Source organism: Aegilops tauschii, chromosome 3 (assembly GCF_002575655.3).
Source record: "Aegilops tauschii subsp. strangulata cultivar AL8/78 chromosome 3, Aet v6.0, whole genome shotgun sequence".
In the NCBI taxonomy this organism is placed as follows: Eukaryota; Viridiplantae; Streptophyta; class Magnoliopsida; order Poales; family Poaceae; genus Aegilops; species Aegilops tauschii.
In genome coordinates this window covers 69,525,269-69,597,357 of record NC_053037.3, presented here as the reverse complement: position 1 = coordinate 69,597,357, position 72,089 = coordinate 69,525,269, and the positions used below count along the sequence as shown (strand labels likewise).

General features: G+C 46.5%; 2 protein-coding genes, 1 long non-coding RNA gene and 5 other non-coding genes across 8 annotated transcripts; all 8 read right to left on the bottom strand.

Moving 5' to 3' along the window:
- Nucleotides 1–27,859: 27,859 nt before the first annotated feature.
- Nucleotides 27,860–29,410, bottom strand: LOC123493488 (putative serpin-Z5). The gene is made up of 2 exons (XM_045234667.2): nucleotides 29,102–29,410; nucleotides 27,860–28,993 (listed from the first exon to the last, which is right to left on the bottom strand). Exon 2 carries the CDS (start codon nucleotides 28,773–28,775, stop codon nucleotides 27,948–27,950), a length of 828 nt encoding a protein of 275 aa, XP_045090602.2. The 5' UTR covers nucleotides 28,776–28,993; nucleotides 29,102–29,410; the 3' UTR covers nucleotides 27,860–27,947.
- A 76-nt stretch (nucleotides 29,411–29,486) lies between these two features.
- Nucleotides 29,487–30,035, bottom strand: LOC141020532 (putative serpin-Z8). The gene has a single exon (XM_073510030.1). It carries the CDS (start codon nucleotides 29,933–29,935, stop codon nucleotides 29,549–29,551), a length of 387 nt encoding a protein of 128 aa, XP_073366131.1. The 5' UTR covers nucleotides 29,936–30,035; the 3' UTR covers nucleotides 29,487–29,548.
- Nucleotides 30,036–33,623: 3,588 nt separating this feature from the next.
- On the bottom strand, nucleotides 33,624–35,790 carry LOC120976479 (uncharacterized). Its single transcript, XR_005772007.3, has 2 exons — nucleotides 34,284–35,790; nucleotides 33,624–34,251 (listed from the first exon to the last, which is right to left on the bottom strand). It is a non-coding gene; the product is annotated as an uncharacterized lncRNA (long non-coding RNA).
- Nucleotides 34,439–34,559, bottom strand: LOC120962153 (small nucleolar RNA SNORD14). The gene has a single exon (XR_005753005.1). It is a non-coding gene; the product is annotated as a small nucleolar RNA SNORD14 (small nucleolar RNA).
- LOC120962247 (small nucleolar RNA snoR2/U65) lies at nucleotides 34,602–34,738 on the bottom strand. Its single transcript, XR_005753089.1, has one exon. It is a non-coding gene; the product is annotated as a small nucleolar RNA snoR2/U65 (small nucleolar RNA).
- On the bottom strand, nucleotides 34,787–34,967 carry LOC120962226 (small nucleolar RNA Z112). The gene has a single exon (XR_005753068.1). It is a non-coding gene; the product is annotated as a small nucleolar RNA Z112 (small nucleolar RNA).
- LOC120962231 (small nucleolar RNA Z152/R70/R12) lies at nucleotides 35,012–35,105 on the bottom strand. Its single transcript, XR_005753072.1, has one exon. It is a non-coding gene; the product is annotated as a small nucleolar RNA Z152/R70/R12 (small nucleolar RNA).
- Nucleotides 35,160–35,258, bottom strand: LOC120962230 (small nucleolar RNA R11/Z151). Its single transcript, XR_005753071.1, has one exon. It is a non-coding gene; the product is annotated as a small nucleolar RNA R11/Z151 (small nucleolar RNA).
- Nucleotides 35,791–72,089: the final 36,299 nt, after the last annotated feature.

Below are 72,089 nucleotides of genomic sequence, written 5' to 3'. Positions count from 1 at the left end.
GACAAGTCGACCATGAGTTGTATTTCGGGTCCACTAGCTCTGCGGCGTAGACATCCTAGAGTGCACGTTTCCGCTCCTTCTTTGGTATATGTGTGAAATAGATCATGTTCACGGTTTTTACCTCGGGAGGGAACTACTTCTGGCCTCCATTATTCGGCCCGCAGGACTCGTCATCGTCCTTGCTGTGGGGGCCCTTTCCTTGCTCTTTGGCTGTGATCTTGCCGGCCTATTTGATCACCCAACAGTTACGGTTGGTGTGGTTGGCGGGCTTGTTTGCAGTGCCGTGGATCTGGAAGGGCATGTCCAAGATCTTGTCCAATGTGGTCGGGCCATCCCGGTTCCCTTTAGAGGGCTTCTTCTGCAGTCCTGATTTGGAGTTGCTAAATCTGGCATTCGCTGCCGTGTCATCGGCTTCATGGTCGTTGTGCCGACGCTTGTTCTTGTTGTGCCGTGGTTTCCCGTTTCCATCCCGGACTTCTGAAGTACCGGGTTCATCCGGGTTGTTGCTTCTACGAGCTAACCAACTATCTTCGCCCACGCAAAAGCGGGTCATGAGAGAGGTAAGTGCCGATATTGTCTTGGCGGGTGAGCCATTCATCCCAGATACTGTGCCCGAAGGCGGCTCTTGCCTTAGCAGTCGAACAGTCGACGATCTAGTTCTTATTAGTCAAGAACCGATTCTAGAATTGCTGGGCTGACTCTCCGGTCTTTTGAACAATGTGGCACAAGTCGCCGGCATCCGGGGGCCGAACATAAGTGCCTTGGAAGTTAGCTCGGAAGGCCTCCTCGAGCTCTTCCTAGCTCCCAATGGAGTTTTCGGGGAGGTGATACGTCTCCAACATATCTATAATTTTTTATTGTTCCATGTTGTTATATTATCATGCTTGGATGTTTTGTAATCATTTTATAGCAACTTTATATCATTTTTTGGGACTAACCTATTGACATAGTGCCTAGTGCCAGTTGCTGTTTTTTGCTTGTCTTTTACTTCGCAGAAAATCAATACCAAACAGAGTCCAAACGCAGTGAAACTTTTTGGTGATTTTTTTTGTACCAGGAGACACCTGTTGGGCCAAAGAAGTACTAGATGGGGGGCTCCAACGGGAGCACAACCCACCTGGGCGCGCTTGGGGGGGGGCAGGCGTGCCCTGGTGGGTTGTGCCCACCTCGGTCGCCTCCTGCACCGCCTCTTTGCTCTATAAATACCCCAATATTCCAGAAACCTTAGGGGAGTCGACGAAAAACAATTCCAGCCGCCGCAAGTTCCAGAAACCACATATCCAATCTAGACACCATCACGGAGGGGTTCATCATCCTCATTGGTACCTCTTCGATGATGCGCGAGTAGTTCATTGTAGACCTACGAGTCCGTAGTTAGTAGCTAGATGGCTTCCTCTCTCTCTTTTGATTCTCAATACAATGGTCTCTTGGAGATCTATTTGATGTAACTCTTTTTGCGGTGTGTTTGTTGGGATCCGATGAACTTTGAGTTTATGATCAGATCTATGTTTTTATCCATGAAATTTATTTGAGTCTTTTGATCTCTTATATCCATGATTAATTATAGCCTTGTATTTCTTCTTCAAATCTTTGGTTTAGTTAGGCCGACTAGATTGATTTTTCTTGCCATGGGAAGAGGTGCTTTGTGATGGGTTCGATCTTACGGTGCTCAATCCCAGTGACAGAAGGGGAAATGACATGTATGTATCGTTGCTATTAAGGATAACAAGATGGGGTCTATTCCTACATGAATAGATCTTGTCTACGTCATGCCATCGTTCTTATTGCATTACTCCATTTCTCCATGAACTTAATACACTAGATGCATGCTGGATAGCGGTCGATGTGTGGAGTAATAGTAGTAGACGCAGGCAGGAGTCGGTCTACTAATCTTGGACGTGATGCCTATATAATGATCATTGCCTGGATATCATCATAATTATTTGAAGTTCTATCAATTTTCCAACAGTAATTTGTTTACCCACCATATGCTATTTTTTTCTCGAGAGAAGCCACTAATGAAATCTACGACCCCCGGGTCTCTTCTTTATCATATTTGGCTTCGAGATCTATTTTTATTCTCTTTTATTTTAGATCTATATTTACAAAAAAAACCAAAATACTTTGCTGCACTTTATTTTATTTGCGATCTATTTATCCAATTTACTGCAATTTTTATCCCGTCAATGTGACAATTTCTAGCACCGTTACCTGAAAGGGATTGACAACCCCTTTAACATGTCGGTTGCCAGTATTTGTTCTTTGTGTGCAGGTACCGTTTACGTAGTGTTGCTTGGTTCTCCTACTGGTTCGATAACCTTGGTCTCATCACTGAGGGAAATACCTATCGTTGATGTGCTGCATCATCCCTTCCTCTTTGGGGAAATATCGTCGTAGTTCAAGCCGCATCAAAAGGAATTTCTGGCGCCGTCGCCAGGGAGGATCAAGTCAAGATAGTCTCCCGACAACTCGCCAATTTCTAGCGCCGTTGCCAGGGAGGATCACGTCAGGATAGTCTCCCGTTAACTCGCCAATTTAGGGCGCTGTTGTCGGGGAGACATCATCAACATTTACCAGGTTCCTAATCACAAATCTCATCTCCTTGCAATTTACATTATTTGCCATTTGCCTCTTGTTTTCATCTCCCCCACTTCACAAAAACTTGTCGTTTTATTTGCCCTATTTTTCTTTCGTTGTTTTCTCGTCAGATTTCATGTTTGCTTCTGTTGCCATGTGCCTTCTATTTTCTTGCATCTTCGCTTGCTAAAAATATATTGATATGGATCCTCATCCACTTGCTAATCTTTTCAAGAGATCCAATTATGATGAACCCATTGCTAGTGAATTGAGTTCACTAGATTATCTTTATGAAGTTTTGCTTGAGATTTATGAAATCTGAAAATTATGATGAAGTGTTAAAAGAAGAAAATTATAAAGTGATTCATGATAGCTCCTTAGATGAGAAGCATGATTGCAATGATGTTACTATAAATTCTATTAATGGCAATCATGCTAATAATATGCAAAACCCCAAGCTTGGGGATGCTAATATTTCTATGTCCACTACTTATTGCAATGATCATGATTGGGATTATAATGATTCTTATGATCTTGAAAATTAATTTAAACCTCATGATGAATATGTTTGCAATAATATTGAAATTTGGTTTGGAAGAGTGCCAACTTTAGGTATTAATGATCCCACTACTTTGCAGAATTATCAATCTTGTGAATTTTTTGATAAAAGTGGGTTTGGAGAGGTCATGACTTTATTTGATGATAATCCCACTATTTTGGAAGAGTGTCAACTTTGCATGCATGTGGATCATATACAGGATATGTTATGTGATAGCTATATTGTTGAATTTGAATATGATCCCACATGTAATTATTATGAGAGAGGGAAATATGGTTGTAGAAATTTTCATGTTACTAAATTACCTCTTGTTATGTTGAGACTGTCAATGTTTTATTCTTCTACCTTGCATATGCTAGTTTTTGCTTGCCTTCATATTTTGTTTTATTATAAAATGCCTATGCGTAGGAAGTATGTTATACATAAATATGTTTGTAACATGTTTTGTGATGCTCTCTGTGTGCTTCAATTCTTGTCTTTTAATGTGAGCATCATTAAAATTATCAATGCCTAGCTAGGGGCGTAAAACGATAGCGCTTGTTGGGAGGCAACCCAATGAATAAATTTATTTTTGTATTTTTATTTCTGTTCTTGAGTGTTTGCACAATTATGCCTCTGTTATGATTGTGTTTTTTGTATTTTAGTTAGTGTTTGTGCCAAGCAAAGCCTTTGGAATCATGTTGGGTGATAGTTGCTTTGATCTTGTTGAAAATCAGAAACTTTTGCGCTCAGAAAAATAATTTTCATAAATCACAGAAACGTGCTTTTGCTCTAAATTTTTTACACAAGATTTATATACAAATTTCCCACGTTGCCCTAATTTGTCAGAACTTTTGGAGTTACAGAAGTATACAAAGTATTCAGATTACTACAGACTGTTATGTTTTTGACAGATTCTGTTTTCTTTGCGTTGTGTGCTTATTTCGATGAATCTATGGTTTGTATTGGAGGGTATAAGCTATAGTAAAGTTGGAATATAGTATATATAATGCAAAAATAAAATATGAATGGGTTCGCAACAGTACTTAGAGTAGTGATTTGCTTTGTTATACTAACGGATCTCTCAAAGGTTTTGTTGAGTTTTGTGTGATTGAAGTTTTCAAGTTTTGGGCAAGATCACGATGGATGAAGGAATAAGGAGTAAGAAGAGCCTAAGCTTGGGGATTCCCATGACAAGATATTATCTAAAAGAGAAGCAAGCAACTAATCTTGGGGATGCCCGAGTGGCATCCCCTCTTTCTTCTAACGACCATCGGTATTTTACTTGGAACTATATTTGTATTCGTCACATATCATGAGTTTTGCTTGGAGCATTTTGTATTATATGAGTCTTTGCTTGTTTTGCCTTTTATTTTGTGTAATCTATTCTTGTTGGACACACCTATTTGAGGGAGCCAAAATTATGTTATGACTTGTTAGAATTGCTCGCTATGCTTCACTTAAATCTTTATGAGCTATGGAATTGCTCTAGTGCTTCACTTATACCTTTTTTAGCACGGAGCGCTTTAGTATTTTTGAAGAAATGCTCTCATGCTTCACTTAGATTTATTTGAGAGTTAGTAAAAAATTTAAGAAATTATCTCTTGCTTCACTTAAATTATTTTGAGAGAAAAAAATTATGCTCATGTTCTTCATTTAGATTTGTCTGACCTATCAATAGCAACATATGAAATTAGTCCCAAAGTGGTAGATATTCAAAAGGGATATAATAAAAACTTTCATGAAGATCATTGGACAAAATAAACTTGACTATTTGTAATAGTTTTATGATATGATGATATAATATGTGAGTCATGTTGATGAGTAATTTTGCTTTAGTAAGAATATTGGGTTAAGGTTTGTGTTTCCCTATGCAAGTACGAAAGTCAATGGTTATGCAATGAAATTACATCCTACTTGTGGTGCATTATTCGGTGTTAGTTATGCTTAATGCTCGCTTATGAGATTTTTCGTTTCTTGGTTGGATGCTTCCCAATCTTTTGCTAGCCTTCACTTGCACTAAGTATGATCACTACTTGTGCATCCAAATCCTTAAACCCAGTTTTGCCACATGAGTCCACTATACCTACCTATATGCGGTATTTCCCTGCCGTTCTAAGCAAATTTGTATGTGCCATCTCCAATTTCAAAATAAATTTCTCTTTTGTGTGCTCGTACCGCTCATGAAACGGTAGGGGGTGGCCGATATTTTTCCATGCTAGATGTGTTATTCTCACAATGAGTGTTTATTCAGTTATCATTGCATGAGAGTACGACAAACGTATTAGGGATGCCCAGTCCCGAAATGAAAAATGAATTTACTTTATGTCGTCAAATAATAAATTCCTTGGAAAGTGTTGGTATGGACGGCACCTGTGGATTCGGTTAGACGTGGAATGTGAAAGTATGGTGGAAAAAGGAATAAACTTTATTTTCTGTTTGGGAACCGCCTATGATATATCTAGCGCGGAAAGTATTGGGAACTAATCGATCGTTTTCATTGACAAGAAAAGTATGCCACCCAAAATGTTTTATCTCTATCTTTTTGCTTTGAGCTCTGGCACCTCTACAAATTGCTACTTCCCTCTGCGAAGGGCCTTTCTATTTACTTGATGCAATTTTTATTTTGAGTCTCCATCTTCTCTTATAAAGCACCAACTAAGGGGCACTATGATCGTACTTGAGCATTGGGTGTAGCTAATATGCGAGTGTGTTTCATGAACGGATCAATGATTGAGCATAATGGGCTAGGGATAACTTGCTTTAGTATTGATATTTTGAGAGACGTAGTTGCTTGTTGATATGCTTGAGTATTAAAGTCTTCATGTCAAAACTAGACTATTACTTTGAATCATATAAAATTCCAAATGTCCATGCTACAAAGAAAAGAATATATGATGAACATGTTAGGCAGCATTCCACATCAAAAATTCTGTTTATATCATTTACGTACTCGAGGACGAGCAGGAATTAAGCTTGGGGATGTTGATACGTCTCCAACGTATCTATAATTTTTTATTGTTCCATGCTGTTATATTATCATTCTTGGATGTTTTATAATCATTTTATAGCAACTTTATATCATTTTTTGGGACAAACCTATTGACATAGTGCCAGAGCCAGTTGTTGTTTTTTGCTTGTTTTTTACTTCGCAGAAAATCAATACCAAACGGAGTCCAAACACAGTGAAACTTTTTGGTGATTTTTTCTGGACCAGAAGACACCTGTTGGGCCAAAGAAGTACCAGAGGGGGCTCCGAGGGAGAACAACCCACCTGGGCGCGCCTGGGGGGCCAGGCGCGCCCTACTGGGTTGTGCCCACCTCGGCCGCCTCCCACGCCGCCTCTTTGCTCTATAAATACCCCAATATTCCAGAAACCTTAGGGGAGTCGACGAAAAACAATTCCTGCCGCCGCAAGTTCCAGAAACCACAGATCCAATCTAGACACCATCATGGAGGGGTTCATCATCCTCATTGGTGCCTCTCCGATGATGCGTGAGTAGTTCATTGTAGACCTACGGGTCTGTAGTTAGTAGCAAGATGGCTTCCTCTCTCTCTCTCTTTTGATTCTCAATACAATGGTCTCTTGGAGATCTATTGTAGCGACCCGACCCGAATGGATCGAAGTCTCTGTGCTTAAGTGTCATCCCTGGATCGGTATGCTTACACACACATTACTCGAGGATTTATAACAGAGGTAAATCACATGTATAAAGTAACGTAAATACTATGACCTCAATCCATATAGCGGAAGTAACAACCAGGTTGTGGAGTCCCAACAACACCAACGGCAAAGTTGAGTGTAGACATCGTAACCCTAACGTATCACTTACTCGTCGTAAGAATCCTGCAACATGAGATGTTGCAGCCATGTAGGTCAGTACATTGAATGTACTCGCAATTTCACACCATAGAATAATATTGAACAATATCTATCACTACATGCATATTTGGCTGGTGGAGGCTCTATTTAATTTTGCATAAAGCTAATTTATTCCTACAACAAAGGAATAGATTTTATTTACTACCAAGCTTATGCCATTATTGAGAAGGTAACCCCAACTCAATCCCAAAATTACCAAGTAATAATAATAATAACCCAACAAATTCATTAAGTAAAGTGATGAGATCAACCAATAATTCAAATACCAGATACTCAAAAATGTCCATAACCGAGGACACGGCTAATCATGATTAGTTTGTACACTCTGCAGAGGTTTGCGCACTTTTCCCCACAAGACTCGATCTCCTCCGTTGAATTCCTCGCACTGCCTGATGTTTGACAACCGGATGATCGAGACACAGTCTTTCCGAGGAGGTCCCCTTAACCGATAGATAGGCCGGTACACCAACAATTCCCCTACATCTGCTAGCCCATCATGGAAAGGTTTCCCACAACTTACTCAACTATGCCAGAGCCCATAATGGCTTGTGGCTGCACACGGAAGTTTCTAGCATGAAAAATCTTATGATCCCTTTGAGCCTGGGTGGCATTCCATAGGATGATCACACGGATACCCCGGGATCTCCTAGGACAACACTGGATTCCCCAGGTGCCCGGGCAAGCCACTGGTATCCCCAGGGTGCCCCAACCATTCCACCCAGATATGTATTAATGTTGCCACCTTAAAGTTACCCTTAATTATTATCTCTCGCAACTTGCATGAACCTCACATACCAATCCCCGTCTACAAGCATGGCTAAGCAATATATGACATAACAAATATTCCCGGGGTGTTTCAAGGATCATAGGTTCCTACCTCATGAACTACATAGCAAACCACATGTACCCAAATCCTACACATGCAAATCTTTAAGGGGTGTATCTAATGCAAGTAAAACCGGGTATAAGAAGAGTATGATCAAAGTGTGAACTTGCCTTGTACTGTTGATGAAGATTCTTTGCACTCATAATTCCTGATAGTTCTACTCGTCACACTTCGATCAATCTATCGTGAGCAAGCAATTATAACCACACATAAGCAATCACTCAAAGATCCAAAAGAATGCAGAAAACACTTCGGAAAACTTCAAAACCATCAAATAAAGCTTCTAGACCGAAACATATTTTTAACAGTAGCAAAATTATGTGATTATGATCTTAACAGAAAATACATGTCAAGAGCTACGATTTGCAAAAAGAATCAATTAAATCGGAGTTATAAAACTCAAGTTGTGAACAAAAGAAATTCAAATTCAAATATGTTTGAAACTAAATTTTAACTTTCAAAAATATGTTTAAGTTGGTTATCTGGACAGAGGGGATCATAACAAAGAAATTGGCGTTGGTTTCGTTGGATTTGGATAAGCGAGCAAAAAGTTGTGATAGATTGAAAAGCAGGGGCTAATCTGTAAGAAAAGTAATTACGTCTAGGTCCCTGGCTACGAAACAGAAACTAATCGGACGAACATTCACTATAGAAGCTTATTAGACGAAAACCGTTCGCTACAACAGCTAACCTAGTGGACGTCCGCTAAATAAATAAATAAAAAGATTCAAAGAAAAAAAACTAACCGATCTAATCCTAGCCCTAGATCTACAATTGGACGGGAGAGGGCGGCCGGTGGCTTACCGTGGTGGTGGCGTCGACGTCGCCGGAGAAGACGGCGGCGGCGGCTTCGGACGAGGACGGGGCGGTGGCTCCGGGGCTCGGCGACACCGGCAGAGTAGACGGGGAGGGGCGGCTCGACGCGGCGATTGCAACGGTGGGGTCAGCGGTGAGGGAGAATGAGGCGGGCGGTGCTGCAGCGCTCGACGGCGGCGGTGGCGGTGATGCACGGCAGCAGCGGAGGCAGCTCGGCTACTGCTGCTGCGGTTTGGGGAGGAGGAGAGAGGGGCCGGGGGTGCGGCTTTTAAAGGGGGAGGGGAGGCGTGGCTTGGAGGAGGGACAAAGGCGGCACGGGCGTCCGAGGCGGTCACGGCGGCGTGCGGCGGGCGGACTCTTGCGGGAGCTCGGAGACGAACGCGGGGCTGGGCTGGGCCGCGGCCTGGCTGGCTAGCTAGGTCGGCCTGGTTCGGCGGAAAAGTTTTTTTTGACTGACAACAAAATAAAAATAGTAGCAAAATAATAAGAAATTATTTATAGCATATTATATATCAAAAATTTCAGAAAAAGATTTTCTACAACATGAACATTTTTTTGGGGCAATAAATTCCTCAGAAATTTAAAAAAAGCAAAGAGTGCTAGTGGTTTATTTAAAAACCAAATAAAAATATTTTAAAATACCAAAATAATTTCAAATTTATTTCTCTCCATTTTTCTATTGTAGGGAATCATTTTACCCTATTTTCCATATAGTTTATTTTTGGAGAAAAATAATTTGAATAAAAACCAAATACTTCCTAATTGAAAGTGGGTTTTCAAAATAACTATAAAAGGACATTCAATTGTTTCTTTGAAACTTCCAACTCTCTTTCTTAGCATTTGAAGAAGTCATTTTATCTTCTCTCACGAAACTCATTGAGTTGCATAAAGTTTCTGAATTTGAAATATTTTCAAATGAAATTCAAATCTTTTCAAAACCCTTTTCATTTATTTAAATGGAAGAAGTCATATCATCTTCACTCTAGGGTTTTGTGATGAAATAAATTTGAATTCATGGAGATCATAAATGCAAGGTGAAAGTTTGGGAAAGTCCTTTTATTCCCTCTCATTCAATTTTCAAAAAAAATCAAATTTCACTCAATTTCACACAAGCAACCATACCACAATCAAAAAATCAATCAAAACTATTTATTTAATATAACATTCCAAAATTTAGAATTTTGGGATGTTACATCTATTTGATGTAACTCTTTTTGCGGTGTGTTTGTTGGAATCTGATGAACTTTGAGTTTATGACCAGATCTATGTTTTTACCCATGAAAGTTATTTGAGTCTTTTGATCTCTTATATGCATGATTACTTATAGCCTCGTATTTCTTCTTCGAATCTTTGATTTAGTTAGGCCGACTAGATCGATTTTTCTTGCGATGAGAAGAGGTGCTTTGTGATGGGTTCGATCTTACGGTGCTCAATCCCAGTGACAGAAGGGGATGACATGTATGTATCGTTGCTATTAAGGATAACAAGATGGGGTCTATTCCTACATGAATAGATCTTGTCTACATCTTGTCATCGTTCTTATTGCATTACTCCATTTCTCCATGAACTTAATACACTAGATGCGTGCTGGATAGCGGTCGATGTGTGGAGTAATAGTAGTAGATGCAGGCAGGAGTCGGTCTACTAATCTTGGACGTGATGCCTATATAATGATCATTGTCTGTATATCGTCATAATTATTTGAAGTTCTATCAATTGTCCAACAGTAATTGGTTTACCCATCGTATGCTATTTTTTTCTTGAGAGAAGCCAGTAGTGAAATCTACGGCCCCGGGGTCTCTTCTTTATCATATTTGCCTTCAAGATCTATTTTTATTCGCTTTTATTTTCAGATCTATATTTCCAAAAAACCCAAAATACTTTGCTGCACTTTATTTTATTCGCGATCTATTTATCCAATTTACTATAGTTTTTATCCCGTCAACGTGACAATTTCTGGCACCGTTACCTGAAAGGGATTGACAACCCCTTTAACACGTCGGGTTGCAAGTATTTGTTCTTTGTGTGCAAGTACCGTTTACGTAGTTTTGCTTGGTTCTCCTACTGGTTCGATAACCTTGGTCTCATCACTGAGGGAAATACCTACCGTTGTTGTGCTGCATCATCCCTTCCTCTTTGGGGAAATACCGACGTAGTTCAAGCCACGTCAGGAGGTTGTTCAACCAATGCCTAGCCGGTCCTTTGAGCTTGAGTGGTAGATATTTGATGGCATGGAGGCTGTCTCCTCAGGCCCTATGGATGTGGAGAAGGAAATCTTTGATCCACATGGCTGGTCTGTTGTCCCATCGTATTGTTCAAGATTTACGGGTTTAAACCCTTCGGGGAACCGGTGCTGCATCACCTCGTGTGTGAAACACATTGGGTGAGCGGCGCCCCTGACCCGGGCCACGTCGTGCCGAAGATCAGTTGTCATCCGAGCACGACGCTGCTCCCTGGCGCTGTCGTTTCTATCGCGCCAGGCTTGGTATAGACATCATAGGTGGAGGTGGTTGTCCAACGTCCCATAGCGGGGGTGGTAGGGGCGGCATGGGTCGTGGCATCGACATCTTCGTCCATGTCGTCGACCTCCTCGGAGGCGTAGTCCAGCGTGTCGGTTAAGTCCTCAACAATGGCTGCTAAGTGGGTGGTGGGTGGTACGTAAAATTCCCCGTGGCCTGCCTCAAGCCCGATCCGAGCATAGATCGGGGATGGGCCATCCATGATGCTCATCTTTTGGCGTCTTTCCGAGTTAACCTCTATTATGCCAGCACAGGAAGCGCGCTCAGCCAAGGCTGACCCCTGGTTTTTGAGTGCTGAGGTTGGATCCGAGCTCAAATCCTAATCCAGAGTAAGGGTCGACCTGGAGATAGGGCCGGAAAGAAGGTCCAAAGTTGAAGCTTGAGGGTTTGCGGGTTCCTCAGGTAAAGATGAGAACCCAGTAAAGATCAGAGCACCCCGGGTGTCAGTGACGTACTCTAGGCTGCTGAACCTCATTCCCTGCCCAGGGGCGAAGCTATTGATCTGGTCAAGGTGATCGGTCGAATTGGCGTGCAGAACGAGGTTGCCGAACGCGAAAAGATGGTCGGGAATGAATATGCCCCCCCCCCCCCCCGTGCTGGTTGGGAATCGTAGCATAATTTTAAAATTTTCCTACGCTCACCAAGATGCATCTATGGAGTGTACTAGCAACGAGGGAAGGGAGTGCATCTACATACCCTTGTAGATCGCGAGCGGAAGCGTTCCAATGAACGTGGATGACGGAGTCGTACTCGCCGTGATCCAAATCACCGATGACCGAGTGCCGAACGGACGGCACCTCCGCGTTCAACACACGTACGGTGCAGCGACGTCTCCTCCTTCTTGATCCAGCAAGGGGGGAGGAGAGGTTGATGGAGATCCAACAGCACGACGGCGTGGTGGTGGATGTAGCGGGTCTCCGGCAGGGCTTCACCAAGCTTCTGCGAGAGAGAGAGAGGTGTTGCAGGGGAGGAGGGAGGCGCCCAAGAATTAGATATTGCTGCCCTCCCTTCCCCCCACTATATATAGGGCCAAGGGAGAGGGGGGCGCAGCCTTGCCCCTTCCTCCAAGGAAGGGTGCGGCCAGGGGGGAGTCCTTCCCCCCCCCCCCCCCCAAGGCACCTCGGGGGTGCCTTCCCCCTTTAGGACTCTCCCTTTTTTTTATCTCTTGCACATGGGCCTCTTGGGGCTGGTGCCCTTGGCCCATATAGGCCAAGGCGCACCCCTTAAAGCCCATGTGGCCCCCCCGGGGCTGGTGGACCCCCTTGGTGGACCCCCGGACCCCTTTCGGCACTCCCGGTACAGTACCGATAAAGCGCGAAACTTTTCCGGCGACCAAAATAAGACTTCCCATATATAAATCTTTACCTCCGGACCATTCCGGAACCTCTCGTGACATCCGGGATCTCATCCAGGACTCCGAACAACTTTCGGGTTTCCGCATACATATATCTCTACAACCCTAGCGTCACCGGACCTTAAGTGTGTAGACCCTACGGGTTCGGGAGACATGCAGACATGACCGAGACGCCTCTCCGGTCATAACCAACAGCGGGATCTGGATACCCATGTTGGCTCCCACATGTTCCACGATGATATCATCGGATGAACCACGGTGTCGAGGATTCAATCAATCCGTATACAATTCCCTTTGTCAATCGGTATGTTACTTGCCCGAGATTCGATCGTCGGTATCCCAATACCTTGTTCAATCTCGTTACCGGCAAGTCTCTTTACTCGTACCGCAATGCATGATCCCGTGACTAAAGCCTTAGTCACATTGAGCTCATTATGATGATGCATTACCGAGTGGGCCCAGAGATACCTCTCCGTCACACGGAGTGACAAATCCCAGTCTCGATCCGTGCCAACCCAACAGACACTTTCGGAGATACCCGTAATGCACCTTTATAGTCACCCAGTTACGTTGTGACGTTTGGCACACCCAAAGCACTCCTACGGTATCCGGGAGTTGCACGATCTCATGGTCTAAGGAAAAGATACTTGACATTGGAAAAGCTCTAGCAAACGAAACTACACGATCTTTTATGCTATGCTTAAGTTGGGTCTTGTCCATCACATCATTCTCCTAATGATGTGATCCAGTTATCAATGACATCCAATGTCCATAGTTAGGAAACCATGACTATCTGTTGATCAACGAGCTAGTCAACTAGAGGCTTACTAGGGACAGGTTGTGGTCTATGTATTCACACATGTATTACGATTTCCGGACAATACAATTATAGCATGAATAATAGACAATTACCATGAACAAAGAAATATAATAATAACCATTTATTATTGCCTCTAGGGCATATTTCCAACAGTCTCCCACTTGCACTAGAGTCAATAATCTAGTTCACATCACCATGTGATTAACACTCACTGGTCACATCACCATGTGACCAACATCTAAAGAGTTTACTAGAGTCAACGATCTAGTTCACATCACTATGTGATTATCACTCAATGTGTTCTGGCTTGGTCATGTTATGCTTGTGAGAGAGGTTATTAGTCAACGGGTCTGAACCTTTCAGAACCGTGTGCTTTACGAATATCTATGTCATCTTGTGGATGCTACCACGCGCTATTTGGAGCCATTTCAAATAATTGCTCTACTATACGAATCCGGTTTACTACTCAGAGTCATCCGGATTAGTGTCAAAGTTCGCATCGACGTAACCCTTTACGACGAACTCCTTTCCACCTCCATAATCGAGAAAATTCCTTAATCCACTAGGTGCTAAGGATAAGTTCGACCGCTGTCATGTGATCCTTTCCCGGATCGCTATTGTACCCCTTGACCAACTCATGGCAAGGCACACTTCATGTGCGGTACACAGCATAGCATACTGTAGAGCCTACGTCTGAAGCATAGGGGACGACCTTCGTCCTTTCTCTCTCTTCTGCTGTGGTCAGGTCTTGAGTCTTACTCAATACTCACACCTTGTAACACAGCCAAGAACTCCTTCTTTGCTGATCTATTTTGAACTTTTTCAAAATCATGTCAAGGTGTGCGTTCTTTGGAAGTATCATCAGGCGTCTTGATCTATCTCTATGGATCTTGATGCCCAATATGTAAGTAGCTTTATCCAGGTCTTCCTTTGAAAAACTCCTTTCAAACAACCCTTTATGCTTTCCAGAAATTTTACATCATTTCGGATCATCAATATGTCATTCACATATACTTATCAGAAATGTTGTAGCGCTCCCACTCACTTTATTGTAAATACAAGTTTCTAACAAACTTTGTATAAACCCAAAAACTTTGATCACCCCATCAAAGCGTATATTCTGACTCCGAGATGCTTGCTCTGATCCATGGAAGGATCGCTGGAGCTAGCATACCTTTTAGCATCCTTAGGATCGACAAAACCTTTCTGATTGTATCACATACAACCTTTCCTTACGAAAACTGGTAAGGAAACTTGTTTTGACATCCATCTGCCAGATTTCATAAATGTAGCTAATGCTAACATGATTCCGACGGACCTAAGCATCGCTACGGATGAGAAAAACTCATCATAGTCAACTCCTTGAACTTGTGAAAATACTCTTTGCCACAAGTCGAGCTTCATAGACGGTAACATTACCGTCCATGTCCGTCTTCTTCTTAAAGATCCATTTATCTCAATGGCTTGCCGATCATCGGGCAAGTTCACCAAAGTCCATGCTTTGTTCTGATACATGGATTCTATCTCGGATTTCATGGCCTCGAGCCATTCGTCGGAATATGGGTCTACCATCGCTTCTCCATAGCTCGTAGGTTCATTGTTGTCTAGCAACATGACTTCCAAGACAGGATCACGCATTACTCTGAAGTAGTGTGCATCCTCGTCATCCTACGAGGTTTGGTAGTGACTTGATCCGAAGTTTCATGATCACTATCATAAGCTTCCACTTCAATTGGTGTAGGTGCAACAGGAACAACTTCCTGTGCCCTGCTACACACTAGTTGAAGCGACGGTTCAATAACCTTATCAAGTCTCCACCATCCTCCCACTCAATTCTTTCGAGAGAAACTTTTCCTCGAGAAAGGACTCGTTTCTAGAAGTAATTACTTTTGCTTCCAGATAGGAGGTATACCCAACTGTTTTTGGGTATTCTATGAAGATGCATTTATCCGCTTTGGGTTCGAGCTTATCAGCCTGAAACTATTTCACATAAGCATCGCAGCCCCAAACTTTTAAGAAACGACAACTTAGGTTTCTATAAACGGTGTCGTCTCAACGGAATTGCGTGGTGCCCCTTTTAAAGTGAATGCGGTTGTCTCTAATGCCTAACCCATAAATGATAGTGGTAATTTGATAAGAAACATCATGGTATGCACCATATCCAATAGGGTGCGGTTATGATGTTCGGACACACCATCACACTATGGTGTTCCAGGCGGTATTAATTGTGAAACACTTTCCACAATGTCTCAATTGTGTGCCAAACTCGTATCTCAGATACTCATCTCTATGATCATATCACAGACATTTTATCCTCTTGTCACGACGATCTTCAACTTCACTCTGAAATTGCTTGAACCTTTCAATAATTCAGACTAGTGTTTCATCAAGTAAATACACTCAGCATCTACTCAAATCATCTGTGAAGTAAGAACATAACGATATCCACTGCATGCCTCAGCATTCATTGGACTGCATACATCAAAATGTATTACTTCCAATAAATTGCTCTCTTGTTCCATCTCACTGAAAACGAGGCCTTTCAGTCATCTTGCCCATGTGGTATGATTTGCATGTCTCAAGTGATTCATAATCAAGTGAGTCCAAACGATCCATCTGTATGGAGTTTCTTCATGCATATATACCAATAGACATGGTTCGCATGTCTCAATCTTTTCAAAAATGAGTGAGTCAAAAGATCCACCTACATGGAGCTTCTTCATGCGTTCTACACCAATATGACTCAAGTGGCAGTGCCACAAGTATGTGGTACTATCATTACTATCTTATATCTTTTGGCATGAACATGTGTATCACTACGATCGAGATTCATTTTAGGTGCAAGACCATTGAAGGTATTATTCAAGTAAACAGAGTAACCATTATTCTCCTTAAATGAATAACCGTTTTGCGGTAAACATAATCCAATCATGTTCAGCGCAACCACCAAATCTCGATGGTAGAGGGAGCATGCGATGCTTGATCACATCAACCTTGGAAACACTTCCAACACATATCGTCATCTCACCTTTAGCTAGTCTCCATTTATTCCGCAGCTTTTATTTCGAGTTACTAACACTTAGCAACCGAACCAGTATCTAATACCCTGGTGCTGCTAGGAGTACTAGTAAAGTACACATTCATATAACGTATATCCAATATACTTTGTCGACCTTGCCTGCCTTCTCATCTACCAAGTATCTAGGGTAGTACTGCTTCAGTGACCGTTCCTCTCATTACAGAAGCACTTAGTCTCGGGTTTGGGTTCAACCTTGGGATTCTTCACTAGAGCAGCAAACGACTTGCTGTTTCATGAAGTATCCCTTTTGCCCTTGCCCTTCTTAAACTAGTGGTTTTACTAACCATCAACAATTGATGCTCCTTCTTGATTTCTACTCTCGCGGTGTCAAACATCGCGAATAGCTCAAGGATCATCATAACTATCCTTGATATGTTATAGTTCATCACGAAGCTCTACTAGCTTGGTGGCCGTGACTATGGAGAACTATCACTATCTCATCTGGGAGATTAACTCCCACTCGATTCAAGCGATTGTGGCACTCAGACAATCTGAGCACACGCTCAACGATTGAGCTTTTCTCCCTTAGTTTGCAGGCTTAAGAAACTTGTCAGAGGTCTCATACCTCTTGACGTGGGCACTAGTCTGAAATCCCAATTTCAGTCTTCGGAACATCTCACATGTTCTGCGACGTTTCAGAAACGTCTTTGGTGCCACAATTCTAAACCGCACCGAACTATCACGTAGTTATCAAAACGTGTATGTCAGATGTTTTGTAACATCTACAGACGACGCTGAGGTTCAGCACACCGAGCGGTGCATTAAGGACATAAGCCTTCTGTGCAGCAATGAGGACAATCCTCAGTTTACGGACCCAGTCCGCATAATTGCTACTACCAACTTTCAACTAAATTTTCTCTAGGAACATATCTTAACCAGTAGAACTAAAGCGCAAGCCATGACATAATTTGCAAATACTTTTTGACTATGTTCATGATAATGAAGTTCATCTGATTATGAACTCCCACTCAGATAGACATCCCTCTAGTCATCTAAGTGAAACATGATCCGAGTTCAACTAGGCCGTGTCCGATCATCACGTGAGACGGACTAGTCAAGATCGGTGAACATCTCCATGTTGATCATATCTTCTATACGACTCATGCTCGACCTTTCGGTCCTCCGTGTTCCGAGGCCATGTCTGTACATGCTAGGCTCGTCAAGTCAACCTAAGTGTATTGCGTGTGTTCCGAGGCCATGTCTGTACATGCTAGGCTCGTCAACACCCGTTGTATTCGAACGTAAGAATCTATCACACCCGATCATCACGTGGTGCTTCGAAACGACGAACCTTCGCAACGGTGCACAGTTAGGGTGAACACCTTCTTGAAATTATTATAAGGGATCATCCTACTTGCTACCGTCGTTCTAAGCAAATAAGATGCAAAAACATGATAAACATCACATGCAATCAAATAGTGACATGATATGGCCAATATCATCATGCTCCTTTGATCTCCATCTTCGGGGCACCATGATCATCTTTGTCACCGGCATGACACCATGATCTCCATCATCATGATCTCCATCATTGTGTCTTCATGAAGTTGTCACGCCAACGATTACTTCTACTTCTATGGCCAACTCGTTTAGCAACAAAGTAAAGTAATTTACATGGCGTTATTCAATGACTCGCAGGTCATGCAAAATAATAAAGACAACTCCTATGGCTCCTGCCGGTTGTCATACTCATCGACATGCAAGTCGTGATTCCTATTACAAGAATATGATCAATCTCATACATCACATATATCATTCATCACATCTTCTGGCCATATCACATCACATAGCACTTGCTGCAAAAACAAGTTAGACGTCCTCTAATTGTTGTTGCAAGTTTTTACGTGGTTTGTAGGTTTCTAGCAAGAACGTTTCTTACCTACGTATGACCACAACGTGATTTGCCAATTTCTATTTACCCTTCATAAGGACCCTTTTCATCGAATCTGTTCCGACTAAAGTAGGAGAGACAGACACCCGCTAGCCACCTTATGCATCTAGTGCATGTCAGTCGGTGGAACCTGTCTCACGTAAGAGTACGTGTAAGGTCGGTCCGGGCCGCTTCATCCTACAATGCCGCCGAAACAAGAAAAGACTAGTAGCGGCAAGAAGAATTGGCAAACTCAACGCCCACAACTACTTTGTGTTCTACTCGTGCATAGTAACTACGCATAGACCTGGCTCATGAAACCACTGTTGGGAATCGTAGCATAATTTTAAAATTTTCCTACGCTCACCAAGATGCATCTATGGAGTGTACTAGCAACGAGGGAAGGGAGTGCATCTACATAACCTTGTAGATCGCGAGCGGAAGCGTTCCAATGAACGTGGATGACGGAGTCGTACTCGCCGTGATCCAAATCACCGATGACCGAGTGCCGAACGGACGGCACCTCCGCGTTCAACACACGTACGGTGCAGCGACGTCTCCTCCTTCTTGATCCAGCAAGGGGGGAGGAGAGGTTGATGGAGATCCAACAGCACGACGGCGTGGTGGTGGATGTAGCGGGTCTCCGGCAGGGCTTCGCCAAGCTTCTGCGAGAGAGAGAGAGGTGTTGCAGGGGAGGAGGGAGGCGCCCAAGGCTTAGATATTGCTGCCCTCCCTTCCCCCCACTATATATAGGGCCAAGGGAGAGGGGGGCGCAGCCTTGCCCCTTCCTCCAAGGAAGGGTGCGGCCAGGGGGGAGTCCTTCCCCCCCCCCCCCCCCAAGGCACCTCGGGGGTGCCTTCCCCCTTTAGGACTCTCCCTTTTTTTTATCTCTTGCGCATGGGCCTCTTGGGGCTGGTGCCCTTGGCCCATATAGGCCAAGGCGCACCCCTTACAGCCCATGTGGCCCCCCCGGGGCTGGTGGACCCCCTTGGTGGACCCCCGGACCCCTTTCGGCACTCCCGGTACAGTACCGATAAAGCGCGAAACTTTTCCGGCGACCAAAATAAGACTTCCCATATATAAATCTTTACCTCCGGACCATTCCGGAACCTCTCGTGACGTCCGGGATCTCATCCGGGACTCCGAACAACTTTCAGGTTTCCGCATACATATATCTCTACAACCCTAGCGTCACCGGACCTTAAGTGTGTAGACCCTAGGGGTTCGGGAGACATGCAGACATGACCGAGACGCCTCTCCGGTCAATAACCAACAGCGGGATCTGGATACCCATGTTGGCTCCCACATGTTCCACGATGATATCATCGGATGAACCACGGTGTCGAGGATTCAATCAATCCGTATGCAATTCCCTTTGTCAATTGGTATGTTACTTGCCCGAGATTCGATCGTCGGTATCCCAATACCTTGTTCAATCTCGTTACCGGCAAGTCTCTTTACTCGTACCGCAATGCATGATCCCGTGACTAAAGCCTTAGTCACATTGAGCTCATTATGATGATGCATTACCGAGTGGGCCCAGAGATACCTCTCCGTCACACGGAGTGACAAATCCCAGTCTCGATCCGTGCCAACCCAACAGACACTTTCGGAGATACCCGTAATGCACCTTTATAGTCACCCAGTTACGTTGTGACGTTTGGCACACCCAAAGCACTCCTATGGTATCCGGGAGTTGCACGATCTCATGGTCTAAGGAAAAGATACTTGACATTGGAAAAGCTCTAGCAAACGAAACTACACGATCTTTTATGCTATGCTTAAGTTGGGTCTTGTCCATCACATCATTCTCCTAATGATGTGATCCCGTTATCAATGACATCCAATGTCCATAGTCAGGAAACCATGACTATCTGTTGATCAACGAGCTAGTCAACTAGAGGCTTACTAGGGACAGGTTGTGGTCTATGTATTCACACATGTATTACGATTTCCGGACAATACAATTATAGCATGAATAATAGACAATTACCATGAACAAAGAAATATAATAATAACCATTTATTATTGCCTCTAGGGCATATTTCCAACAACGTACTCTAGGCTGCTGAACCTCATTCCCTGCCCAGGGGCGAAGCTATCGATCTGGTCAAGGTGATCGGTCGAATTGGCGTGCAGAACGAGGTTGCCGAACGCGAAAAGCTGGTCGGGAATGAATATGCCCCCCCCCCCCCCCCGTGCGGATGCCATCGTTGATGACTAGGCGAGCCATTGATCCTTCGGCAATCCAGTAGCGGAACTCTCAATGAAAGCACCAATGTCGGTGCCAAAACCAACGGATCTCGGGTAGGGGATCCCGAGCTGTGGATCTTGGATCAATGGGGAACAGGAAACACAGGGACAATATTTACCCAGGTTCGGGCCCTCTCGAAGAGGTAAAACCCTACGTCCTGCTTGATTATATTGATGTGTATATGATGGTTACAGAGTTGATCTACCTTGAGATCGGATGAAATAAACCCTAGACGAGTAGGATGATGGTTCTTCTAGCCTCTACAGACTAAACCCTTGGTTTAAATAGACACCAGGGGCACCTAGGGTTACACATGGTCGGTTGCCATCAGGGAGTAAGCATGCTGATTCTTCCATCTTGACTTGGAGGACGCACCAAGGCTTCGGAGGCTTCCTTCCTGAACACGGAGTCGCCCTTCGGCCAATAGTCACAAAGCGATCTACTGTCTGGCCCATAAGAGATAGACCGGCGACCTGAGGACCCCCTAGTCCAGGACTCCCTCAGCGGGCAACATGGTTGTGTGCTTTGATCCACCGACTCCACTTTCGATCGAGAAGGTTGGTTGGCCTCGGCCTTGTCGACGAGCATGCCAGATTTGCGTCCCCCTGACTCTGCCCAGCCATACCTGGGGTGTCAGACCCTTTTACGCGTTTTCTCCGGGACAGCCATTTGCTACTAAAGTCGCGGTTGTATTTTGGTTTACGCCGATGGCTCCCCGACCGCTGATTCTAGAAGTTCATGTGTTTCAATAAATTTGCTCCGCTAAGACGGAGGCACAAAGACTCTAACAAGCTTTGCTCATGATGGGTCATCGGTGGATGCATGAGGAAGAAAACTTCAACACTTTCAAGGACTTTAATGTATTTTTTTAGTTTTGAAGGGTATTTTTGGCAGGGCATGTGCTAATTTATATGTGGTCTTTAGGGCCTCTTTGATTCACAGGATCTCCAAAACGCATGAATATGAAAAATGTAGGATAGAGTGGCATGTCACCTTAGATACGACAGGATTGTAAGGGTGTTTGATTGCGCATAGAAAAGACGTAAGATTTTTTCAAAGAGGTTGGAGCGGATAAAAAAATTCCTATGAAATCTAGTGCAAATGAATCCTATGAAAAAATTACTATGGTCTAGAATCCTACGAATCAAACAACCCACATAGAAAAAAGTTAAGATATTGAATCCTTTAAAATTCCTTTGAGAATCCTTTGATTCAAGGAAGCCCTTAGCCTTTAAAAAAAAGAACACATGGTATGGTATTTGCTAACATATACTCCCTTCATTTCTAAATATAAGTCTTTTTAAAGATTTCAATATGGACTACACTCAGAGCAAAATGAGTGAATCTACACTCTAAATTATGTTTATATACATCTACAGGGGGAGTGTAAAAAATGTCGAGAGCATATAGGTCTGCATGAGCAGATGGTTTTGTACAAAATCCGCCCTCCATTGAGATACAATTTCTCTGGTACACCACCATTTGTTGTACTACAGTATATCTTTTGTTCGGTCTAATTTTGCTGCTAACATAGTAGTGGTGGGTTAAAAGAACATGCAAACTTCACGAAGATGCACGGCGAGCTTTTCGAAAGCAGAAAGACACAAGTTATTGGACCTATGTGGAACCTTATCGAGCAAGTCATCCAAAAAAGTCGTCACGTTTTGCAGATACGTCCTCCTAGCGACGCCACCGGCCTATTCATTTCTATCTCTTTCCCTTTTCCTTATCCGTTCATGGATCCTAGCGCCATTATTTGCACAGACTGGATACATTTGTTTCTAGGAGTGCAAAATAGTTTTTTTTTAGAATCACCGGGGAAGGAGTCCCTCCACCTGAATATATTACTCAAAGTGGCCATAATACCAGGAGAGTGATCCAGTTTATAAGAAAAACCAAATCAAAAACCTTAACAAATTGACCCCGTTTATGAGGAAAACCGAGCGGAAAACCAGACAAGTAACAAGTGTTACAAGGAAAGGAGAGGAACAAGACGCCCAACATAAGGCAAGACCTAGCTAGCATACTAACAAGACCAGGTAGATGAGGGGTGCGTCGAGGGATCACAATACCAAGACTCTACAAACAGCCTAACGCACCGCACCGGCGTGCGTATCAACCCCACAGCACAACAGAGGAGCATCCACAATCAACGAGTGCCAAAACTTAACACAAACCTTGTGCCAAAGCTTAACACGAACCTTGACTGAGTGCTCCGCCACGGAAGTTCAAGACGATTAGCAAGGCGGGGAGGCGTCATTGCTTCGTCACTGAGCAAAGGTGAACCAAGACGAGACCAAGAGCCCAAGGCTCGCCTCAACAGAACAGGGTCATGAGCATGCATAGAAGCAGGCCGGAGACCACATGTAGGACAGCCGAAGAGAAACACCTGAAGAAGAAACACCACCCTCGGTCCTAAGCAGGCCGCACCACCACCACCAAACGCACCACCCACAACCACACACAGCAACAGACGCCGTTGTTTGGGTCTCCAAGACGACGCCTCCAAGGAGATAGTGTTGTCGAGCACACAACACCGTCATTCGATCCGGCAAGCCCGATCTTGAGTTTTTACCCGGAGACCACAAACAAAGAACTGTAGGCGTTATAGCTCCACGACGGGACCTCCTACGAGGAAAACGACGTCCGTAGACGCCGCTGCCGCTGGCATCAGCATAGCCGATGCAGGGTTCTCACCCGAAGTTTGAGCACATCCCTACAGCAATACGGCAGCCGACCACCACCGCCGTCGAACCCTCCAACGATGAAGAAGCACGACAAACCGCCTCAGCCAGCCGCACCTCGCGGACACCACCGACGGCCAAACTCAACACTAGACGCCAGATCCACAATGGCCGGCCGGACGCAGAGCCACCGGACGCAACGCGAGCCACCGTGCCCCACCAAGCACCATGCCGGCAAGGAGCAGAGGGGCGCTGCCCGAGCCAAGAACCACCATGGTTCCAGGCTGCAGCCATACATCAGGCACGTTGACGCGCCCCACGCGCGCATCCGCACGCCTGCCGGAGGCCAGAACCGAAGCGCCCGCAGTGCAGACTGAAGGCAGGGGATCGAACCTTGCTGTTGCAGCACCTCCCACAAAGAGCCGCAGCCGGCCCGACGCACACCACCAGACCAAAATCACCAGGCGAGGAGCACAGGCTGCCACCCCGAAGCTCCGGATCCAGCCGCACGAAGATGCCACCACGAGCTGCCACCACCAGATCCACCCGAAGCTGCCACACAAGCTCCAGCTCCAGATCCGCCCGATACAGCCACCGCCACGACCAAACGGGGCGGCCCGCCACACAGCCGCACGAGCGTCGTCCCGCTGGAGGTCGCCGGCGAGGTCGTCGGGGTACTCCAGCCGCCGGCCCACTGTAGTCACGCCGCAAGACCCCATGGCCGAGCCTCCCTCCACCCCAGCACCACCGACCGCGAGCGAAGCCCGCCTCCAGCCGCAGATCGACCGCCAGATCTGGCCACGGCGGATCGAGCCCCCAAGGCAGCCCCGGGGGAGCCTCGCGCAGCCCACCACGCAGCCCCAGGAGCAGCCGCAGCCCGGCAGCCGCGCAGCACCGTGCAAAATAGTTGTCCACTACGTTTCTTTTTGTTATTAATATAAGTAAAGTACAGGAGCATACTAGTATACTGAACGAAGTCTTCAGTACGTAGTTGATTCCTGATTGAACTGACCAGGTGTACGTATGTTCGAGACAAATTCGTGAGCGAAAATGTGATGGCCTGGCCTATAAATTCCTGATTGAAGCTCCGTTTGCCTTAATTGTGATGAAGGCTCACGTTGATCATGCTGTGCTTGTAGCTGATACTAAGGACTGAAAGGCTATTTGTTCAGCCAATCAGAATTAGATCATCTTAAATGTGCACTTAATCATCACCCGGTGTTATCAGAACAATTTTTATTTTAGTTTTCACGTTAACTGGCAGGAGTTGTGCCGTTGCATTTTATTATAGATTCAAAAAAAATTGTACTGGTGCCAAAACACAAGAGCAAAACAGAAAAAGGACAAAAGCGCTAGCTATTAAAACCATTAAGCTACGCGTGAAGGGCGGCCAACCAGCTATGCCACGTGGCGCAAGCTAGTTGGCCGCGGTGAAAAAGCTTTTGGATATTATTTTTAAATGGAGGTGAGAAATTTTTTAAAATGTTTTATTTAGATGGAGGTGATGACCCCAAATATTTTTTTAAATGAAGGACTACACAAAGTGACGCTCACTGGTAGCCTGAGTTGGTGATTTTTTTCTTTTTTTTTAGATGGAGGTGAGGATCTTTTTAAAAATATTTTTCTAGATGGGTGAGGACTACATGTATTTTTCTAATTGAAAACGTGCGCACAACTTCTCAAGTGGTGCCACCGGGTGACGCCCCAACCACTAGTACAAGTGAAAGGCCATGTTTGTGGACGTGGAGTTTCTGCATCCGAGCTCAAATGCTCTCTGGTGAACAGTAAAATAGGGGAAAATAGTAAAAAAAAATCAAAAAAATTGCAAAATAATAATAATTATGGTAACCTTTGACAAATGTTTTATGTGATTGCAAAATTTATCATGAATGGATATTTCTAGAAAAAAATAAAATTGATACTCCAAAAATGCTATTTTTGAAAGTATTTTAGAGCGTTGATTTTGTTTTTTTACATGACTTCCATGAAGGTCATTTCGTGATGAAAATTTTCAAGTATATAAAACATTTGTCAAAGGTTATCATAAAAAAATCATTTTTTTTATTTTACTGTCCACCCAAACTTATTTGAGCTCGGGAGCAAAAGGACACTTTCGCAGCTAACAAATGTTCGCCGGGAAGGATGGTATTTGCAAGTGCATTCATTCCTTCTCAGTGAATGTAGAAAAAAGATTCTCTTCGGCAAACCAGGAGTAGATTGGAATGTTCATTACCAAGTACCATTACGACATAACCAAACGTGCCGAAAAAACAACGGTAACCACAACCAAATTACCGAGCGTAATAAACTTGTGCACCCTCTTAGTCCGAGTATAAAATTATGTGATATACTCCCTCCGTCCGAAAATACTTGTCATTGAAATAGATGTATTTAGATGTATTTTAGTTCTAGATACATCCATTTTCATCCATTTTGATGACAAATATTTCCGGACGGAGGGAGTACTCCCTCCGTTCCTAAATGTAAGTGTTTTTGAAGATTCCATTACAAACTACATACGGATGTATATAGACATATTTTAGAGTGTAGATTTACTCATTTTCCTCCTTATGTGGTCCATAGTGGAATCTCTACAAAGACTTATATTTAAGAACGGAGGGAGTACAATATGGCGTGGCATAATTTTAGACAATGCATGCACATCACGCCCATGCATTGTCTAAAATTAACACGTCGAAGTAAATACATGAGATCATTTGGTATTGTGACCCACGTAGTAACCCAAACTTGATGCGACCTTCGATAGAAAATCGATGGCGTGAACGCTTTTCCTAAATCTTTCACAGTACAAACTCAACAACTCCAAGTCCAATCTCCAGTGTATACCAAATAATAGGAAAAGAAAATAGCAAACTTACAATCCTGTAGATGCAAACCAACCGGAACTACACGTACATCCTCGGGCAGAAGAAGTGTGTGGGCGATTCAACAAGAATCGGCAGCAAATTAAAGATTGGCCCGTCTAATCTCCTCGCCAAGAACACAAACCCTAGCTGGATTCTTAACAAAAAACGCAGAACTTGGCCGCCGAAACATGGCGAGTTTCTGGTTTAACAAACGCAATCAAAACTGACCTAGATACACGGCCGGCTGGCCCTAATAGTGCACGCAGGCACAAGGTACAACTGTCCTGGACTCTTATTGTGGACCGAATACTAGTTGGACTCAAACCTGAACATAGCCACATACTGATACTAGTACTAGTACTAATCCAACTCTCTCGTTCCTCTATCTTATCTAATCACTAATTAACTAATTTAAAAATACGGCACACTGATCACAAAAAGACAAACAAACTAGTACTACTTTCTTGTACGCTCACGTAGATGTGTTTGCCTGCATGGAGTTCTGAATCGTGGCTCGACGTCCTCCGGTGCAACAAGTTGGACAGGAACATGTCCAATGGAAATATGGGTTACCGTCTTGCTGCAATGTTACATCAGTAACTTGTTTCTTTTTCTCATAGCGTCTGGCAGGAACTATATACTTTTTAGTATTTCTCTGATTCACCTTACTGACAATATTTTTAACTACATCATTTGGGGTCACATCAAAATTGGTATAAAAAATTGGCAAAGTTGATGCATGCATGCATGGAGTTTTGCTACACTTATGGGTAATTGTTACATGTTGAGCGGTGTTGCATGATGACTTGTGAGTGTTTAATTGGGCATTAGTGGACCATGGGACTCACCCTGATCCGGTTACAGCTTGGTTTCGGTCGGGGAACCACCGTGATGTTTAGTTAGGGTGAAGGGAAATTTCGTAGGATACGGTAAAAAGTTTACATAAGCTAAGAAAACAAAATAATAAGTGCCACACGTGTGCACAAAGCACTTCGGCCCTGATGTTTTCTACAACTAAAGCTGCAATCCAAAAAAGAAAAACAAACAAAAAAAATTGCCCTTCAAAAAGAAAGTTACCATACTTGCCAACTAAAGGGGAAAGTATAAGGTACTCCCGTTCTTGGGGTCCTCCCGGTGCTCCAAGTTTAAAAATAACATTCATAAATGTTTTAAAAATTTCTGAAAAAAATGTGAATGTTCGCAAGGAATGTAGCTACAACCCCTAAAAAGTTCAAGTCCAAACTTGAAATGCACATTAAGAAAAAAATGTGAAATCTGGCACGAATAGTGTAAACAAAAAGACAAAATGAACATTGACACTATTCACATCTGGATTTTACATTTTTGTTCCTCAATGTACATTTTGAGTTTGGACCTGAAATTTCTAGGGGTTGGAGTCACATCCCTTGCGAACATTCATATTTTTTTTCAGAATTTTTTGAAACATTGAAGATTTGTTTTTAAACTTGGAGCACCGGAAGTACCCCCAAGGATGGGAGTACCAGATATTTTCCCCCAACTAAAGTTGTCATACTCACGTCACTAAACTTGCCATAAAAAATATTTGGAGTTGCCATATGTTCGTACCACACGTGTGGCACTCCCATCAGGGTAAAAAAAAAGGTTTACATAAGTCTAGCATTTTTGAGCATTGATTCATGTAAAAAAATTGGCAAAGCTGAGAAGCAGAGCTACCTCAGTCAGATAGAAAGTACAACCAAACATGATTTAATACTTGCATTAATTCTCCTGGCCTCTTCGATGCAGGCAGACTTCTATCATTAAAAAGCCATTAAGATTTTACATCACCAAAAGACGTACAAGTTGAAAGAAAAAGGCCACAACTAGGCAGACACAAGCGAAAAGAAGAATAGGATTACATGAAGCAGCCTCATGCTGCACAAATGGACGGCCATCCATACCCCTTGAGTATACCCCGAGCAGCTGTTTCTCATCGATTGCACCCAAAGTCCATGGATGCTCGGGCCTCCTCCCGACGAAGTTAGGAGCACGACGTACGGACTCACGGCGACGAAGGTTCTCTCCAGGAATCGACGGAGAGGGTTCAAGGATGTTCCCAGCGAAGACGATGGCGCCGGACTCCTCCTCGATTACAAAGAAGGCAAAGGGATGGTCAGCAACGAAATCCACGAGAACCGGCGGTGTCTTCGGTGGTGGGGCGCAGCCGCACATTAGGCCGGCGGTCACGGCCGCCGCCTCGGTACCATCCTCGTTCACCTCAATAACAGCCTTGTGGACGATACCGCTCAGAGCCAGCGGCCTGCCGGTGCCGTCGTCCTCCACCATGTTGGACATGTCGGCTCCCGCCACATGGAGTCCCAACCGCCGGAGAATGTCGGACATGTCGGCCGAAAAGGCAAGCTTGAATCTGGGCAGCTTGAAGTCGCCGACGGAGACGAGTCTCGTCGGAAGGTGTGCGCGGATGAAGTCCGGGCTGGACGCGATCCTCTGGACCAGGCCTTGCAGCCCGTCGCGGTCGTCCGGGAGGAAGACGCACATGGAGAACGACGCCGGCGGCGATGACCACACGTGTCCTTGCCTGTAGTCGAGCTTGAGCACCTTGAACCCTTGGTGGCAGGCGATGTACTGCTTCTTGCCGCTCTGCATGAAGGCGACATCAAAGGCGGTGCCGTCGAGGCGGTAGAACTTGTCGTCCTCGGTGTTGCGCTCGCGGAAGGGGGAGTCCCACGTGGCCTTGAAGTAGACGGCGTTGGCCACGACGACGTCCGTCTCAGTGGACACCTGCTGCTCGGTGAGCACCGAGTCGATGAGGTTGTTCGTCGCCGCCGCCGCCCAGGCGTTGATCTGCTTCACGGCTTCTCCTGCTGCAGAGCCGAACACCCAGACGTGATTGGTTAGAACTTGGAAATAATTACCACTGTGTGTAAAAAACATGAGATGAGCAAGGAAGAAGAGAGATTTGTGGCACCGACCTTTTCACGGAAGTCGACGCCGCCGGTTTCCGCCTTGTAGGACTGGGCGGCGGCTTCGCGGAAGGATGGCCTGAGCTTCCGGGTCTCGTCGTGCCACACGCCGCACGCGAAGGAGACGCGCGGCCCGCCGCCCTGTTGGCGCCGAGCCCTAGCTTGCTCTTTGCGCCGGTGCCCAGCTCCCTCGCTCTCTCTCGCACGAACGAAGGTAGAAGAAAAAGAAGACACGGGACACGGTGGTGTTTTTCGGGCGCACATACGTCTGCTGCACGAACGGCTTTTTCCTCGAGCACGAACTCGAACTCACACCACACACGAGCAGTACAACAGAGGGCCTTTTATATCCAGATGCACGCACACCATCCAGCCAACACACCGGCCACTAACTCCACGCACGCATGCACCACACCACATGACCTGGCCACTAACCCACTAGCTACATGCATGCAACTAGATAACGACCTTATCCATGCACTCAAGGACTTGCCAGCTCCACCAGACGCCCCGCTCGTCACAGCCGCGGGACTCGGCTGCCAACGGAACCATGCACGTCAAGATTAGTGCTAACACGCCCGGCGTGCGGTCGACGAGGGCCTGCTCCGAGAGGCCGCGGACGATCTTGGCGAGGTCCTTGCGGGACTTGGCGCCGAGAAGGGCGAGCAGCTGCTGGAGAGTCGCGCCCCGGGCGCCCGCGGACGTGAGGGCGAGCGCGGCGTAGATGGACAGCGGCGAGAAGACGAGGTTGCCGGTCGCGCTCGCCGACGAGAGCTCGCTGATGAGGCGCAGGGCGAACGCCGCCAGGCCGGGGCACGCGAGCGCGGTGGTGCGGGCCTTCATCGTGATTCGTGAGCTCGAGATCACGGTCGTTGTCTTTGTGCGTCGACCTAGGTTACGATACGATCGGTGTCAAGGCGATCTATTTATTTGTCGAATCCAATATGGGAACGCCACGGATTGTTTTCTTTTTCGAGTTCTTCACGCATACGTTCTCCCGCGTGCCCATCGGTGTCAAGCACAGCTGAATGCTGATGTCAAAGGAAAAAAAACAAGCACAGCTACCTAACAGAAGTTTCTTTTTAAAGAAGAAGAAGAAGACCTAGCAGAACTAACATCATCCATTTTCCTCCCGGATTGTGCAAGTAGCAATTAGTCACCAGCACATTTGTCATTTCCTTTCTGGCAAGTTTCTTTGCATTAGAGCATCTCCAACGCCCGCCCAACGCGCTGCGCGCTAAAAACTATTTTGCCGCGTGTCCATTGCCTGATTTGGCGCGGCGGGCAGCGCTGACTTCAGAAACCGCGCTAAAATGCAGCGCGCAAAAATACAGCACGCGCGACTCTCGCACAAACAACATATGCATTCCAAACACAAGCAAAAAATCAAACACAAACAAAATAAATTAACAATAAATAGATCAATTTCGTTATTACAACTCAAACAAATAGTTTATCGTTCAATACAACAAATAGTTCAATAATACAACAAATAGTTCAACAATCAACATCAAACACACAAATTATGATGCTCTTTGTCGGCCATTCCAAGCCCACCACTCCTTAATGAGATCCTTCTGAAGATTATCATGCGCTGCGGGACGTCGAATGGCATGATAGGAGGCAACAAAACGGGCCACCTTTCAGCCCTCCGTCGCACTCGCACGGGATGTCCCAAGAGCTCATACTGAGAGTAGTCTACATCTTGACCATGCTCATTCTCGATGATCATGTTGTGCATGATCACACAAGCGTGAATGATGTACCAAGCATCTTTTGATCCCAAAATCTAGCCGGTCCTCTCACAATAGCAAATTGGGCTTGCAAAATCCCAAAAACACTCTCCACATCTTTTCTAGCCGCCGCCTGATCATTGTGGAAATCAAGATTTTTCTTACCTTCCGGTTTTTTCAACAACTTCACAAATGTTTGACACTTTGGGTAGATGCCATCCGCAAGATAGTAGCCATAGTTGTATGTACGGCCATTTGCTACAAACTGCACCGGTGGCAAATCACCATTTGCAATCTTACTCATCAGTGGTGACCGGTTGACAACGTTGATGTCATTCAAAGATCCAGGCATTCCAAAGAAAGCATGCCAAATCCAAGTCTCTTGATCGGCCACCGCTTCAAGGATTATAGTGGAACCCTTTTTTGGCCGTGGAATTGCCCATGCCATGCCTTTGAACAATTCTTCCAACTCCAATGCATGCAATCTATTGAGCCAAGCATACCTGGGAAGCCGCGAGCTTTGTTCATCTCCAGTAGCCTTGCGGCGTCTTCAGCATTGGGAGATCTCAAATACTCCTGGTCAAACACTTGGATAATTCCGACTGCGAAGCGCTTGACACACATGATGGCTTGGCTCTCACCCATGGCCAAGTGATCATCAACTAGATCAGCCGGGATACCGCATGCCAACATACGCAAAGCGGCTGTCACCTTCTGAAAGGTGCTATGCCCGAGCTCTTGGGCGGCATTCCTCCTTTGCTGAAAAAACCGGTCATGACTCACTACTTTATCTGCAATGCGCCTGAACAACTCGGTGCTCATCCTAAACCGGCGACGAAAGTACGACTCCGGGTATGTGGGATTCTCCATGAAATAGTGTCTCATCAATCTGTTATGGGCATCGATCCTATCCCTCCAAATCTTCTGCCGACCCATAACTGAACCACCGTGCTTCGGTTTTTTATTGATGTGCATAGCTAGGATCATTGCAAGATCCTCCTCCTCTTCCATATTAAATTCTTCTTTGGAAAAATCATACGACGAACTCATCTACAATGTTCAATACTAGGCTATAAAAACTACAATCAACATGCACCAAATTCATGAAGTTTGAGCAATACCTACCTTGCGGGCGTTTTGTCGAACACCTTGCGGGCGTCGAGCGGCAGTGAGCGGCCGGTGCTGTTCGTCGGAGGACTGCCGCGCGCGAGGGGCGGCGTGACTAGAGGGAGACGGAGGAAGCCGCCGCGGCGCGGGGATAGGCCGGGGAAGCGCCGGAACGGTCGCCGGAATAAACGGGGTGGCGCGGGCGGTGGCGGCGCCGCGGCTGGATGGGGTAGGTGGAGTTGCGAGCGAGCGCTCGAGAGTCCAGCGCGCGGGAGCGGGCGCAGCAAATAAGCGGCCTGCGATGGCGTTTCGGCCCGCGCGCTGAACTAGATATGCCACGCGCGCGGTTTTTGCGTCTCCGCTGGAGCGTCCGGAGAGGTAGCGCACGCAAAAACACTGATTTTTCAGCGCGGCGCTTATATAGCGCGGCTGTTGGAGATACTCTTAGTCAATACTATTAGCATGAAAATTATCGTACTTGCACATCTATGCACGATTGTAGGATTTCTTTACTTGCGCTTATCATTTCCAAGATCACGCAAATGCGGTCATGGAGAAGATTGCCAAGTTTGTCCACGACATAGACTATAAGGGGCGGATCCAGTGTGTGGTCAAGTTTTACGCGGAAGGGGGCGTCAAGTTCTTCAACTGGCTTGTTCTTCGCAACCGTTGTTGGACCTCTGACAGGCTGCGGCGAAGGAGGCTGCCTCATCAGCCCTGCTATCCTCTTTGCTTGCAAGAGCACGAATGCACGGGTCATCTACTCCTACAATGCTCCTTCGCAAGGTCCGTCTGTTTGAAGTTCTTCGACCAAAAGCATTGGAGTGCCACTGCCCAGAACAACATGCCACGTTGGTGGAATGGTGGACAGTGGTACCTTCTTCAGCCACAACCCCGATCACAAAGCAGTCAACTCTCTAATCATCTTCACATTGCGCTGCTTATGGAAAGAACGAAATAGGAGTCTTCAATGCGGTCGCTGCTCTTGTCAGCGTGGTCGCAAACATCATATAAGGGAGAATGGCACCTTTGGTTGCTCGCCTGGCGGCTCAAGCACGACAATGGTAGGACGACGGGCAATCATGCGAGTTGTAGGTGTATAAGCTTCGGTGTAACCATACTGTACTTTGGTTCTCCATATTCGTTTTGGCCAATCAAACATGGGAGTAAAAGTTCAGGCCAATCTCCCGATCTCAGTTTTTTAAGCGTCGTCGAGCCAATACTTTGAATTTCAATTTCTGCAGCTATTTAGTTCTTCTAAAATCTTATAGTTACCTTTTATATTCTTTTCATCTATTAGGTGTCAAGCATTGCAAGATCAGGGTTACCCGAACATTTTTTGTTTCTTATTTACCTCTGAAACATTGCAGTCATTGGATAAGAATAGCAAACTTCTTGACAATCTGATGGGAAATCTGACATTGATGCTAATGAACTTTATGTGGAGTTGATGTTTCTCTAAAATTTCATTCCAAAAGAAAATATTGGGCCAATTGAAATTCTAAGTTTTTAAAGCGGCATGATTGTTTTCCCCAATGAGAGTATGGCATATACAATTCTAACTATCCCTGTGACTGGCTTCTGCAGAACGAAGATTTTATAAATTGAAGCTATAGAAGTCCTATATGTGCAATACCATGACACAACAAAGACTCGCTGTTTTGGACACAAAAGCAGTGGAGAGTGATCCATCGGAGAAGATTGATTATGAGGATACTATTCAAGATTTTATTACAAAGAACACTAAAAAATAGGTACAATTTTGACATTTCAAATTGCTATCTAAGATATTATGATTGCCGGCAATAATTTTTGCTACATCCATTTAGATATAACCACAGGCTTTCTCGCTGCAACTGTTGTCTCTGTTTCGCTCAGCAACAAAATATCCTACGGGAAGGATTTTGCAACCAGCGAGTGCTCCGACGAGTGACTTCCGGCGAAGTGATAGCGTTGAGAGCAGCTGTATCCAACGCGGCGCTGACCACGCTGACGAGCCGAAAATAGCAGTCGCCAAACAAGAAATAGACATCACCTGCTTCCTACCGTCTGCAAGTATCAATGGAACAGCTTCCAAACTGAAACAGCTAAATTCTTACAATTTCAGTCTTGAATTCTCAGATGCAGAAAACATATTAATGATTCTGTGAATATTTTCACATCATTTGCCACCCATTAAGAGGCATATAAGTTGTCCTCTTCATATTAAAATTTTTATAAATGCACCTTGTATTTTAAGCTATGTCAGTATGGAACAAAACGAATCACCACCTTGGAGATGATTGTACATTCTGAAGATCTGTATTGTTTCTGAGACAACTATATGTGTATTGTTTCTGATTGATATATACATGTATTCCTACCTATGGCCAAAACTTCATTCAATCTTGAATACATGTATATATCAATCAGCTTAAGCACCCTACAATCTACTAAGAGAATGAAAAATGTCAAAGGCAAGAAAGATAAGATGCAGCAGAAAGAAAACAAACTAGGGAAATCAAAATGGCTCAGACATCCAAGGAAGGAATTAGCAGCATTAGCTCTCAAGCCTGGCAGGGCGAAAGCTCTTAGGCGGCATCTGCGAATGTTTTGAGAAACAAGCCTTAGTTCTAACATCATCGCCATTGATTTCCCCAATCAATCACAAAAACATTAAGTGAAGCAAGAAGTGTAATCACAAAAAACGGCTCTGTGTACCGACTGAATCACAGCCACAGGTTCCTATCAAATGTGAAAATCTTTGTTGGCACAATGTAGCATCTCTGGTCAAGGCTTGTGGCTACCTGAGACGTGGCATCGGGCCCAAGAAAACAAGAGAAAAAAACTGCAAGAGAACAAACATCATTGCTAAGTCCCTCAGAGACCCGTTTCAAATCACGCACACAGCCGAATCAAGCCGGTGCAAATGGTATTCCATCCGAGAGCAAACCACAGAGGTTATGCTACAGTGATGGACACTTCCAGCAGCACAGAAGCGGCTGCTGTTTACAGTGTCATACGGCACTTCCTGGTCTAGTGATCCTCACAGGGACAAGATGAAGCAGTACAAAAAGGAAAGGATGACACAACTTCAAGCAATGCTCAGTGGAAAGAGAAGTCGTTTTTGGTTTGGAGGCTCACGGTGATAGACGCCACCACTGCCAAAAACCTATATGAATCATCATCGCATCACAAGAACACAGGGGAAACAGCAATAAAATCGACAGAAGATGATGGAAAGGTACAGGCTTCAGTGTGTGTAACAACATAATCGATCAACGGCAGACGAATCCACCTCACCGAAATCCGCTAAGATCCTTTCGGACCTGAATCATCACCAGCCAACCAGATCCAATCCTCTTCACAAGAACGAACGATATTAACAGTAGACTAAAAAATGCTGATTCGCGCATGGAATGTCTCCAAAACACCTCCACGAGATCACAATAATACCTCCCTCGAGGACGAGATGTTTGGGTTAAATCCATCTCGCAAACGAAGAAATTGCCTCAAAACACGGAAAAGCTTTGGGACAGAGTGAGTTTGCTTTCCTTCCACACATCAGAAAAAAAGAAAATCTGGCAGAAATTTACGTGCTGTGCCGACGGAAAGGGCCCGGAAAATCATCGAGTAGTCAGATCCAGGTGAGTTGAAAGCCGGCTTGGTGTTCTATCTAGCAAGATGGCAGGACGATTTGCCGATTGGCTGGGACCGTGGGTAACGAGATCCAGACAAGAAGCTGATCTTGCAAAACCGTACAACGTAAAAATAAATCAAACCGAGAAAAACTACGCAGCGAGAAAGAAATCGAAAGAAGATTGACGAACGCCAACGAGGGGATTGAGGGAAGCTGCGGCCGCGGTGAGGAGGCGGCGCGCTCACGATGGGATTATATTGTGCGAGGGTCTGGTTATATATAGCCACCGCCCCACCGGGGTTCCTTGTTAGGGTTTCGGCTTCCGCCGGGCTGACCTGGCCCATGAGATGGGGAACGTGACCGGACCCAGTTCGGCCCAGGTGTGAAGCCTGAATCGCAAGGGCTTCGACCGAGGGAATATGTGAGTTTTTAAGAATTCTCAAAACAAAAGTGAGTTTTTAAGTAATTCTCAAATGATTCTAAAAAAGTAATTCTCAAATGGTGCTAAAAAAGTAATTCTTAAATTTGTCTAAAAAAAGTGAGTTTTTAAGAACCCCTCAAAAAAATGTAAGTCTTTAAGATTGTTTAAAATTATTTAGCAGTTTTGAAGGGATCTGGAAATAATGCAACACATAGATGATATTGGTAATTAAGTGTAAAACTATTTGAATCAATTTTATAATACAGATCGAGAACACAAAAATAAGGGAATTCAATTTTTAATAGTAGTAGTAACTAATGTAAGAGCCTTTTTGTGATTGCCCCGCTCCCTACAACTTAGTTCCGCTCACAAAAAAACAAAAGCAAAACGGGGTAGCTTCATGTCGTCCTGCTCCATAGAAAAATAGATTTACCCCATTTGAGAACATGAAAAAATGTTTTTCATTAAACCTTTAGGGGGTGCGTCAAAAACTCAGTTTGAAAAGTCCTAGTGGAGTTGGGGGGAAAATGCCCACAACTGTCGCCGGTAAGTGGATATCCCTTGGGTTTCTACGTCACACTGCCCCAAAAGACATTTTCCATCAACATTTCTCGTTCTTGAAGCTTGAGCCGGCTGAAAGTGAAACAAGATAAAATGCTCTATGATGAAGCTGCATCTCCTGGGTGAAACTAGTCCAAAGTGAAATTGATGGAGCGGGACACTCTCCAAAAGGCCCCAAGTTAGGCTTTGCATTTGCCAATTATCAATATTAATATCAGATATTTTTTTTAGAAAAGTGTGTGACATGGATAATAACGTTATCTTACATGCCGCAAGATCTCTAATCAAAATTCATAACATGGATTAGGAAAAGAGCAAACAAATTCAACACGAAATTATACCTAATATGTGCCCGTTATCACTATTCACACCAAGCTTGTAATTTCATTCCTAGAGTGATGTTTGAAATTTGGACGTGTTGTGGCTATATGCACTTTTTATGGGTTGTCGACCGACCAACGGTTCAAGACGACCATTAAGGGCTAGGCGAGTGATCGAGCTACCCTCCTTTCTTTTGTATCATCGAGTTATAGGTTTGTGGTGTTTTGTCCCATTTCGAGTTCTGTAGTGAAATAATTTGTGGACCAATGTCTCATCCCATTTGTTACTTTCTCTCTTCATAAGCTGGTTTACCCATCTTAATCTCGAGTGCCTCTTAAATGTGGTAATCTTTAGGCCACTCTTCCTAGGAACCCACTGATATCTCTGGATTTGAATTTTCTTCCCGTTTCCCACTCTCCAAATCTGACCTTTCTTTAGTAGTTCAAGGCCATGCTCTATACCTCTCCACGTTTGGGAGGCATCCGAGGAGAAGACGGTATCCAACAGGTTACCCTTGGGATAATATTTAGATTTTAAGACCCTCGCACACAAACTGTTTGGGTTTTGGAGAAGACGCCAACCTTGTCTCGCTAAGAGAGCTTGGTTGAAAATTTGCATGTCGCGGAAACCAATCCCTCCCGCTCTTTTGGCTTGATCATTTGTTCCCATGCCATCCAATGAACTTTTCTTTGTCCATCCTCCTCTCCCCACCAGAATTCTCTGATTAGACGCTCGTATTTCTCACAGAAACCCACCGAGAACTTGAACACACCCATAGCAAATGTAGGCAGCGCTTGTACAATTGACTTAACATTCACCTCTTTTGCTGCAAAGGACATGTGTCGTCCGGCCCAGTCACTACACATCTTTAGGAATCTATCCATGATAGGTTGAAAATGTTCATCTTTCATCCTACCCTCCGGGGTTGGGAGCCCCAAATATTTACTTTCGAAGGTAGAGGAGTCACAGGCTAGAATCTGCTTAATTTCATCTTGCAGAGCACTAGGGCAATGCTCACTAAATAGAATGGAACATTTGCTGCTGCTCAGCAGTTGGCCTGTACACCTTTGAAACAATGTTGAAGCCCTTTTTACTGCTCTGGCTTGGTCACAGGAGGCCTTAAAGAACACCAAACTTTCATCCGCAAATAGTAGGTTTGATGTCCTCGGGCTATTGCGAGCCACCTTCACCGGAGATTGATTTCCTCCTCGAATCTCATTATTAAAAATGGTAGCAAGCCCATCAATGACAAACATAAATAAATATGGGCTTAGAGGGTCACCTTGTCTAAAGCCTCTCGAGGGGATAAAAGGTTCCAGTACTTCACCATTCATTTTCACCGAGAACCTGACTGATTTTACACATTTCATTACCCAACTGATCCAAAGCGCACTAAAACCCAACCTCTCCATAGGCCCTCCAAGAAGTCCCAATCCACCTTGTCATACGCTTTGGCGAGTTCTAATTTGTAGGCACAGTGCGTGTTATGGGGATTCTTGTTGTGCTGAATTTTATGAAAACATTCAAAGCTATGATGGCGTTATCCGTTATCATCCTCCCCGAGATGAACGCGCTTTGGGTTTCTGAGATAAACTCATCCAACAGCGGTCGCAAGCGATTTACCAAGCATTTGGATATGACCTTGTAAATTACGTTGCAAAGACTAATTGGGCGGAAGTCTTTCAAACATTGCGGATTCTTCCCCTTGGGAATGAGTACAATGGATGTGTCATTGATCCCTTCAGGCATGGTTCCAACGGATGTGCGAATTGGTACGATTGACTCGAATTTAAAAAGTTCCCATCAGCAAAAGAAGATTCGTCTAAAATATTGCCATGTTGTTCTCATTTGATAACAAACAAAGAGAGAATTGAGACTAAATCACCATCTTTTTTTGGGGGGTAAAATCACAAATTTCTTTACTCCAAGTTTCTTCTCCAAAACCCAAACTCTCGTTCGCTCGCCTAACCACGAAGAACCTCTGCTACTGCTACTCGCGGTGGAGTTGTTGGAATTCTCCGAAGAGGAAGTGTGATGTAGCACAGCCACATAAAGTATTTCCCTGAGTTAGGAACCAAGGTTTATCGAACCAATGGGAGACACCAAGCTAGTAATGTTGGCGGTACATACACACAAACAACAAATTGTTTGCACCTAACAAAGGCAAGAGGGTTGCAAATCCCCTTATTCTTGCCAGTTACAAAATTAAAAGCAAATAGTGATAGGGCAAAGCGGCAAGAAAGTAAAATAGCAAATTGAGCAATTGTAGGAGTTTTGTATTGATGAAAGATAGACTTGGGGGCATATGTTCACTAGTGACAACTCTCTCTTTTCTCGAATACGCACGAGTGTGCGTATCATTCATTAAAGAAGAAACGGGAAGACTCCCAAGTCCACAATTATAACAAAATTTACATGCCGAGTTTACCCGACACCACCACCCAAGCCTCACTGCTACTCCTCACGATCTAGCCTACCAACGTCCACCTGAAAGCCTAATGCATTGCCTTTCATGAGGCTAGCTTTAGCCCACAGGATCCCCTCCTCTCTAATCCTAAGAAATATCACAGGTAGAGATGGTGTTGCACCATTGAACATGATGTCATTGCGGTGCTTCCACAACATCCACATCCCAAGGAGACATTTCGCCCTAGTCGATTTGCGGCCAGCCGGGCTTAGATCCTGTCTGGAGCACCAATCGCCAAGGCCTTCATCCACTAGAGGTTCAAAATCATGTTTGCCCGTGATTCCTCCCATCCAATGCCAAACTTGCTTAGGAAAGACACAACCCACTAGTAGATGCTCGATGGTCTCTTCATGTTGGTTGCATAGAGGGCATGTGTCTTGATGTGGCAATCCGCGGCGTGCCAAACGATCGGACATCCAGCAACGGTTCTTGAGAGCCAGCCATGCAAAAAAGCGGCACTGAAGGGGTGCCCTAGACTTCCAGTTGAAGGTCGTCGTAGGTGAGACCTCCAGCCCCATGAATCTAGCCGCGTAAGCCGACTTGGCCGAGTACTGGCCATTCTATTCCCAAGACCAAGTCACAACGTCGTCAATGCCGGCACTCAACTGGCGGCCAGCAATCAGCTGCCACAACCGAAGGAACTCCTGCAGCGCCTGGGGAGAAAGGTCTGGGCCGATGTTGCTAGCCCAACTGTCATTCTGCAACGCATCACAAAGTAGCTTCGTCCTCCTGATCCAGTCCGGTATCAGACTATGCACCGCTGGAGTGATCTCCTAGATCCTCCAACCATTGATCCATCTAGCATCCCATAAAAGTGTGTTGCTGCCGTTACCCACAGTAGTGTAAGTTGCTGCCTGAACCAATTGCAACACCTCTGGCGGCACCGAGATATGTGGAACTCCGACCAAGGCTTGCTCCTGTCCGCCCTTTGTAACCAAGCCCAGCGAGCCCGCAGGGCCTTGTTGAGCCATTGCAAGTTTGGGATCCCTAAGCCACCTGTCCACTTAGGTCTGCAGGCCACATCCCAGGCCACGGAGCAATTGCCCCCCTTGGCATCCTTCTTTCCACACCACAAGAAGCCACGACAGATCTTGGCAAGGACGGCTAGGGTCTTAACCAGGAGATCAAGTGCCAGCACGGAGTGAACCGGGTTCGCACAGAGCACTGACTGGATGAGGAGCAGTCTCCCACTTTTTGGCATCATGGTAGCCTTCCATCGGGGCAGACAATCTCCCACCCGATCCACCAGGGGTTGCAACTGGGCTGCACTTTGTTTCCTAAGCGTGAAAGGCAGTCCCAGGTACTTGCACGGAAACGGAATAGCTGGTCAGCCCAGCATAGCGGATAACAATTCAGCCTCTTCCTGAGAACACCTGATGGGAAGCACATCGCTCTTGGCCATGTTTATGATTAATCCGGATGCTTGTCCAAAAAGGTGCAAGATCGCCCTACAATTTTCTTCCTCAAGGTTGTTTGGTTTGAAGGTCATGACATCGTCAGCAAACATCGAGACACGTTAGCGCAAGCCGGAGCGAGCTAGGGGATCCAGGAGACCCTCGGCCATAGCAAACTGGAAGAGGGCGCGAAGGGGCTCCCTGCAAAGGATGAAGAGCATAGGCGAGAGTGGATCCCCTTGTTTGAATCCTGACACGCCAAGATCGGTTTGCCTGGAATCCCGTTGATCATGATTCGCGTGGAGGAAGTGGCCAAGAGTCCACAAATCCACGTCATCCACCTCTCTCCAAAGCCCAACCTCTGCATGACCTGGAGTAAAAACGGCCATTGGATGGAGTCGAACGCCTTTGTGATGTCGAGCTTTAATAGTGCCGATGGAATCCGTAGGGCATGGAGACGTCCTGTCGTGCATTGCACAAGCATGAAGTTATCGTGAAGTGTTCGTACCTTGACAAACGCACTTTGGTGGGCACCCACGAGCTTCGGCAGCTCCACTGCAAGCCTTGAGGCTAGAATCTTGTCAAGGATCTTGATCGGTCCATTCACCAAGCTAATAGGCCGAAAATCTTTTATGTCCACGGCTCCAGCCACCTTAGGAAGAAGAGACACTAGCGCCTTATTAATGGCGGCCACCCCCCTCGTATCTCCACGATGAAAATGCTCCAACGCACACATGAAATCCTCCTTAATGATGTGCTAGCAAGTAACGAAAAAGCGGCCAGTGAACCCGTCCGGGCCGGGTGCCTTATCAAGGGGCATCAACTTGATGATCCTTTCCACTTAATCCATGGTAAAAGGCTCTTCGAGGCTTGAGAGATCAATAGATGGGAGATCAAGCATGTCGAGGTTTATCGTGGCCTCCCTGGGCGGGGCACTCCCAAGGAGGTCCGAGTAGTATTCATCCAACAAATCTGCGATGCTGTCCTGACCTGTGTGAAGGACTCCATTATGCTGCATGGACGTGACCACATTCTTCCTCTGCCTATGTCGGGCCTGCTTCTGAAAAAACGCAGTGTTGGCATCCCCTTCAGTCAGGTACAGCAGCCGGGATCGTTGCCTCACAATGGTTCTCTCGAGCGAGCACAGCCCGAGCAGTTTCTTCTTCAACACTTTACGCAGCGCATGCTGATACGTCCATTTTGCATCATGTTTTCTTACTGTTATTTATAATGTTTTATCCATAATAATGCTTTTGGAGTAATTCTAATGCCTTTTCTCTCATAATTTACAAGGTACACACAAAGAGGGATAATTCCGGCAGCTGGAAATCTGGACCTTGAAAAGCTACGTCAGGCCACCTATTCTGCACAACTCCAAGCAAGCTGAAACTTGACGGAGATTTTTTATGGAATATATACGAATTATTGGAGTAGATAAATACCAGAGGGGCCCACCAGGTGGGCACAACCCACCTGGGCGCGCCAGGGAGCCCAGGCGCGCCCTGGTGGGTTGTGCCCTCCTCGGCCCACCTCCGTGCCCATCTTCTGGTATATAGGTCATTTTGATCTAGAAAAAATAAGGAGAAGACTTCCGGGACAGAGCATCTCTGTCTCGAGGCGGAACTTGGGAAGGAGCACTTTTGCCCTCCAGTGGAGCGATTCCGCCGGGGGAACTTCCCTCCCGGAGGGGGAAATCATCGTCCTCATCATCACCAACAACTCTCCCATCTTGGGGAGGGCAATCTCCATCAACATCTTCAACATCACCATCTCATCTTAAACCCTAGTTCATCTCTTGTGTTCAATCTTGTTACCAGAACTATAGATTGGAGCTTGTGGGTGACTAGTAGTGTTGATTACATCTTGTAGTTGATTACTGTATGGTTTATTTGGTGGAAGATTATATGTCCAGATCCATTATGCTATTTAATACTCCTCTGATCATGAACATGTTTATCATTTGTGAGTAGTTACTTTTGTTCTTGAGGTCACGGGAGAAATCATGTTGCAAGTAATCATGTGAATTTGATATGTGTTCGATATTTTGATAGTACGTATGTATGTTGTGATTCCCTTAGTAACGTCGACTACATGACACTTCACCATATTTGGGCCTAAGGGAATGCATTGTGGAGTAGCAATTAGATTATGGGTTGTGAGAGTGACGGAAGATTAAACCCCAGTTTATGCGCTATTCCGTAAGGGACCGATTGGATCCGAAGTTTAATGCTATGGTTAGAATTTATTCTTAATACTTTTCTCATAGTTGCGGATGCTTTCGGGAGGGTTAATCATAAGTAGGAGGTTTGTTCAAGTAAGAACAACACCTAAGCACCGGTCCACCCACATATCAAATTATTAAAGTAGCGAACATGAATTAAACCAACATGATGAAAGTGACTAGATGAAAATCCCGTGTACCCTCAAGAACGCTTTGCTCATCATAAGAGACTGTTTTGGCCTGTCCTGTGCCTCAAAAGGATTGGGATACCTTGCTGCATATTTGTTACTACTATCGTTACTTGCTCGTTACAAATTATCTTGCTATCAAACTACTCCGCTACTTACAATTTCAGCACTTGTAGACATTACCTTACTGAAAACTACTTGTCATTTCCTTCTGCTCCTCGTTGGGTTCGACACTCTTACTTATCGAAAAGAGCTACAATTGATCCCCTATACTTGTGGGTCATCAAGGCTATTTTCTGGCGCCGTTGCCAGGGAGTGAAGCGCCTTTGGTAAGGAAACATTTATATAGTGTGCTGAAATTTATTGTCACTTGTTACTATGGAAAACAATCCTTTGAGGGCTTTGTTCGGGGTATCTTCACCTCGACCGGAACCAAAATTATCTACCCCTCAACCTACTGCACCTAATGAAAATATTGAATATGAAATTCCTCCGGGTATGATAGAACAACTGCTAGCTAATCCTTATGCAGGAGATGGAACCGAACATCCTGATATGCACTTGATATATGTGGAACAAATTTGTGGATTGTTTAAGCTTGCAGGTGTAACGCCCGGATAATCAAGCTACAGTAATCCCACGCTAATGGTGCCACATCACCACAGTTACTATTGCTAATCTACCGTTAGGTCCAACCGTTTCAAATTTCAAATTAATGTCGACAATAAAAGTTTTTCAAAAATTGAAACAAAAATGTTCGGTGGGTGCCGAATATTACAAGGGTAATTATAATAAAGAAAACATATTTTTATAAAATGCCTAAATAAATTAAATTGAAATAAAACAGAAAAGCAAATAAATAAAAGAAAAGAAATTACAAAAAAAGAAAACAGAACAAAAAAAAGGGAAGGAGCCCCCCCACTAGACCCTGGCCCAACTGGGCCGACCCCAGGCCCAGCCGGCCTGGCCCACCTCGCTCGGTCGTCCCCTCCCCTTCCCTGTTCCCCCGACCGGGGTCGGAACAGGGGCAGGTCCCCGCCGCACCCCCTCGCCGGCGACGGGGGGAGGATAAGGCCGCCACGCCCCGCCCCCCCGATAGCGCCTCCCACTCGCCCCCACTCTCGCCCTCGGTTCCTGCGCCTCTCCTTCCTCCCTCAGCTCCACCTCGTTCCCACCGCAACCGAGCGCCGCCGTCGCCATGGCTGCGCCATAGCCGCGGCCACCGAGCCCCGTTCTCCTCCCCGACGTGTCCATGAGCTCCGCCGCGTCGAGCCCGTCCTCCTCGACCACGGGCCCGAGCCCCAGGAACCCTGCATCGACCATGCGCCATCTTCTTCCTCGTCGGATCCCTGCCGCCGTTCGCCATCGGTTCCGACTGCACCACGCCTTCCCCGCGCCCGCTCTAAACGGCTACGCCCCGCTGTGAGCTCTTGCTCCTCCTCCCCCTCTCCATTAGCTCGCTAGCTTGCCGTAGCCACCGCACCGCATTAGGCCGCACCCTCTGCCGCCTGGCCTTGTCGCCGGCGTGACCACGGCGACCTTTTGGTCCCGTTCGTGCCTCCGTTGCCTTGGCCGCATCGTGTAGGCCTCGCCCCGCTCTTTGGTTTGCCCCAGTTCGCACCGTAGCCTCGCCTCTGCCGCACGCCCGAACCACCCCGCCGCCGGCGAGCTCCTGGCGCTCCGCTCCGACCTCCCCAGCACCCCGCACCGCCACCGTTCGACGCGCGGCGTTGAGCCGCGTCGAATGCAAGCAACCGCGGCCCCTGGGACCCCCTGTGCGCTAAACCCGAGCCGAGCCCGCCGCGCGCCCCCGCGATTTGGCTCGCCAGAGCTGTTCCGGCACCGTCCGCCGACGTGGCTAAGTGGGCCCCCCTGGGTCGCTGCCAGTGGGTCCTGGTGGCCCAGTTGACTGGGTTGACCCCAGTCAACTGCTGACTGGGCAGCCCAGTGTCACTGTCATGCGGGCCCCGCCGCGTAAGTAAACTAAATAAAATGTTTTTATAAATAAAACTAATTAATTAATCTAAATAGGCACTGACAGGTGGGGCCTACCTGCTAATAACCTTGTTTAAGTTAGTTATAAAACTTTGTTAGTGCCCTGTCAATGACATGTGGGTCCCACTGGACCCACCTGTCTGGTTTGACTGGTCAGCCGACCTGTTGACCTGCTGACGTCAGCGTTACCTCATGCTGACGTCATAATTCATTTTTGCTAAATTCAAATAATTCCAGAAATTCAAATAATCTTTGAAAATTCATATCTTTTAAACCGTAACTCGGATGAAAATGTTTTCTACATGAAAGTTGCTCAAAACGACGAGACGAATCCGGATACGCAGTCCGTTCGTCCACCACACCTCCCTAACCTATCGAACTCGCAACTTTCCCCCTCCGGTCCGTCTGTCCGAAACGCGAAACAGCGGGAATACTTTCCCGGATGTTCCCCCCTTCGCCGGTACCACCTACTGTCGCGTTAGGACACACCTAGCACTGCTCATTGTCATGTCACGCATCGTCATGTTTATGTTTGCATTGTATTTACTGTTTCTTCCCCCTCTTCTCTCCGGTAGACTACGAGACCGACTCTGCTGCTGCCCAGTTCGACTACGGAGTTGACGACCCCTCCTACTTGCCAGAGCAACCAGGCAAGCCCCCCCCCTTGATCACCAGATATCGCCTATTCTTCTCTATACTGCTTGCAGTAGTGTAGCATGTTACTGCTTTCCGTTAATCCTATACTGATGCATAGCCTGCCCTTGCTTCTACTGTTGTTACCTTTACCTGCAATCCTACATGCTTAGTATAGGATGCTAGTTTCCATCAGTGGCCCTACATCCTTGTCCGTCTGCTGTGCTATACTATCGGGCCGTGATCACTTGGGCGGTGATCACGGGTATATACTTATATACTATATACATGACACATGTGATGACTAAAGTCGGGTCGGCTCGTAGGAGTACCCGCAAGTGGATCTTTGTGGCGGAGCGACAGGCAAGTTGAGACCGCCTAGGTGAGAGGTGGGCCTGGCCCTGGTCGACGTTCGCGGTTACTTAACACGCTTAACGAGATCTTGGTATTTGATCTGAGTCTGGCCATTTGGTCTATACGCACTAGCCATCTACGCGGGAGTAGTTATGGGTATCCCGGCGTCGTGGTATCAGCCGAAGCTCTTTTTGACGTCAGCGACGGAGTGGCGCGCGCCGGATTGGACTGGAACGCCACTAGGCTAGGTCTGCTTCCGGCCGCCCTCGCAACGTGCAGGTGTGCAATGGGCGATGGGCCCAGACCCCTGCGCGCATAGGATTTAGACCGGCGTGTTGACCTCTCGGTTGAGCCTAGGTGGGGCTGCGACGTGTTGATCTTCCGAGGCCGGGCATGACCCAGAAAAGTGTGTCCGGCCAAATGGGATCGAGCGTGTTGGGTTATGTGGTGCACCCCTGCAGGGAAGTTTATCTATTCGAATAGCCGTGTCCCTCGGTAAAAGGATGACCCGGAGTTGTACCTTGACCTTATGACAACTAGAACCAGATACTTAATAAAATACACCCTTCCAAGTGCCAGATACAACCCGGTGATCGCTCTCTAACAGGGTGACGAGGAGGGGATCGCCGGGTAGGATTATGCTATGCGATGCTACTTGGAGGACTTCAATCTACTCTCTTCTACATGCTGCAAGATGGAGATGGCCAGAAGCGTAGTCTTCGACAGGACTAGCTATCCCCCTTTTATTCTGGCATTCTGCAGTTCAGTCCACTGATATGCCCCTTTACACATATACCCATGCATATGTAGTGTAGCTCTTTGCTTGCGAGTACTTTGGATGAGTACTCACGGTTGCTTCTCTCCCTCTTTTCCCCCTTTTCCTTTCTATGTGGTTGTCGCAACCAGATGCTGGAGTCCAGGAGCCAGACGCCACCGTCGACGACGACACCTACGACACTGGAGGTGCCTACTACTACGTGCAGCCCGCTGACGACGACCAGGAGTAGTTAGGAGGATCCCAGGCAGGAGGCCTGCGCCTCGTTCGATCTGTATCCCAGTTTGTGCTAGCCTTCTTAAGGCAAACTTGTTTAACTTATGTCTGTTCTTAGATATTGTTGCTTCCGCTGACTCGTCTGTGATCGAGCACTTGTATTCGAGCCCTCGAGGCCCTTGGCTTGTATTATGATGCTTGTATGACTTATTTATGTTTTAGAGTTGTGTTGTGATATCTTCCCGTGAGTCCCTGATCTTGATCGTACACATTTGCGTGCATGATTAGTGTACGGTCAAATCGGGGGCGTCACAAGTTGGTATCAGAGCCGACTGCCTGTAGGAATCCCCCTTTCCACACTCCTTGGCCGAAGTCGAGTCTAGACATTACAAAACTTTTACTAACATGGTTGTGTGTCTTACGGGCCCACGTCGCCATTGGGTGGTACTAGGATCTTTTACTCCTCGACCTTTACTCTGGGACTCTGAACTCTCTTCTACTCGGGTTAAACGAATTTACTAACTCTAACACTAGGATCCCGTGACCGCATTCACCCCAAAGTTGGATAAGCCATAGTTGTTTCTTAGAATAGTATTTTGAACAATTCACACACTGTCATTTGACTCCTTTGAAACGTCTTTGCTTTCAGATGGAACCCACGAGGCAGGTCATGCGCCACACGACGGCCATTGGTGCCTCGGGATCACCTGCGGTGCTAGCTGAGATGATGACCTATCTGGGTTATCGCTGGCACCCTGAGTACACCGTCTACGAGGAGTACCAGGACTTTAACCAGGAGCAGTACCGTGCCATCGTCCACCTCTACTCGCGGGAGTATGACTCCAGTACTGTGCTGCACACCGCACATGGTGTTGGTGTGACCATCGATATGGCTGTCCACGATGCTGCCTATGCTGCCTATGCTGCTCTGACACATCTTCGTGCAGAGTATCGGGAGTTGGACACCTCCCCTTTCAGGCACATTGCTATTGCATCTGATGTTGGTGCGGAGGGATACTATACTGCTGCCTACTCCACTGTCACCCGAGAGCCCTTCTACCATCAGAACCTGGTTCTGCATGCTGATGGGCTGGATCGAGCTAACCGAGCTCTTCGCCACGAGATGTACACCACCCGTCAGCACCTTTACCGTGCTCTGACGCTGCTGCACCCCTTTGTCCGATCTGGACAGCTACCGCGTACTGCGATCTACCCAGCCAGGACCGTGATGCCCCACGGTGTCGGTTGGCCAGAGGTGGGAGGCTACTCTCCCGCACTTGGTCCTCTTCTGCCACCTGAGCGTCGGGCTCTACATCTGAGTATCCGCGGCCCCCAGTCTGCTGACGTGGAGGGCTATCCGTTGCCTCACTACCAGCTGTCGGGCTACGATTACCTCCACAGTACCTCTTGGGACTGATGTAGGCTTGCTTGTAGTGTTAGATGCATTGGCCGCGAGCCTGTGTGCCGCCTATGATGTTTTAGTCTATGTACTGAACTCTATGCATGACCCCTTTTGTAAGTTATGCCGACTACTATGTAGTAGCTATCGTGCTCCTTTCATTATGCATGTTTCATCATGAATGATTCTTGTCTTTGCAAATTTCTCAATGCTGAACTACCCCTGTTATATATTAGCAGGATGGTTAGGCCAGGTGGTCGTGGTAGTGGTGGCAATGCCCCACCACCACCTGAGTACATGGCTGGTATGATCCAACAGTTCGAACTGAACCGCCAATTCATGGAAAATATGATGGCTCAGTTTCCTCGCCCCAATATGGACCAGCAACCAACCCCAGTAACTCTGCAGGATTTCATGCGCCTGAACCCAACTGTGTACCGCAGCTCAACTCAGCCTCTGGATGCTGATGACTGGCTCCGTGACATCACCTATGAGATGGAGTCTGCCGATGTAGCCCCTGCCAGCTATGTCAACTTTGCTTCCTTCTTTCTGAAGGGACCCGCAGCTCAATGGTGGGACAGCCACAGGCGTACTCTGCCAGCTGGAACAATCATCACCTGGCCAGACTTCCAAGTTGCTTTCCGTGCCCGCTTCATTCCTCAGGGAGTCATGGACCGGAAGAAGCGTGAGTTCCGCAACCTCACCCAAGGCAACAAAACTGTTGAAGCTTATCAACGGGAGTTTCTGTACTTGTCTCGCTATGCTGAAGAGGACATTGCAACTGATGCACGCAGACAGGAGAAGTTCCGTGATGGCCTTCAAGCTGACATCAAGCTCGCACTTCTATTGCATGACTTTGCTGATTTCGCCACCTTGGTGAACAAGGCCATCAATGTCGAAACTGGTCTGCAGGAATACCAGAGCTCTCACAGGCGCAACCGTGACACGGGCTCATCTTCGGGCTCGCCCTCACAGAAGCGTAAGATATGGATCCCGAACAGCATGTACTGTCCAAATGCATCTGCCCCAAGGCAGACCTATGCTGCACCTCGTCTGTCTCCACCACCATCTAGGTAGTCAAGACTTCCAGCCCCACCGTCCCAAGCCCCTGTTCCCACTCCCAATAATGGCTTGTGCTTCAGGTGTGGTCAACCAGGACACCGTGCTAGAAAATGCAACCAGAACCAGAATCAACTGGCCCTTCCAGCAACTGGCCGTGGTAACAACCAGCCCCGCAACAACAATGCTAAGTCTTATGGTCGTGCTCATGCCAACCACGTTGATCTCAACGAAGCTCAAGACCAGCCTGCTACTGTGATGGGTACACTCCTCGTAAATTCAGTACCAGCATCCGTTTTGTTTGATACAGGTGCATCACATTCATTCATGTCAGAAGATTTTGCATTCATGCATGGCATTAGAAGCGAAGACATGAATGCTTCACTATTAGCACACACCCCTGCGGGCCAATGTCGAACCTCCATGATTTGCAACGACGTCCCCGTTGAAATTGAAGGACTGGAATTTCTTGGCTCTCCCATCGTACTGAAGTCCTGTAGCATTGATCTCATTCTGGGAATGAATTGGTTAAAAGCGCATACTGCTTCAATCATTTGCACCACTGAGACCGTCCATCTGCTACACCCTTCAGATGAGATAGTTACTTACCAAGCCCATCTGGTGCAAAATGTCGAGGCAAGGCTCTATGCATTGAATGCATTGAATGCTGCACCACTCGAGGGCATTGAAAACATTCCCGTCGTGCGTGAATTCCTCGACGTCTTTCCTGAAGAACTTCCAGGGATTCCCCCTGCTAGAGCTGTCGAATTCATCATCGACTTGAAACCAGGCACCACTCCTATAGCCAAGCGACCCTACAAGATGCCGCCGCATGAACTCCTCGAGCTTAAGGAGGAAATCGACAATTCTCTTCGCAAAGGATTCATTCGCCCAAGTTGCTCTCCTTGGGGAGCACCTTCTCTCTTTGTCAAGAAGAAGGATCGGACTAACCAATTGGTTCAAGACTACCGTCCTATAAACCAAGCTACCATTCAGAATAAATACCCTCTTCCTCGGATCAATGATCTGTATGATCAACTGGCGGGTTCGTCAGTGTTCTCTAAGCTCGACTTGAGGTTGGGTTACCACCAGATCCGTGTTCGCGAAGAGGATATCCCAAAGACCGCCTTCGTGACTCGATATGGTTCATACGAGTACACCGTCATGTCTTTCGGTTTAACCAATGCTCCAGCCACCTTCTCTCGTCTGATGAACTATATATTCATGGATTACCTCGACAAGTTCGTCGTGGTTTATCTGGATGATATCCTGGTATTTTCCAAGAACGAAGAAGAACATGCTGAACATCTTCGACTTGTGCTGGAAAAGCTACGAGAGCATCAACTATATGCCAAGTTCTCCAAATGTGAATTCTGGCTACCGGAAGTAACCTATCTTGGGCATGTCATCTCTAAGGATGGTATTGCCGTCAACCCTGAACGAGTCCAGGCTATCCTTGATTAGACTCCTCCCAAGAACGTTAAGCAAGTCAGAAGTTTTCTCGGTCTTGCCAGCTATTGCCGTCGATTCGTCGAGAACTTCTCCAAGATCGCCAGGCCTCTGACTAACCTGTTGCATAAGGGCGTCAAGTTCCAATGGACAGACAAATGTCAGGAAAGTTTCCAGGCACTCAAAGACAAGTTGACTTCTGCCCCAGTTCTAGCTCCACCTGATACTAAGGACTTCGTCATTTACTGCGACGCTTCCCGTCAAGGATTAGGCTGTGTCCTAATGCAAGACCGCAAAGTGATTGCTTATGCCTCTCGGCAATTGCGCCCTCACGAAGAGAACTACCCAGTTCACGACCTCGAACTTGCTGCTGTCATTCATGCGCTGAAGCAGTGGCGACATTACCTTCTTGGTAATCGTTGCGAGATCTTCACTGACAACCAAAGTCTGAAGTATCTGTTTACTCAGCCAGATCTGAACCTCCGTCAGTAGAGATGGATGGAGCTTGTTGCAGACTTTGACTTGGGTATTTCCTATACGCCAGGCAAGGCTAATGTAATGGCTGATGCCTTGAGCCGCAAGTCTTACTGCAACCACCTCCAGGTTCACAAAGTTCAGCCCTCGCTTGTTGAAGAATTCAGGAAGCTGAACCTCCATATTGTTCCTCCGGGTGCACTCGTTCCCCCTCCTAAGGAGTTTGGCAAGGTGAACCTCCACGTTGTTACCCAGGGTTCCCTCAATACCCTAGTTGCTAAACCAGATCTCGTGGACAGCATCAAAAGGCTACAGAAGTATGACTCTGAAGCCCACAAGATTAAGCGCTACCTCGCAGAAGGAAAGCCCTCATTCTTCACTATTGCTGAAGATGGCACCTTATACTTCAAGGGCCGCCTAGTGGTGCCATGTGCAGAGAAAAACCTGGATATGACACAGGAAGTTATGAAAGAAGCTCATGATACGCCCCTGTGTATCCATCCTGGTAGTACAAAGATGTACCAAGACATCCGTCAGAGATTCTGGTGGTCTAATATGAAGCAAGACATTGCTCGTTATGTTGCTGAGTGTGACGTTTGCCGTCGTATCAAAGCAGAACATCAAAGGCCTGCTGGAACTCTGCAACCTATCTCTATTCCTGAATGGAAATGGGACCATGTTGAGATGGACTTCGTCACTGGATTTCCCAAATCACAGAAAGGTAATGATGCTATTCTTGTCGTCATTGACCGGCTTTCCAAAGTTGCACATTTTCTGGCGGTCAAGGAAACGATCACTGCTAGTCAGCTGGCAACGCTCTATATGTCCAGGATTGTTTCACTCCACGGTATTCCATTGGTTATCAGCTCAGACCGTGGCAGCTTATTCACTTCAAGATTCTGGGCAAGTTTCCAAGAAGCTATGGGAACTCATCTGTCATTCAGTACTGCGTTTCATCCTCAATCGCAAGGGCAAGTTGAACGCGTCAACCAAGTTCTCGAAGACATGCTTCGAGCTTGTGTTATTTCCTTTGGCAAGAAATGGGAGGAATCTCTCCCGTATGTTGAGTTCTCTTATAATAATAGCTATCAAGCTAGTCTGAAGATGGCCCCCTTCGAAGTGTTATATGGACGAAAGTGTCGAACCCCTCTGAACTGGTCAGAAACTGGGGAACGTCCACTCTTCGGTCCGGATATTATCCAACATGCCGAAGAACAAGTCCGCATTATTCGTGAGAATCTCAAGACTGCTCAATCATGTCAGAAGAGTCAGTATGATCGTCATCATAAAGACATGGTCTATCAACCTGGCGAAAAGGCTTATCTTCGAGTCACACCAATGAAGGGTGCTCACCGCTTCGGAATCAAGGGCAAACTAGCTCCTCGCTATATTGGCCCATTCACTATTCTTGAAAGGCGTGGAAAAGTGGCATACCAACTGGAGCTTCCGCCGAACCTTTCTCAGGTTCACGATGTGTTCCATGTGTCACAGCTCCGCCGTTGATTCAAGGACCCAATCCGAGTAGTGGATCATGAAGTGCTCGAATTGCAGCAGGACCTCTCCTATAAGGAGCATCCGGTCCGCATTCTCGACCAAGCTGAACGCCGCACACGTCAGAAGGCGATCAAGTTCCTCAAAGTCCAGTGGTCGCACCATTCTGAAGATGAAGCCACTTGGGAACGAGAGGATCGCCTCCGTGATGAATACCCCGCACTGTTTCCTTCTACCTCCTAAATCTCGGGACGAGATTTCTTATAGTGGAGGAGTTTTGTAACGCCCGGATAATCAAGCTACAGTAATCACCACAGTTACTGTTGCTAATCTACCGTTAGGTCCAACCGTTTCAAATTTCAAATTAATGTCGACAATAATTTTTTTTCAAAAATTGAAACAAAAATGTTCGGTGGGTGCCGAATATTACAAGGGTAATTATAATAAAGAAAACATATTTTTATAAAATTCCTAAATAAATTAAATTGAAATAAAACAGAAAAGCAAATAAATAAAAGAAAAGAAATTACAAAAAAAGAAAACAGAACAAAAAAAAGGGAAGGAGCCCCCCCACTGGACCCTGGCCCAACTGGGCCGACCCCAGGCCCAGCCGGCCTGGCCCACCTCGCTCGGTCGTTCCCTCCCCTTCTCTGTTCCCCCGACCGGGGTCGGAACAGGGGCAGGTCCCCGCCGCACCCCCTCGCCGGCGACGGGGGGAGGATAAGGCCGCCACGCCCCGCCTCCCCGATAGCGCCTCCCACTCGGCCCCACTCTCGCCCTCGGTTCCTGCGCCTCTCCCTCCTCCCTCAGCTCCACCTCGTTCCCCACCGCAACCGAGCGCCGCCGTCGCCATGGCTGCGCCATAGCCGCGGCCACCGAGCCCCGTTCTCCTCCCCGACGTGTCCACGAGCTCCGCCGCGTCGAGCCCGTCCTCCTCGACCACGGGCCCGAGCCCCGGGAACCCTGCATCGACCCCGCGCCATCTTCTTCCTCATCGGATCCCCGCCGCCGTTCGCCGTCGGTTCCGACTGCACCACGCCTTCCCCGCGCCCGCTCTAAACGGCTACGCCTCGCTGTGAGCTCTTGCTCCTCCTCCCCCTCTCCATTAGCTCGCTAGCTTGCCGTAGCCACCGCGCCGCGTTAGGCCGCACCCTCCGCCGCCTGGCCTCGTCGCCGGCGTGACCACGACGACCTTTTGGTCCCGTTCGTGCCTCCGTTGCCTTGGCCGCATCGTATAGGCCTTGCCTCGCTCTTCGGTTTGCCCCAGTTCGCACCGTAGCCCCGCCTCTGCCACACGCCCGAACCACCCCGCCGCCGGCGAGCTCCTGGCGCTCCGCTCCGACCTCCCCAGCACCCCGCACCGCCACCGTTCGACGCGCGGCGTCGAACGCAAGCAACCGCGGCCCCTGGGACCCCCTGTGCGCTAAACCCGAGCCGAGCCCGCCGCGCGCCGCCGCGATTTGGCTCGCCGGAGCTGTTCCGGCGCCGTCCGCCGACGTGGCTAAGTGGGCCCCCTGGGTCGCTGCCAGTGGGTCCTGGTGGCCCAGTTGACTGGGTTGACCCCAGTCAACTGCTGACTGGGCAGCCCAGTGTCACTGTCATGCGGGCCCCGCCGCGTAAGTAAACTAAATAAAATGTTTTTATAAATAAAACTAATTAATTAATCTAAATAGGCACTGACAGGTGGGGCCTACCTGCTAATAACCTTGTTTAAGTTAGTTATAAAACTTTGTTAGTGCCCTGTCAATGACATGTGGGTCCCACTGGACCCACCTGTCTGGTTTGACTGGTCAGCCGACCTGTTGACCTGCTGACGTCAGCGTTACCTCATGCTGACGTCATAATTCATTTTTGCTAAATTCAAATAATTCCAGAAATTCAAATAATCTTTGAAAATTCATATCTTTTAAACCGTAACTCGGATGAAAATGTTTTCTACATGAAAGTTGCTCAGAACGACGAGACGAATCCGGATACGCAGTCCGTTCGTCCACCACACCTCCCTAACCTATCGAACTCGCAACTTTCCCCCTCCGGTCCGTCTGTCCGAAACGCGAAACAGCGGGAATACTTTCCCGGATGTCCCCCCCTTCGCCGGTACCACCTACTGTCGCGTTAGGACACACCTAGCACTGCTCATTGTCATGTCACGCATCGTCATGTTTATGTTTGCATTGTATTTACTGTTTCTTCCCCCTCTTCTCTCCGGTAGACTACGAGACCGACTCTGCTGCTGCCCAGTTCGACTACGGAGTTGACGACCCCTCCTACTTGCCAGAGCAACCAGGCAAGCCCCCCCCTTGATCACCAGATATCGCCTATTCTTCTCTATACTGCTTGCATTAGAGTAGTGTAGCATGTTACTGCTTTCCGTTAATCCTATACTGATGCATAGCCTGCCCTTGCTTCTACTGTTGTTACCTTTACCTGCAATCCTACATGCTTAGTATAGGATGCTAGTTTCCATCAGTGGCCCTACATCCTTGTCCGTCTGCTGTGCTATACTATCGGGCCGTGATCACTTGGGCGGTGATCACGGGTATATACTTATATACTATATACATGACACATGTGATGACTAAAGTCGGGTCGGCTCGTAGGAGTACCCGCAAGTGGATCTTTGTGGCGGAGCGACAGGGCAGGTTGAGACCGCCTAGGTGAGAGGTGGGCCTGGCCCTGGTCGACGTTCGCGGTTACTTAACACGCTTAACGAGATCTTGGTATTTGATCTGAGTCTGGCCATTTGGTCTATACGCACTAGCCATCTACACGGGAGTAGTTATGGGTATCCCGGCATCGTGGTATCAGCCGAAGCTCTTTTTGACGTCAGCGACGGAGCGGCGCGCGCCGGATTGGACCGGAACGCCACTAGGCTAGGTCTGCTTCCGGCCGCCCTCGCAACGTGCAAGTGTGCAATGGGCGATGGGCCCAGACCCCTGCGCGCATAGGATTCATACCGGCGTGTTGACCTCTCGGTTGAGCCTAGGTGGGGCTGCGACGTGTTGATCTTCCGAGGCCGGGCATGACCCAGAAAAGTGTGTCTGGCCAAATGGGATCGAGCGTGTTGGGTTATGTGGTGCACCCCTGCAGGGAAGTTTATCTATTCGAATAGCCGTGTCCCTCGGTAAAAGGACGACCCGGAGTTGTACCTTGACCTTATGACAACTAGAACCGGATACTTAATAAAATACACCCTTCCAAGTGCCAGATACAACCCGGTGATTGCTCTCTAACAGGGTGATGAGGAGGGGATCGCCGGGTAGGATTATGCTATGCGATGCTACTTGGAGGACTTCAATCTACTCTCTTCTACATGCTGCAAGATGGAGATGGCCAGAAGCGTAGTCTTCGATAGGACTAGCTATCCCCCTTTTATTCTGGCATTCTGCAGTTCAGTCCACTGATATGCCCCTTTACACATATACCCATGCATATGTAGTGTAGCTCCTTGCTTGCGAGTACTTTGGATGAGTACTCACGGTTGCTTCTCTCCCTCTTTTCCCCCTTTTCCTTTCTATGTGGTTGTCGCAACCAGATGCTGGAGTCCAGGAGCCAGACGCCACCATCGACGACGACACCTACGACACTGGAGGTGCCTACTACTACGTGCAGCCCGCTGACGACGACCAGGAGTAGTTAGGAGGATCCCAGGCAGGAGGCCTGCGCCTCGTTCGATCTGTATCCCAGTTTGTGCTAGCCTTCTTAAGGCAAACTTGTTTAACTTATGTCTGTTCTCAGATATTGTTGCTTCCGCTGACTCGTCTGTGATCGAGCACTTGTATTCGAGCCCTCGAGGCCCCTGGCTTGTATTATGATGCTTGTATGACTTATTTATGTTTTAGAGTTGTGTTGTGATATCTTCCCGTGAGTCCCTGATCTTGATCGTACACATTTGCGTGCATGATTAGTGTACGGTCAAATCGGGGGCGTCACAGCAGGTTTACCCGGAGATGAAGTTATGAAAAAGTTTTTCCCTTTATCTTTGAAGGGAAAAGCATTGGCATGGTATAGGCTATGCAATGATATTGGATCATGGAATTGGAATCGTTTGAAATTGGAGTTCCACCAAAAAATTTATCCTATGCATCTAGTTCATCGTGATCGGAATTATGTATATAATTTTTGGCCTCGGGAAGGAGAAAGTATCGCTCTAGCTTAGGGAGGCTTAAGTCAATGTTATATTCACGCCCCAATCATGAGCTCTCAAGAGAAATTATTATCCAGAATTTTTATGCTCGGCTTTCTCGTAATGATCAAACCATGCTTGATACTTCTTGTGTTGGTTCTTTTATGAAGAAGACTATTGAATTCCGGTGGGATCTTTTAGAAAGAATTAAACGCAACTCTAAAGATTGGGAACTTGACGAAGGTAAAGAGTCAGGTATTAAACTTAAGTATGATTGTGTTAAATCTTTTATGAATACCGATGCTTTTCAAAAGTTTAGCACTAAATATGGACTTGACTCTGAGATAGTAGCCTCCTTTTGTGAATCATTTGCTACTCATGTTGAACTCCCTAAATAGAAGTGGTTTAAATATCACCCACCTATTAAAGAAGAAATTAAAGAACTGGTACCAACTAAAGAAGAAACTATACTTTATAATGTTGATCCAGTTGTTCCTTCTGTTTATATTGAGAAACCACCTTTCCCTGTTAGGATAAAAGAACATGCTAAAGCTTCAACTATGGTTAACAAAAGCTATATTAGAACACCTAAACCTGATGAGAAAATTAAAGTAGAACCTAGCATTGCTATGGTTAAAGATCTCCTAGAGGAAGATATAGATGGGCATGTTATTTACTTCTATGAAGAAGCTGCTAGAATTACTAAACCTGATAAAAGGGATAATCATAGACCTGTTGTGGGCATGCCTGTCATCTCAGTTCAAATAGGAGATCACTGTTATCATGGTTTATGTGACATGTGTGCTAGTGTGAGTGCTATTCCTTACACCCTTTATCAAGAAATTATGAAAGACATAGCACCTGCAGAGTTAGAAGAAATATATGTTACTATTAAACTTGCTAATAGAGATACCATATCACCATTTGGGATTGTTAGAGATGTTGAAGTCTTGTGTGGGAAAATAAAATACCCTACTGATTTTCTTGTTATTGGTTCCCCACAAGATGACTTTTGTCCCATTATCTTTGGTAGAACTTTCTTGAACACCATTAATGCTAAGATAGATTGTAAGAAACAAACTGTCAGTGTTAGTTTTGGTGATGAGTCTCATGAGTTTAATTTTTTCGAGTTTAGTAGAAATCTTCATGAAAAAGAATTGCCTAGTAAGGATGAATTAATTGGTCTTGCTTCTATTGTTGTACCACCTACTGATCCTTTAGAACAATATTTGCTAGACCATGAAAATGATTTACATATGCTTGAAAGAAATGAAATAGATAAAATTTTCTTTGAACAACGTCCTCTACTTAAACACAACTTGCCTATTGAAACTCTAGGAGGCCCACCTCCACCTAAAGGCGATCATGTGTTTGAATTAAAACAATTGCCAGACACTTTGAAATATGCTTATCTTGATGAAAAGAAGATATATCCTGTTATTATTAGTGCTAACCTTTTAGAACATGAAGAAGAAAGATTATTGAAAGTTCTAAGGAAGCACCGAGCTGCTATTGGATATACTCTTGATGATTTAAAGGGCATTAGTCCCACTCTATGTCAGCACAAAATCAATATGGAACCCGATGCTAAACCCATTGTTGATCACCAATGTCGGTTAAATCCGAAGATGAAAGAAGTGGTAAGAATGGAAATATTAAAACTTCTGGAAGCAGGAATAATCTATCCCATAGCTGATAGTAGATGGGTAAGTCCTGTTCATTGTGTCCCTAAGAAAGGAGGTATTGCTGTTGTTCCTAATGATAAGAATGAACTTATTCCACAAAGAATTGCCGCAGGCTGTAGAATGGTAATTGACTATAGGAAATTAAATAAAGCAACTAGAAAAGTTCATTACCCTTTGCCTTTTATTGATCAAATGCTTGAAAGATTATCTAACCACACACACTTTTGCTTCCTTGGTGGATATTCTGGCTTTTCACAAATACCTGTTTCTCAACCTGATCAAGAAAAGACCACTTTTACTTGTCCCTTTGGAACTTATGCTTATAGACGTATGCCTTTTGGTTTATGTAATGCACCTGCTACCATTCAAAGATGTATGACTGCTATATTCTATGACTTCTGTGAAAAGATAGTTGAGGTTTTCATGGATGACTTTTCTGTTTATGGGAAGTCTTTTGATGATTGTTTAAGCAATCTTGATCGAGTTTTGCAGAGATGTGAACAAACAAATCTTGTCTTGAACTGGGAGAAGTGACACTTTATGGTTAATGAAGGCATTGTCTTGGGTCATAAAATTTCTGAAAGAGGTATTGAAGTGGACCAAGCTAAGGTTGATGGAATTGAGAAAATGCCATGTCCTAAAGACATAAAAGGTATTCGTAGTTTCCTAGGTCATGTTGGTTTCTATAGGAGATTTATCAAAGACTTCTCTAAAATTTCTAGGCCTCTCACTTGTCTCTTGCAAAAGGATATTCCTTTTGTTTTTTATGATGATTGTTTAGAAGCCTTTGAAATACTTAAGAAAGCCTTAATCTCTGCACCTATTGTTCAACCACCTGATTGGAACTTGCCTTTTGAAATTATGTGTGATGCTAGTGATTATGTTGTTGGTGATGTTCTAGGACAAGGAGTTGATAAGAAATTGAATGTTATTCATTATGCTAGTAAAACTCTAGACAGTGCTCAAAGAAATTATGCTACTACTGAAAAAGAATTCTTAGCAGTGGTGTTTGCTTGTGATAAATTTAGACCTTATATTGTTGATTCCAAAGTAACTGTTCACACAGACCATGCTGCTATTAAATATCTTATGAAAAAGAAAGATGCTAAACCTAGACTTATTTGTTGGGTTCTCTTGTTACAAGAATTTGATTTACATATCATTGATAGAAAAGGAGCTGAGAACCCGGTAGCTGATAATTTGTCTAGGCTTGAAAATGTGCTTGATGACCCACTACCTATTGATGATAGTTTTCCTGATGAGCAGTTAGCTGCAATAAATGTTTCTCAATGTACTCCTTGGTATGCTGACTATGCTTATTACATTGTTGCTAAATATTTGCCTTCTAGCTTTACTTACTAACAAAAGAAAAAATTCTTCTATGATTTAAGACATTACTTTTGGGATGACCCACATCTTTATAAAGAAGGAGTAGATGGTATTATTAGACGTTGTGTACCTGAGCATGAACAGGGACAAATCCTATGGAAATGTCACTCCGAAGCTTATGGAGGGCATCATGCTGGAGATAGAACTGCTCATAAGGTATTGCAGCCTGGATTTTATTGGGCTACTCTCTTGAAGGATGCCCGTAAGTTTGTCTCATCATGTGATGAATGTCAAAGAATAGGTAATATAGCGTCAAGAAATGCCTATGAATTATTCACTTTCTGTTGAACCATTTAATGTTTGGGGATTATATTACATGGGACCTTTTCCTACCTCTAATGGGTATACACATATTTTGGTTGCTGTCGATTATGTTACTAAATGGGTAGAAGCTATTCCAACCAGTAGTGTTGATCACAACACCTCTATTAAAATGCTTAAGGAAGTTATTTTCCCAAGGTTTAGAGTCCCTAGATATTAAATGATTGATGGTGGTTCACACTTTATTCATGGTGCTTTCCGTAAAATGCTTGCGAAGTATGATGTTAACCATAGAATTGCATCACCTTATCATCCTCAGTCCAGTGGTCAAGTTGAGCTTAGCAACAAAAAAATAAAATTAATTTTGCAAAAGACTGTTAATAGGTCCAGGAAGAATTGGTCTAAGAAATTAGATGATGCACTTTGGGCTTATAGAACAGCTTATAAAATTCCTATGGGTATGTCTCCTTATAAAATGCTTTATGGAAAAGCTTTTCATTTGCCTCTTGAGTTAGAACATAAATCATTTTGGGCAGTTAAAGAACTCAACTATGATTTCAAACTTGCTGGTGAAAAGAGGTTATTTTATATTAGCTCACTAGATGAATGGAGAACCCAAGCTTCTGAAAATGCAAAGTTATTCAAAGAAAAAGTTAAAAGATGGCATGACAAAAGAATCCAAAAGCGTGAGTTTAAAGTTGGAGAATATGTTCTTTTGTACAACTCTCATTTTAGATTTTTTGCAGGGAAACTCCTCTCAAAATGGGAAGGCCCATATGTCATCGAGGAGATTTACCGGTCTGGAGCCATCAAAATAAATAATCCCCAAGGTACTAACCCGAAGGTTGTCAATGGGCAACGAATAAAACATTACATCTCAGGTACTAAGGGAGTCCTGGACTAAGGGGTCCTCGGGCGTCCGGCCTGTTAGTGTCAGGGCCGGATTTTTCGGGATATTAATTTTCCAGAAAACGGCCTTTGTGCTCACCAGCCCCAGGATTACTGTTAGCTGATGAGGCACCAACTTGATACAAGAATTCCAAGCAAAGTACAAAATATGTAGTACAAGACCAATGTGGCCTAGGAGTACAACACTTGGTTTCTAGTGGTTGATGGCGGAAGCGGTTTGTGGTACTTCTGCGTCTATGGGACTCCATTTCCCACAAGAACAGCTGACCAGGATAACTCCTATCTTCGCGAGGCTGCTATCACCTTTACAAGGGTTCCGGGGTTGTCGTCGCAATGCTATCTCCATGCGCGAAATCTGGCCAAGACAATAGCCAGGGACAAGCCAGTGAGTACGTTTGAATGTACTCGCAAACATTAAGAACACGGGTATAATATAATAAGAGATAACCATGCTCCGAAATATTCATGATCATAACGTCTGCCACGAAAATCTGTGATGCACGCATGCAGAGAAAATATGAACATGCAATACGGGAGTAAAAATAGAATGCACTGATCGAGTGTCTGAAATGACTCCTCGAAAGGTTGCAAATAAATTAACAATGCCGCAGTCGGGCGTTTGAGCGACACCACATAAAGGGCTTATAAGGGATAAGTAAATAACAAACATGCCACAGTCGGGCGTCTGAGCGACACCACATAAAGGGCTTATAAGGGAATAAATAAATAACAAACATGCCATAGTCGGGCGTCTGAGCGACACCACATAAAGGGCTTATAAGGGATAAATAAATAACAACCATGCCGCAGTCGGGCGTCTGAGCGACGCCACATAAAGGGCTTATATAAGAATAATCACAGTGAATATCCAGGAGGTAGAACCGTCCCAGGGATACTCAATAATTCAAATAATGTAAATGGTTAGTCCATGGTAACAATAAACATAATCCTCATATGTCACAGGTCATAAACAAATATCTAGTCTAGCCGTTTCTCCATCCGAAGACCGTCACTAGATTCTAGTTTAGCCGTTTCTCCATCCGAACACCGTTACTATGATCCAGTTTATCCGTTTCTCCATCCGAACACCGTTACTATGATCCATCTCAGACTGAAGACCTTACCCATGAACATGGCTATCCGAATAGATAAAACCTCTGCAGAGGGTGTACTCTTTACCCACGAGTAACGGATTTACTTAGTCCATCGGGACTAATTCCGCCTACGGCCTTTTAATTGAAAACACACCTGACCTGCACACACCGGCTTAACTTACCGGTGTCTGGAATCACCCACGACACCCGTCAAGCCAAACTCTAAGTGGGGAGGCTACAACCTCGACGTAGCATGGGATCAAATTTATATCGCGCGCTCTAAGGGGTGCCCCCCTCTCGGTCCCAACCGGAAACACCCATGCCCCCGGACCAGGTGGCATGCCTACCGGATGCATCCGGTATCTTCCACCATGGCCTCTCTGTACGGTGTGTGCTTTGGTAAGGGGTTGACAACTTACTGAACCATACCCTACCCGCGGCAGGGACCAGTGGTAGTACAAAACAAGTAGGGGAAGATTACTGAACAAGACTCGACCCACGACCGACTCAGGGGTCCAAGTATTCTCCGAATGATTAGCATAACCAATATATTTCCATGACAGACAGAATCACCGCTCATCAAACCTCATCATGCCATACCGGACGCACTCGTCCCGACGAGGAACTAGGGACAAGCTCGTGTCTACCCAAGACCACGACTCTCCTGGCTTCCTGCCGGTATGCATGAAAAGCTTGCGAGAATGATCACCATTACCCGCATATCTATCTTAACATTAAAGCATCTCCAATATGCACTCATGCGTGTGACTTTATCGTCACATAAAAATAACGTATGCTCCAAGTTAAAGTGGTGTTGTAACCGTATCAAAACACCTCACGAAAATATTATGCCAGAGTTCAGAGTGCTTGCCTTCAAGAGTATGCAAAGGGTGCACTTTTTGAAAGCTTTCTTCTCTCTCCATTTCCTATTTTGAAAAATATTCACATAACAAATATTTCAAACACAGTGCAAAAAGTTGTCCCAGATATTTTTTTGAAATAAATCTTAAAATAAACTAGATGAAATTTGAGAGAGGTAGGAAAAAGAATCAACTCATTTGGAGTTTTATTTTAAAAGATATAGCCAGTCAAAGTTGAGTCAAAGTTCTGTTTTAAAATAAAACCAGAAAAAGAAAACGTTTCAATACAGAATACGCTTTCGAAGCAGAGGAAACGTACTCAGGTGTTTACGCAACCACTTAAGCCAGCGTGGGTGGCGCGGGGGTCACTGACAGTGGGTCCAGAGGGCCCACTGGTCAGGTTTGACCATTCTCCCCTCTCCCTCCTCTTCCTCTGTCCGAACGGGGCGGGACTCCGGCGATCGCCGGCGACGAACGGCGGCTCCTCGAGGGCACCTGAGGGCAGGGATGGACCCGCCAGACCGGGGCAGTCCTCCCGTTGGTCGCTGGGTCGTCGGGGGTGGAAGGAGTCGTCGGCGGCGAGCTCCGCGGCGGAGGGGGCTACGGGAGTGAAGTGGGTTTTGGGCTCCGGTGGTTTCCGATCGAGGCTGAGGGGCTGGGCAGCTCCGTAAGAGCAAGGGGAAGTGAGTGGTGGCGCTGGGTGGGCGAGGGAGTGGCTGGTTGTGACGAATGGCACCGGAAGGCAGCGGCGGCTGAACCGGCCGGAGTTGGGGAAGATGGCCTCTCCCGGCCAATCCCCGGCTAGGGGAGCACTAGGGGGAAAGCCTGAGGTCGCCTGAGGTCTTGAACGAGTTCCGGGATCCCTTAAATAGGCGCTCGAGGTCGGTCCCGCGGCGGCCGAGGATAAGAACGCCGGCGACCGCGGTGCTGTAGCTGCAGGGCGACGTGGCGGCGACGAGCGCGTGCCGACGGGCTTCAGGATAAGCTCGAGCTGTTCACAGGGGCAGCTGGCGCGCGCGGGTGGCTTGGGCGGCGCCGTCCATGGCAGAGGCTCACTGCCGACGCCGGCGTGCCGCCAAAAGCCCTGACGGCCGCGCTGTAGGGCGCCAGAGGTGGCGTGGAGAGTGGGCGAGGTTAGTGCGCGTCTCTGCAGGCGAGCAAGGGCCAGGGGCGGAACGCGGCGAGTGCGGCAGTGCGACGCGGCGGCTCGGTGCGCGCGCGTGCAAAACGTGCGCTCTGGGCGCGCCCAGAGCACGCACGAGACATGCTCGACGAAATGCCAGGGCAGCCTAGAGTGCGATGGTGAGGCTGGCAATTAACAGGACTAGGATAGGGATAACTAGGAGTTTAGTGGACAAGGTTGCTGGGTCAGGGGATCAAGTCCACTGTGCAAACTAAAACTCATGTCAAAACAGACTGTGCACACCAAGTGTTCGACAGAATGCCAAGTGCATTTAGGCAACTCTTGGAGTGGCCAAAATCTCCAGATCAGGGTCTCTCTAGTTGTAGGAGATGATGGCAAAATCATTTGGGCAAAACCAGAAACTTGTTAGTGCAAGTTTTGCAAAACTACAGTTTTGGACAGAAAGAAAAAGGTCTCATTGCATGCACTTAAAATCCTCCAATGGGTCCAATCTCCTGGACTTAAGGGTTTTGCAGGGAGGGCTAAAGGCAGGAAAAAGCTCAGGGGCACTAGAGCAAAATAAGCTAGGGTTGCAGTACAAATCACTAAACTGGACCAGAATGAAAAGGAGGTTGAATCACTCAAATTTTTCAAAGAACAACACTGGGTTTTTGCATGAAGTTGAATTGTATGCATCTACTGACATCTCCAAACACTTGGAAGAATTTTTGAAGAACTATTTAAATAGGTTGCAGTGCAAAAATGCCTACTGGACCAGATTTGAAAAGTTGATGTGGAGCTCAAAATCTCCAATAACTAGAAGATATTATTGCATAGAAGTGATGTGGAAACATCACATTACATCCCCAAATTTTGGTGAAATTTTTAAAAGTATTTATCAAATGGTTGCAGTGCAACAGAGACTTCAAATTCATGAAAAATTATTTTAAAAGAATAAAGTTCAGGAAAAACAAATCTTGCAATTAAATCCACTGATAAAGAATTGTTTTATAGAGAGAGTATTCAAGTCCAATAATACTTTTGGAGAGTTTCCACTTGAGGTAAAAATCCACAATATCAAAAGGGTAAATCTTGACAAATGGAAAAGTTCAATTTCCTGGCAAAATTTTAATTTATAAAACAAGGTTAAAATTTTTGGGGTGTCACAGTTAGCCATGTGCCGGACTGATGGGCTGCGAAGATACGAAGACCAAAGACTGCACCAGTGTCCGGATAGGACTCTCCTTGGCGTGGAAGGCAAGCTTGGCGATCAAATATGTAGATTCATTTCTTTGTAACCGACCTTGTGTAACCCTAGATCCTCCCGGTGTCTATATAAACCGGAGGACTTAGTCCGGAGGGGAGATACTCATGACCATAGTCATACAGGCTAGACTTTTAGGGTTTAGCCATTACGATCTTGTGGTAGATCAACTCTTGTAATACTCATATTCATCAAGATCAATCAAGCAGGAAGTAGGGTATTACCTCCATAGAGAGGGCCCGAACCTGGGTAAACGTCGTGTCCCGTGTCTCCTGTTACCATCGACCTTAGACGCACAGTTCGGGACCCCCTACCCGAGATCCGCCGGTTTTGACATTGGTGCTTTCATTGAGAGTTCCACTGTGCCATCCCCAAAAGGTTTGATGGCCCCTTCAATCGTCAACAATGATGTTGTCCAAGGAGAAACCTTCCTCCCCGGACAGATCTTCGTGTTCGGCGGCTTTGCACTGCAGGCCAACTCGCTTGGCCATCTGGAGCAGATTGATAGCTACGCCCCTGGCCATCAGGTCAGATTTGGAAGCTTGAACTACGTCGCGGACATCCATGGAGACTTGATCTTCGATGGATTTGAGACCGCGACGACCGCTCCTTGTCACCCCGATGAACATGACTTAAATCTGTCATCGGACTGCATCCAGGAGATAGCTTTCATAATTGCTCTGGCTCTAGATCCGGAGCAGACCGCGCCATCCGAGGACGGGAAGCTCAACCCCGCCACGGCGGTTACAGATTCCGCGGCGTTGGAGCCGCACATAGACTTAATCTCACACGATATCTGTGTCACCGGAACTCCGGACTCGTCCGGCCATAAGTTCCGAGCCATGTGCATCCGCGGACGCCGAGCTTGATCAGTTATCGATCTTCGAATTCAGCGCCGCAGACATCTTCCAGCACTCGCCCTTTGGCGATGTGCTAAACTCATTGAAAAACCTGTCCTTGGCGGGGGACTCACAGCCGAACTATGTCCGGTTGAACTGGAGGCTGATGATGGGGGAGAACGTCACTTCCCACTCGCCACCCACTTCATAGCCACTGTAGAGGACTTAACCGACACGCTTGATTACGGCTCCGAAGACATCGATGGTATGGACGACCATGCCGATGAGGAGCAAAACCAAAACCCGCCGTTTACCGGACGCTGGACGGCCACTTCGTCGTACGACGTATACATGGTGGATACACCCAAAGAAAATAGCGGTGAGGACAAGGAGAACCCAGCGAAGGGTGACCCTCCTAAAACACAACCAAAGCGCCATCGTCAGCGGCGCCGCTCTAAATCGCGCCGCAGCAAGGACAGCAACACCAGCACAGGAGGCGATAATACTCCGGATGGTGCCGAGGACATAGAAGACCCCGACGAACAAACTGCTGAACAAGACAATCGGGAAGATGGGCAAGTCAGCCCTGATGAATAGGCCATAGAAGAAGACTCAGAGGACAGTAGTTATCATCCGCTCTCCGAGGAGGAGGTGAGCCTCGGCAACGAAGACTTCATTGTGCCTGAGGAACCTCTCGAGCAGGAGCGCTTTAAGCTTCAGCTAATAGCCACTGCGAGGAGCCTGAAAAAGAAGCAGCAGCAGCAGCTTCAAGCTGATCAAGACCTGCTCAACGATAGATGGACCGATGTCCTGGCAGCCAAGGAATACGGCCTTAAACGCCCATCCAAAAGTTACCCGAAGTGCAGATTGCTACCGCAGTTCGATGAAGAGGTGCCGGAGCCCATACCTCCCTCGCGTAATGCGGCCGATCGACCACTACGCGGTCGGGATAGTGCAGCGGACCGACCACCACGCGGTCGGGATAGAGCGGCAACTCAGGCCGAACAGCAAACCGCCCCACCGCCGCGTAAAAATAGAGACAAAACAGTTCGGGGTCATACATACGACCTTCGGCAGGACCTGGCTAGTAGAGCAGGATATACCAGATCGATTTACGGATCGCGAGGACGTTCCTCGACACACGATGATGGCTACCTATTCGGACGTGACAAACCTGGTCACGCCCGGGCCGACAACCGCAGACGGACTCCATCGGAGCTACGTCACGATGCGGCCAGATATAGAGGCGCCGCACACCCTCTTTGCTTCACTGATGAAGTAATGGATCATGAATTCCCCGAAAGGTTCAAACTCGTGAATATTTCATACGACGGGACAACTAATCCCGCGGTATGGATCGAGGACTTTATCCTCCACATCCACATGGCCCGCAGAGATGACCTCCACGCTATCAAATACCTCCCACTAAAGCTTAAAGGACCAGCTTGGCATTAGTTAAACAGCTTGCCTGAAAATTCTATCGGCAGCTGGGAGGACTTGGAAGAAGCCTTCCTCGACAACTTCCAAGGTACATATGTTCGGCCACCAGACGCCGATGACTTAAGCCACATAGTTCAACAGCCTGGAGAGTCAGCCAGGAAATTCTGGACTAAGTTCCTAACCAAAAAGAACCAGATCATCGACTGTCCGGATGCCGAAGCCCTAGTGGCCTTTAAACATAGCATCTGCGATGAATGGCTCGCCCGCCACCTCGGCCAAGAAAAGCCAAAATCTATGGCAGCCCTTACGGCACTCATGACCCGCTTTTGGGCGGGTGTGTTGGGGAACGTAGTAATTTCAAAAAAATTCCTACGCACACGCAAGATCATGGTGATGCATAGCAACGAGAGGGGAGAGTGTTGTCCACGTACCCTCGTAGACTGACAGCGGAAGCGTTACCACAACGCGGTTGATGTAGTCGTACGTCTTCACGATCCGACCGATCAAGTACCGAACGCACGGCACCTCCGAGTTCTACACACGTTCAACTCAATGACGTCCCTCGAACTCCGATCCAACCGAGTGTTGAGGGAGAGTTTCGTCAGCACGACGGCGTGGTGACGATGATGATGTTCCACCGACGCAGGGCTACGCCTAAGCTCCGCAACGGTATTATCGAGGTGTAATATGGTGGAGGGGGGCACCGCACACGGCTAAAATATCGTATATCCAGTGTGTATAGAGGTGCCCCCTGCCCCCGTATATAAAGGAGCAAGGGGGAGGCCGGCTGCCCTAGGCGCGCCAAGGAGAGGGGGGGAGTCCTCCTCCTAGTAGGAGTAGGACTCCCCTTTCCTAGTCCTACTAGGAAAAGAGGGGGGGGGGAGGAAAGAGAGGGAGAGGGAGAGGGAAAGGGGGCTGCGCCCCCCTCTCCTAGTCCAACTAGGATTCCTCCTGGGAGGGGGCGCACCACCTCCTGGCTGCTGCCCTCTCTCTCCCCTCAAGTCCCACTAAGGCCCAATACTTCCCCGGGGGGTTCCGGTAACCCTCCGGCACTCCGGTTTAATCCGAAACTTCTCCGGAACACTTCCGGTGTCCGAATATAGTCGTCCAATATATCAATCTTTATGTCTCGACCATTTCGAGACTCCTCGTCATGTCCGTGATCACATCCGAGACTCCGAACAACCTTCGGTACATCAAAACATATAAACTCATAATATAACTGTCATCGTAACTTTAAGCGTGCGGACCCTTCGGGTTCGAGAACTATGTAGACATGACCGAGACACCTCTCTGGTCAATAACCAATAGCGGGACCTGGATGCCCATATTGGCTCCCACATATTCTACGAAGATCTTTATCGGTCAGACCGCATAACAACATACGTTGTTCCCTTTGTCATCGGTATGTTACTTGCCCGAGATTCGATCGTCGGTATCTCGATACCTAGTTCAATCTCGTTACTGGCAAGTCTCTTTACTCATTCCATAATACATCATCCCGCAACTAACTCATTAGTCACAATGCTTGCAAGGCTTATAGTGATGTGCATTACCGAGTGGGCCCAGAGATACCTCTCCGACAATCGGAGTGACAAATCCTAATCTCGAAATACGCCAACCCAACAAGTACCTTTGGAGACACCTGTAGAGCACCTTTATAATCACCCTTTTACATTGTGACGTTTGGTAGCACACAAAGTGCTCCTCCGGTAAACGGGAGTTGCATAATCTCATAGTCATAGGAACATGTATAAGTCATGAAGAAAGCAATAACAACATACTAAACGATCGGGTGCTAAGCTAACGGAATGGGTCAAGTCAATCACGTCATTCTCCTAATGAGGTGATCCCGTTAATCAAATGACAACTCATGTCTATGGCTAGGAAACATAACCATCTTTGATTAATGAGCTAGTCAAGTAGAGGCATACTAGTGACACTCTGTTTGTCTATGTATTCACACATGTATTATGTTTCCGGTTAATACAATTCTAGCATGAATAATAAACATTTATCATGATATAAGGAAATATATAATACTTTATTATTGCCTCTAGGGCATATTTCCTTCAGGGAGGGGATAGTTGGCTGGCTCGTAGTAAAAACACAGCCAGCGAGGCAGGCCCCTCCGAGGTCAAAAACAGCAACGACAAGCCCCGGCGTAACAGACACAAACGCCGAAGCAATGGTGATAATACCGACGACACTACAGTTAACGCCGGATTCAGCGGCTCCAAGTCCAGCCAGCGGAAGAAACCATACAAAAGAAACAACCAGGGACCATCCAGCCTGGACCGCATACTCGATCGCCCGTGCCAGATAGATGGCACCCCAGACAAACCAGCCAATCATACCAACAAAGATTGTTGGGTTTTTAAACAGGCCGGCAAATTAAACACCGAGAACAGGGAAAAGGGATCACAAAGCAAGGACGATGACGAGGAGCCCCGACAACCGAACACAGGGGGACAGAAGAAGTTTCCCCCTCAAGTCAAAATAGTGAACATGATATATGCTACGCACATCCCAAAAGGGAGCGCAAGCGCGCACTCAGGGACGTCTACGCGATAGAGCCAGTCGCCCCAAAATTCAATCCATGGTCGTCATTCCCGATCACCTTTGATCTTCGGGATCATCCAACTAGTATCTGTCGTGGCGGATCAGCCGCGCTAGTCCTCGACCCAATCATTGATGGATTTCACCTGACGCGCGTCCTTATGGAATGAGGTAGCAGCCTCAATCTGCTCTATCAGGATACAGTGCGCAAAATGGGCATTAATCCATCACGAATCAAGCCCACAAAGACTACCTTCAAAGGAGTCATACCAGGTGTAGAGGCCCACTGTACGGGCTCAATCACACTCGAGGTTGTCTTCGGATCTCCGGACAATTTCCGAAGCGAGGAGTTAATCTTTGACATCGTCCCCTTTCGCAGCGGCTATCACGCACTGCTCGGACGGACCGCATTCGCTCGATTCAACGCAGTGCCACACTATGCTTATCTCAAGCTCAAGATGCCCGGTCCACGTGGCGTCATAACGGTCAATGGAAATACGTAACGCTCCCTCCGTACAGAAGAGCACACAGCTGCCTTAGCAGCAGAAGTACAGAGCGGCCTTCTCAAGCAGAACCTTAATTCGGCTGCCGAGCCCACGGACACCGTTAAGAGAGTCTGAACTACCCTGCAGCAGGACGGCTCGGCTCGTCAGGAGCTAGACTAGCAGTTCGGCCTCCGTCTCAGTCCTGGTCAAGTGGTGGCATTCGCACCACGCGTACATAACTACGCACTCAAAATTCCATGGGCATCGAGGGAGGCATAGCTAGCTTGTCATCCACAGTACGGCTCAACCGGCACCGGATACACACATACTTTCACTTTCATTCGTTTCCTTTTCAGATTTCAATCCCGCAGGCCCCATCTGACGGCCTGATCACCGGTCCTCTTGAAGGATAAACACACCAAGACGGCAAGAAACACAGACGTATGGGGGATTTTTAAGGTGGGTTCGTTAACGATCACTCTACCTGTTTTTCAGGACCCACATGCAGCTCTCCCTTGGTTTTTGGCATGTTAAATAGCCTGTTGCTTATCGCACTACTTGTATCAATGCACCTTGACGTATTAATTAAATTACAATGGAAACAGTTCGCGGCCCGAGCTTTAGGGCCCCAGCCTATCACCTTTGCACCCTTTCTGTTTTCTTTCCTTTTTTTTATTTTCTCTTTTCTCCTGTGGGTAACCTTATCAGGTAGCACCCGTACACTTTGGTACGTTTCACATTTGCCAGGGGCTTCATAGCACCCCGCACTATGGCAACAAAAGTCCGAACACTTTTTATAGTACAGTTCGGCACCCCGAATTTAGCACTATATGCATTGGCTCCAAATCATGTCTTTGGTCAATAGTTAGGTTGCCCGGCTCCTGTGCTTGCTACCTTACGTTCCGCTATATCGGCTAAGGTAGTAAAGGGAGAACTACTGCGATTGTGCCTTGGTTCATCCAAAGGAGCACCTCAGTAGAGAAAGCCGAAAACTGATTGTCATGATGCGGCGAGAGCCGGTTAGCTCTTCGAAGGTTGCAAATCGTTGGAGATTTCTTCCGCATTATGCGAAGGATCGGCACTTCC

Coding starts and splice junctions, on each gene's coding strand:
- LOC123493488 (XM_045234667.2), bottom strand. CDS start 28,775: ATGCAGAGCGGCAAGAAGCAGTACATCGCCTGCCACCAAGGGTTCAAG.
- LOC141020532 (XM_073510030.1), bottom strand. CDS start 29,935: ATGAAGGCCCGCACCACCGCGCTCGCGTGCCCCGGCCTGGCGGCGTTC.